Raw genomic sequence first — 72,089 nt, 5'->3', positions numbered from 1 at the left:
ATAATTTAATTCCTACATAACTAATGCCAGACAAGACAAAGGTTCTCTCACTATATGCCTTGCCATTTTTTCTTGTAAGAAAATAACAAATTCATCACCTCTCCTGGGGATCGAACCCAGAATCTCTGATTTCGTAGACTAGCGCATAAGGGTATTTTGGCCATAAATTTTCATTAAATGAGAAGTAAGGACATGAGAGGCAAAACTTAAAGACCAGTCCGTATGAAGGCCAATCCGCGCAAAAAAAAAAGGGAGAATGACCTATATATACATAAGAATAGGGTCTATTTATAAAATATGACGGTACTTTTCAGTTTACAAAACTTACCAATAGATTTCTTACAAAATATATACAAAATATTTCGCTCAAATTTTGTGTATGAAAACTGTATGAAATGTGTATATCCCGCTCAAAGCTTAAATTTTTCACTCAAAATTTTGTGTATGCAATATGTATATCTCGCTCAAGACTTAAAATTCTCACATTTTTCGTGTATGAAAACTGCATAAAAACGGTATGAAATATGTATATAACTGTATAAAGTTCATGTTAGTTTTTGAGAAATTTAATACAACTACAACAACATTGTATACAACTTTCATACAATATTAATGTAAATTTAATACAATTTTATATCTCGCTTCGAATTTCGGATAAAGTTCAAAATATTAAAAAAAAAAAAAAAAGAGAAACTCTCGTTTGATAATCCTAAAAGAGTATTTTTAGTGTGAAGTTGGAGTTGATAGGCTTATCGTTTCGTTTGATTTAGCTGATGAGGAATTTGGATTTTGGAGAGGTACCAATTACCAAATATTAATTTTGGTGTAAAGCCGAGATTGTTCAATTTCAACAAACAGATCTTGGAGATTGTCTTGTTGGTGCTCTAACACTGCCTTATCAATATGAGAATGTTCTAATTTGTAATGAGAGAATACAATGCAAAACGGGTCTGGGTTGAAGGATTTCATAATAAGACTTACACCAACTCCAAGTTCTGTGCAGCCATCAGAACTATTGCACATCCTCCTATCCGCTCTGTATGAAATTCCGGCGGCACTTTGCCGGAAAGCATGGAGGAAACATAGCAATGACGAGAGATTTTTCCCAGATGTGGACATATTGTGATAGAGAAAGGGAAGGGAATGGTGAGCTTTTAATTTTTTCAAATCCGTCATGTTTTGTAATTTTATTAGTATATTTTGTAAATAAGAAAAAGTATCCTTATATTTTGTAATATACAATCTTAAGTAGTATTATTAGGTTATTTTTCAAAAAAAAAAAAGCGTTGTAAGTCCTCTCTGGGCCTATCCATTAGTTCCTAGTTTTGGGCTTATTCTCAACAGCCCATACCATTAAAGCCCCATAATGCCTAGTTCAACCCCTTGGAGATTGTAGTTTTCTGTTTCTTCCAAATGGGTTACCATCTTATATTTCCTCCCTTGATATCTGATTTATATGCTTTGGAGCTTATAATAATGCTTTATTATTGATATATATAGTGTTTTGGAAGCAGATTAAAACAGTAAAGGAGCATAAACGTTTATCTTAATTTTTTTTCATGATGCATTTTCGTTTTGGTGAATTTCTATACCGTATTTTTCAGGTTTATGCATTTTTCTTTTAAAGTAAGGATTCTACCTTAGATACCTTCAAGAAGAGACTGTTCCTTTTAATGTGCAAAATATTGCGTTGTTTACTGGGCTGTTTGAAGAACACTAAATTGTTAAAAGTAATTCTATTAGAACAAGCTAAAAGAACAAATTAGAACCGTCTGAATTTTTACACTTGTAATTCATGCTCAAATGTGTAAATGCTACTGATAAATGATAGTTTTTACTAATAAGGTTCAATTTCAAGTGGGGGAATTTATATTGTATATCTAGGGTAAAAACAAATTTGTAACCCTTAACACACAACTGAAGCTACTAGGTATAGCATTTTTATATTTTATTTGAATCCTTTTATTAAAATTCCTGGCACTGTTGTTGCATTTGCCTTGTATCCATATTTCCTCATGACATGCTAATCCCTGGTGTAAATGCGTTATCTATGCTTGAGGATATTGGGGTGATAATTGGAGGAATAGATTGCCATATCAGTGGTAACGGGTTAAAAATTAACTTTTGATTATGATTTCAAAAAGTAATCTTGATCTTATGCAATTATAGCCTTTTTTTTTTTAATTTACAAAACCAATGAAAATGGGCAAAATGTAAAAGTTGATTCCGACTCCGAAGATTAAATCTTGATCTTACGCAAATATATTATATCCTTTTTTCTTTGTATTTTGTTGTCTCCAGGCACAATATTTTTAGTTAGAAGACTATACAATGCCGCTGGGACTGATATTAGGTTTAGGGAGATCTTTCAGAAGAAAGCGTACTTCATCTCTTGATATTCTTACTACAAAACGGGTTCCTCGGGGCTTCTACAAGGGGAAGAATTGCAAGCCTACTGGTTTTCACACTCGCAAAGGTTTGAAATCTCTATTCAAGTTTTGAAATCTCTATTCAAGTGTTGTGAACACTGAACTACTGCTCTTTTGTCTTTTCTCCCTGGTTGGAACAGATTTCTATAGCTTTATAGGAATTTCCATGTTTCAATTTTTCCTAATTTTGTATCCAACTACTTGTATATATGTGGTACATTAGATGCATGCAATAGGTAAAGGATAAAACTGCACGATGCCATCACCATTCGCCGCCATTGTTCTATTCGGAAGTGAAATCTTTATGCTATCACACATAAAAATCATGTTTTTCTTGTCTAGGATTAAGCTTGTTATGGTAGTCAGTCCTTCACAGCTCATACATTTGGGAAAGATTATGATCTGATTTATTTGTGTGATTGCGTACTCAAATGTCTATCCTATACCATGATTTATGTTTATCTCTTTTGTTTTTTCCCCTTCTCCAATTTCTGAATATTATATACTGTGGTACATCTGACGAGTCATATGATGTTTTGGGATGAATCAAACCAGAAAAGAAAGAGACTAGGGTAAACATGAACTAAATTTTCTGACTTTGTTTGTTACCTCAGAAGATGTATGAGACTCGGGTTGTTTGGTTTAGAGACAAGTTATGCCGGAATTAGTAATGTAGGGACTGTAATGAGATTAGTGATGGAGAGATTAGATATGCATGGATTATGATGCAGAGATTATTTTTTGTTGAATGTTTAGTTTGTCATATTACACATTAAAACCAATGTATAGTAAAAATGTGCTTACTCTTTAAATAAAATATTTTCTTACTATTATAAGGGTTATTTTTGGAAAATATGAGTGTTTTTAATTCATATTACTATACCCGCATTCGTATTCTACATTCTATCCTCATAAAATGATATGTAGGTTGTTGCATAACTTATGCAAGTATTATTTATTAGGAAAACAAAACTGAGTTACCAAACGTGATATAAAATAGTGCTGGACTCAATGTAGGGATTAAATGCCTTGAAACCCCAATCAAATGGCACCTAAGGTTAAAAATTTTGAGATTAGATGCTGTTTTGTTTGATTGGTTACAAATTCCAATTTTACAAAAAGGTTAATGTTATTTTTTGACAGATATGATACAAGATCATTGTTCTCTGTAATTCTTCTTGTTAAGTTCATGTTGAGAAATAGTAGTCTTATTGGAAGTGCATCTATGATAACTTTTCAAACCAGAAATTCCAGTCTTCTTGATGTAAAAAAAATATATGGTTGCAGTATCAGCATTCTCACAAATTATTAGGCTCGTTAAGGCCTTTAAATTTCTTGTTCGTGTGGGCCCAGCCCATTTTTGTCTGCATTTCAATAGTCATACTGTGTCTGTGATAAAGAAATAGAAATACTGAATTCCTTTTCTCTGAATACTACATATTCCTGCATTTTATGAAGCTGAAAATCAATAATCATTTATCTTCACATAGAAACACACAGATATTTCTGTTTATGTCTAATAGTCTACGGTTCTTTCTTGTTCCAGGTGGTTATGTTATTATGCAAGAGAAGCTGCCTAACTACGTAGTTCCAGATTTGACCGATTTCAAGGTACTTAATGTTGACTGAAGTGTTCACTAATCAATATTTTCTCTGATCAATGTATCTTTCGGTTGCTCGCCTTCCATCCTTTCAGCTTGCGAAGAGCAATAAAACTTGAAAGTCTTGCCATTCCTTGTTCCTATTTACATTTAGCACGAGTAAGCTTGATATAAATAATTTGCTAAAAGAAAAAGAGGACACATGCTTTCATTCTTCATTTACCCATGTAAACCTCATTTTTTTGCACGGATTGCCCTTCTTTTGGGGTGGTCTTTAAATTTTGCTCCTCATATTTGTGGTCTTTAAATTTTGCCCTTCGCTTGGATACCTGAGGTTCTGGGTTCGAACCCGCGCTCAGGCATAAAATAAAAAAATAATTTCGCAAGGCAGGGCTGGAGGGAGTGTATGCCGGATCCGGTATAAAGTCCTTAAGGAAAAAAACTAAAGTTATGCCGGAGGGGGCATAACTTTTCCTCAAGGCATAGTTTAGTTATGCCTTATGGGGCAAAACTTTTCCTTAAGGAACTATGCCTTATGGGGCAGACTTTTAATTAAGACATAACCAAAAGTATGCCCCATAAGACAGAACTTTTTCTTAAGGTATAGACTTTGCCTTATAAGGCAAACGTTTAGTTATGCCTTAAGGAAAAATTCCGCCTTATGTGGCATACTATAAAAGTTTGCCCATTAAAAGTATGCCCCCACCGGCATAAACTTGTGAAGGAATTACCAAAGTTATGCCGGACCCGACATACTTATGTCAAGTCTGCCCATAAGGCATAAGTATGCCGGGTCCGGCATAAGTTTGGTAATTCCTTAACAAGTTTATGCCGGTGGGGGCGTACTTTTAATGGGCAAACTTTTATGCGGGACCCGGCATAAACTTGTGAAGGAATTACCAAAGTTATGCCGGACCCGGCATACTTATGCCAAGTCTGCCCATAAGACATAAGTATGTCGGGTCCGGCATAACTTTGGTAATTCCTCACAAGTGTATGCCGATGGGGGCATAGCGAAATTTAAACTCTGCTTTGCGATTTTTTTTTTAAATTTTAACTGTGTGGGAGTTCGAACCTGGAACCCATGGGGTTTAGCCGAATGATAAAATTTAAAGATTTCAAATATGATGGACAAAATTTAAAGACCACCCCCAAAAGAAGGGCGAATTGCCCTGTAAACCTCTAGTCTTGGCCCGTTTTAGATTGCACAGGTCAGCTAATACTTAGCTAGTTGATAGTATTCCTTTAGATCTCTCTATCCTTTCTGCCATCCGAAGATTCTTTCTTCTTTCTTCTGCAAGGGGAATCAATCAGACAGAAAGAGAGGAAACAAACCGCCTTCCTCCTCATCCATTTCCACCTTGCCCAAGTGAGAGAATCTCTTATTTGACTGCCATTGCTTCCATGTTGTTATGTTCTTCCATATGTATTAGTTTATGCGGATGTCTTGCTTTCTGATTTCAGTATCTGTAGTTAATTAGTTTTTAATTAACAAAAGAATCTAGCAAACAAAAGAGAGACGGTTTCGGTGTGCTTTTTACCCCCCTTATTCCATTCATTTCAGTGCTTGCTTAAACGTATAGCGTCAAGTCTCATTCTCGCACGAACCAAAAGGAATAGGGTTATATACAAGTCCTACATCCCTTTGCAATGGACTTGCAAGCCCTATTCAAAGTTTGGGGGTCCAACAATTCCTATTCCTCCTAACTCTTTCCTAATAAGTCCTGAATTCTATTAATGTTACATTTTGTCCCAATCTGTCTTAAATCGATAATTGGCTATCAGACCACTTAGTTATGAGAACTGTTACCTTCTCAAAAAAAGAGACCACCTATTTATAAGAGTGTATAGTTTAATGATACTGTTTATGATAATGGAAATAACACTTGTTATATGAGGATGATGATTGATATAATAACAATGCAGGCTCGTCGTAGAAGAATATGATATAATGTTGGCATTGGAAGCTTTACAACTATTTCTAATGGTTATCCAATGAGAAATTATTTAAATATATGTCACATATGATATAAGTAATAAATTTTCACACTTCTAGTTTCAAAAAAAAAAAAAAAAAAAAAAAATCACACTTCGTGAGGTGACTGTTTCTCTATTAAAATCAAGAATTTTTAAAATTTGTAATGTACTGGTGCAAGCATATGTATGCTTGTTAATTTTTAAAATAATTGCAACACATTCATCCATATCAACATTTGCATATTATCCACAAAAAGTTAGATAGTAAAGGTAACTGGTGTTCGCTGTAAACTAGCTAAAAGAGTATATCCCATGATAAAAGAGTATCCCATGCTTATTCTATATTAATATTAATCTTGAAAAGTTAATTGATCTGTTAACTAAAACTCTTAATAAAGATCTGATTAAGATTACTGTTGGAATAATCAATAATGTGGTGCTAATAGCATTTAAGACTCAAATTGAAAATTGGTACGAAAAGTAGGAGTTAATTTTTAAGTCCATAAGGAGTCGTTTGGTGGTGGGACAAGGGATTATAATTCGGGGATAGATGTGGGATTATTTTATCCTATGTTTAGTAAATTTTTTGACGGGATTAGTAATCCCGAGATTACTTGTACCACAATTGTGGTATTATTTTTGTACCACAATCCGTATGTGGGATAACAATCCTAGTATTACTAATCTCGGGATGAAACAACAAAATGACACATTTGCCTTTTTCCAAAGCTTTTCTCCCAAAGTTTTATAAAGACAAGATTAAAATTGGAATCAAAGTTTATCCCAATTCATCAAGTTTAAACCAATTCTATGTTGTTTGGACTCTTCAAAAATGTTGCCGCCCATGTCGGATCCTCTAAAAATACCTTACTTTTGGAGGATCTGGCACGCACCCGTCAACATTTTGAAGAGTCCAAGCAGACAGTAACCCATACACATTTTTTATATTATACCCCGTGTGTCCCATTTTTAGTCCAATAACTAAACATCTATTAATAAAAGTATATCCACTAAACAATCCCGTCATTATTTAATCCCTGCTTTATAATCCAGAGATAACTTGTTACCTACCAAACTGCCCCTAAGAAATTTAATAGGTCTTAAAAGTGAGGCCCACAGGTAGGGCAGAGCGCGAATCTTTTAGAGAGCAACAGGTGTGGGGTATTGGTAATAATTTACCCGCGCCGGGTGTTTAGATCAAACCAATAAAGTTAACCTTATCAGTTAACAATTCATGGTTAAGTGTTAAATATGTATGTGAAGGACACTTGTCTTGCATTTATTGGTTTGGTGTAAACACTCGGTGTGGGTAAGTATTTACCCAGTGTATTTGCTTCCAACCCAGCTAACTCTCCAAATACACTGACTGTACCTCATGCTCCTGGATCAGGATCTGCCTTTGCCAGTGAAAAAGAAGTTCTATCAGTAATTTTCCTAGATACTTGCTATATCAAATATATGTAATATCAGGCTCAAAACCTAGTTTTCTTGTGTCCTTCATTATCTAAGAGATGTCATGTAAAAACTTTAGTTACCTCCTTGCACTCTTTTCATTCTATTGGAGAAAGAAAGACAAAAGGTAGTTGTGTGGCAGACATGTATATTCTGAAATATAACAACTTTTGTAACTTTTGAAGTCCTGCTACATTTGACTGTCTGTGTCACAAACTGTGTTTCTTGTTATGAATGGGACCAGCGTAGGAGTTCGTATGTCTATTAGTCTCAAACTTTTGGATGGGTGATATTGCAGCTTGCTCTGTTTATGTTAATGAGATAGCAATGCCTAGAATATCTATGTGTGTGAAAATCCTTTCTGTTATGGACCTTTATGTTGCAATTTCTTTCTTTACTCAACTTGTTTTCCTTTCTCTTATCTTTTTTGGGAGAACTAATCATCTCGTTTCCTCACATAAGGCCTTTGTGAAGTTATACCGGCCCGTATATAAATGGTCAGTCTTGTGTAAGAACTAATTATGATTTCTAGTATTCACACGTTGACCAAAATCACACATTTTCAACCTTTTTTTCTATGGATAAGATGATTAAGAAAAGTATATAGATTTGGAACTAGATTGTAGTCTATTAGGAAATCTGGTTATCAAAGTAATAGATGTGATATTTCACTCGTTCCATCTATATTCTTTTGCTATGACGTATCTCAGATGAGCTAAGAGCCTTACAGAGTCGATATTTTATAGATGCTAAATACGTTGGTCAGCTAAAGGTTGCTAGGTTTTATAACTTTTATAAGATGCTTTTTGTGAAGATAATACTATCTTGGTGTATTATTAATGTACTCCTTTTAATTTATCGAAAGAAAGTTATAGATAGTGATATAGATGCTAAATAAGTTGGTCAGCTAGAGGTTGTCAGGTTCTTCAACTTTTACAAACTTTTGTGAGATAACGTCATCTTGGTGTATTTTAATGAACTCTTTTTGATTTATCAAAAGAAAGTTCTATTTAACTTTCACTCTTTCAGTCCCTTCTAGGAAATACATCGTCACTTGTCATTTCTGTTGGGCCCAGCACACTTGCTTAGATCACCACTTCCTTCTGATCTGTCTTTACATTCATTCACTTTCTTTTTGTCAAAAAAGTATCAAATATTTTACGTTCTTTGGGTAATTCCATCATATTAATCTTTTCCAAGTTTTTTAAAATCTTGAAACGAGTAGTGCTTGAGGTAGGTTAGACCCAGCAATTCCCTAGCCCGTGGATTAGAGCATGGACTTTTCAAGCATGCCCCAAAATGAGCTAAATTTTCAACTATCAGATTGCACTTTCTTATGTTCTGTGCTGCTGCTGCTTTATCTCCTCTCGACATTCAATATTGACGTGAGTTCACTTTCCATCTGTTTCCAAGATAGTGATCCCCGCCTCATCTTTTCTGGAAATATCGTTGAATATACAGAATTCCATAACAAAAAAACTAGTTTGTAGTCTTAGATTGAAAGAAACTAGTCTCTCTTTCTAGTGTTAGAAAAAGTTACATGTGTTCCACTGGATCATAGAAAATGTTTATGAAACTTGTGATCTTATTTACTCAATTTCTGTGGAGTTTGTAAAATTTTGCCATTTATGAATTTCTTTTAACTTTCTCTTTCGTTTTCAGCTTAAACCTTATGTATCCCAATGCCCGATTGAAACTACAAGTGCAAATACGGAGGCAAAGGAATCTGCAAAATAAAAAGAGGGAGAAAAACGTTGAACACTCCCCGTTTTAAGGATATTTTAGTTTTCTCTGTCTTCATTTTGTAGCTAAACATGACGGCAACTACTCGTTTTATCCACTCTTGGACACCTCTACAGCTACACTTTGTTGGGATCAAGCAGCTGTCTTTTTTCTTTTTCCTTTCCTTTTTCTTATTAGGTACTGAACTTTTTAGCTAAACATGTCATGGCTGACATGATCAGTGTTTTTGGGTGTCTTTGTAGCTAAATTCTTTATGTTGATTAACTAGTTTGGTTGAATGCCCCTTGGACCAGAAAACAGCGAGGTTGTTGCGATAGGAATAAGATCGGTAGATATACTTAGAATTAGGAGAGGAATAACTGGCAGAAGTAGGAAGAGTAGTGTCGCAGCTTCAAAGCTTAAAGTTTAAACAAAGGTATCTTTGCTGATTAGATTACATCAAATAATATACTTAAAAGCAGAACCTTTTCTGCAAAAAAGATATAAGGCGTGATGTGGTAGGTGCACTAACAGTCTTCTGCTCTTCTTTTACAAATATTCCATTTACACCAATGTGGTATTTCATTGATTAATAACAGTGGAGAGGGAAATATAAGTTTTAATTTGAAGTCCCCTTTGTATATTATCTTGAAAAACAAAGCACCTCTAAGAAACAAAAGGTCAACATAGAAACTTGGCTCTCTTTCTTTTCGTTTTTTTTTTTAAACGTTGGGAAGAGGGTCAAATTTGCTTTTAAGCTATCAGAAATTAAGCAAATTTGCTTTCCATTTGACTTTTGATCTTATATTACCTCAGTTGTTAGGAAAATCTTGTCTTTTCTCTCGACACTTAATGAAGTTTCAACCCGAGGTAGTTCTAATTTATAGTTGAGAGATAAATTTGGACATGTTTTATCCAAAAATTTGGACACGTGGGGTGCACTATTTTCACGCGGAAGCTCCATTAATGATCAAGTTAAATACGAAACTAATGACAAAGGTATGAAATGAACTAAAAATGTAACCAATGGAAAAATTAAACAATTTTGGATAACACGTACAAATTTAGGCATCTAATCTTTATTGTTTACATTCATAAACAGGTTTATGCTTAGGGTGTGTCTGGTACGGAGTTTTTCCATTTTCTCATATTTGTTGGTCAAAATGTGAAGAAAATATTTTCTCTAAAAAAACTTAAAAATAAAGAAAATAACTTCCCTAATGAGAGTAGGAACAAGTTTTATAAATGATATTTCAAGTTCATTATCTGGCCTCCATCCAACCCACCCCCATCGCTTGACCATCCCCCACCCCCGAACCCCCACTCCTCCCCTCATCCCACTTCTATAGTGTTTTGCTAGATTGCATATAAATGCTTATGAGATAATTTTTTATTCCTTACTTGAAAAACACTAGAAAATAGTAAAAAACCCATTTATTTTCAAGAAAACATTTTCTGAAAAAACCTTTTTGAAAAACATTTTCTAGGAAAGCCTTTTTGAAAAACATTTTCCGACATATGAAACACACCCTTAGTATACAACAAATTCTCGAGACAACTAGGTCGGTTCTTTTATGTGTAACTTTTTACTATCTAGTTTTCGCCTATAAAGTTGGATGAAATATAGGTTCTAAAGACTACAAAAAATAGTAAAATCTACCATGGCGGTAGCGTTTCACCGCTTTTGAATGAGCTGTATATATAGTTTTAAAAATTGTAAAATAGATATGTATACAAAATTAGCATTTATTGTTAGGATGGAGTAGTTAGTGTGTAGACTTGTAATATTTTGCTCCACAGATTTAAAATTTTGAATCATCCCTGGGAGGGCGAGAAGAAGTCCATTGGTAGAGCTCAATATTTTTTAAAAAAAAATCTGACACTTTCTTTCACTTTTCCTTCATTAGATACCTCCATAATTTTTTAGTTTTTACTAAAAAAGACAGGACTAAACGTGCAAAATGAAAAACTTAGAACATTTGCATGCTAAAGCATAGTAATTGTGAAATCAAAATAAAATATGGATTTAAAGATATACTTGTATAACAAGGTTGAAGAATTTTGGGTGTCCGTTCTTTTGGTCGTACAAGAAGGATAATCGTCTAATTTACTCAGTCGTATAATTTATTACTAGCATAAGTATTAAATATTTAATTCAAAGTAGAATTAACACAGTCAATTTCCACGCTTGTCCCACGTAAGAAAGTACAAGAAAGCTTCATGGATTATGTCTTTTTGCCACCGACTCAACAAATCCCCCGTCACTCTGGGGATTTAACTTACAAAGTATTACGCACATCTATGTAACTTTTTATCATTCATTTTAATCTATTATGATAGTAATAATTTGCTTTATGTTTCAAGTAACTAATGTAATATCACATTTTATGAACAATTATTTGTAATCATCCTTTAAATAATCTAATTTTTTTAGATTTAAGTTATATAAATTAATAGTGTAAAGAATATTTATATTGTAATTTGACCAGTTATAACAGGTTAGTAATCTAATTTTCAAGTTACCATGTTAGACTTGTTAGAAAATGTCACCAGTTGAAGGTTAATTAGCATGATAGTATAGAATATCCGTATAGTGTCAGTAAACATAACTTAAATTGAGCACTTTTAAAGAAAAGTTTGTATAAACTTGTTATAGCAGATAATACGTTATTTTCAAAATTTAAAATTCCTTATTTTAGTGTGGATTTTTTGTAAATATCTTTTTAGTGATCTATATATATATATATATATATATATATATATATATATATATATATATAAACTAATGATGTATATATATTTTTAAACTAATGATGTATATAATTTAACTGTGCATGAAAATGAAATTCTTTTTTAACACATTTTCCTAATTTTCAACTACTCACTAATTTTCCAGCCGTGCATTTTGGGGCTTGAACCAGACTTTTCAAAAATGTCACATAATTCCGTCAAAAAAGAAGTCATTCTTACGAACGTCACATGAACTATCATAGAAACCTCTTTTGCCAACCTTTCTCATTCTCTATAATAACATTATTATATATACCTCTCACACCCCTTCATTTCCAAGAACACCTACCCAAAAAATCAAAACATGGAAAATAGAAGGTGTTTTTTCAAGAATCAGATGCAAACCAACAAAAGCGAGAAAAGGACCAAAATCATCCATAATGTTTGGGTTTGGATCAAAATCATACATTTAACAATTTAAATTATTAGAGAGACTATACTTTTATTTATTACTTAATTTATATTCGACGTGTTTAATTTCTCAATTTTACTTTCCAGTTTGATAAAATTTCGTCACGAGAAAGAGCTAGCAATTACTCTAAAGAATGCAGCTCGTGCTCTCTGTTCCTGGATTGAGTAAGTCGAGATGATTGTTTTGTTTATGAACTCAAGCTTTGATACAACTACTAGCTACTACGGTTCAATTTTGTTTTTCTCGAGCCCATAAATGGCTGCACACATTTTCTAAACTTAAAATATAATTTGTTTTCGGTATCAATGCATGTACAGTAGACGATTCAATTCATGCATCTAGTTATATGACATCTAGAGGAGCACTCTCGAATATTGTATAGCTAATGAATTGGGAAACAAATTCAATAAAAGAAGTGTGTATACATATTATACTCGGGATACAAATTGTGTTCAGTTCACTCTACTCATTAGTTCATATGACACAGGATTACAAGTTATTTATGCAAGTATGTGCTTTTATTTCAAAATATAAACATCTCTTTTGTAGTTGGGATTTCGCAGAAATTAATTAATGAATTCTACATATATGAACTAGACATATACAAATAACTAAGGCAAAAAAAAAAAAAAATTAATTAGCATCTCAAAGGAATGTGTCTAGCCAGGTTAGATCTGTAATGTAACATCTGAATTCAGTAGCTATATAAGGAAATCAATTAACTATATAAATATTTGACTGTGAACACAATTAATATTGTGTATTAATTTGAGATAATTGTATGAATCCATAATGTAACACTCATGACGGAGACCGTACCGACGAGTGCAGGTCAAAGAAAAGAACTAATTCCACATCGGAATGAGAAAGGAAAGTGAAAAGTTTTATCAGTCACAACACATAAACTTCAAATCTTAAACTCGTGTATATATATGATTAGCTCCATTAAACATTTGTCATTACTTATTTAATACTCTGATTTTGCCAACCTTAAGTTACAGTGCATGATGGAGCTAGACACATGCACAGTGATGCACTCACCCAAAATTTATTAGCTAGATCATTTTAGAGATCTTATGCCTTCGTTGTGATGCAGTTCAAACCAGTTAACTAGTAGAATACATTTTTGTTATATATGAGGGTAATGATGAGAAAAAATATTCCTCACATAACACCAAACTTGTATGTACTGTTGCTAGGCTGTTATCATGCTGGTGAAGTGTGACAAAAAGATCTCTCCAAGAAACTTCATCCTAATTTAAAAGCTACCACTATTTAAATAAGTCATCTGAATGGGTTAGTTGATTAAGAAAATTAATTATTACTCAATTTTTTTTCATAACTTACTTTTGTTGCAAAAAGTAATCAAAAGTTGAACATTTTCCATGACAGCTAGGAGAAAAATTGTGTTGAACCCTAGCTACTGTAAGTTCTCAGCAATTTCCTTTACATTTATATTTATCAAAAAGAATTTGAATAGTACTGTTGCCACGCCTGAACTGGAGATTAAAGAAATCTAGTGCGCAGTAAACTTTTGTACACAATGCTGTCATCAACAAGGACAAGATTCATAAATACAAAAGAAAACTCAGTTTTGCTAATGCTGTTACAAACAAAAATGGCAAGATATGGTGCTTATGGGAAGATGATTTCAGATGTAAGGTGATCAGTGATCGCAATCAACAGCTTACTCTGGAAATTCAGCATAGCAGTAACACTGAAGGATATTTTGTAACAATAGTATATTCTAAAACTTCTTCTAGGAAGAGAAAAAAACTGTGGGAGGACTTGAGCACCCTAAATAGTCACATAAACAAACCATGGGCTATAATGGGAGATTTCAATAACATCATGGAAGCTAAGGAGAAGCAAGGGGGAAGACAACATAGACTTAGCAGAAGTTTGGAGCTTGTAGGTTGTATGGAAGATTGCAACATGATGGATGCTGGGTATTCTGGGGATAAATTCACTTGGACTAATGCTAGAAGATTGAGAGGGAGGATCCTGATGAGGCTACAGAGAGTCATGTATAATGATCAATGGTCACAGCAATTCCCTAGTGTAAATATCAGACATCTCCCAAGAACAGGATCAGATCACAGGGTTCTTCTTATGAAATGTGGCAGTAAAGAGCCTCCAAGGACTAAGTACTTTAAATTTTTAAACTTTTGGACTGACCAAGATGATTTCATGGATATTGTGAAAAATCCATGGCATTCTGATATTAGGGGTAATTCCATGTGGATTATGCAACAAAAATTAAAAAGACTGAGCAGCTGCCTAAGCAATTGGTCAAAAAACAGCATTGGTAATGTGTTTGAGAAAGTGAAGGAGCTGGAAGAACAAGTGGGAAAAGCTGAAGCATTGTATACTACTCACAACACTGATATAAACAGAAGTCTGCTTCACTCTAAGTATGCCGAGCAAATTTATTGGGTTAATAAGGAGACTTCTATGCTGAGACAAAAAGCCAGAATCAAATGGCAAGATGAGGGAGACAGCAACACTAGATACTTCCACAGTATCATTAGACAAAAAAGGAAAAAAACACAGCTATACAGGATAAAAAATGAACAGGATCAATGGATCCAAGGGGATGATAAAATTGCAGATGCTGCCATTAGACACTTTAGCAGATTGTTCTCTCAGCCTGTGCAGCAATCTGAAATCAGAATAGTGGATAACATTGAGAGAAGTGTAACCAATTAAGATAATGAGAGGCTTACTAATATACCTAGTATGGAGGAAACTCATCATGCTATTATTTCCCTAGACCCTGATAGTGCCCCTGGGCCTGATGGGTATAGCGGAAAGTTCTACCAAGTCACTTGGGAGATTATCAAGGAAGATGTACACAATATGGTCACAGATTTCTTCAGAGGGGCCAAACTCACAAAGTTTTATACTCACACTTGTTTAATATTGCTCCCAAAGGTGGAATCTCCAAACAATTTCTCTCAGATGAGACCAATCAGTTTGAGCAACTTCTCAAACAAGATCCTATCCAAGATTATCTCCAACAGACTTACTAACATCTTGCCTAAAATGATCTCTCAGAATCAAACGGGTTTCATCAAAGGTAGGCTGATTACTGATAATGTTTTACTCACACAAGAGTTGGTGCAGGACATCAAAAAGAACAACAAACATAGGAACATTGTAATGAAGTTGGATATGGCCAAAGCATATGACAAGGTGTGCTGGCTATTCCTCAAGACTGTTATCAGGAAAATGGGATTCTCTGAGATATTTATTGATCTCATACATAGAATCATAGCTGAAGTTTGGTATTCAGTTATGATCAATGGCATGAGGCATGGTTTCTTTCACTCTACCAGAGGTCTTAAGCAGGGTGATCCTCTATCACCTGCTTTATTTGTTTTGGCTGCTGAAACTCTGTTTAAGGCTCTGAACCATCTTCACAACAATGAGAGATATATTGGTTACACCATGCATCAGAAGGGCCCTTTTATTAATCATTTATGCTATGCGGATGATATTGTTATATTCTCCTCAGGAAACAAAAGAACTATTAAAATGATCACCAAGGTTTTGAAGCAATATGAAAAGGAGGCTGGTCAAGAGATCAACATTGAGAAAAGTGTCTTTTTGACTGCTTCTCACTCACCTGAAGATAGGAGAAGGATGATTAGTAGGATTACTGGGTACAAACACCAATTCTTTCCTATGAAGTATCTAGGCTGTCCTATATTTCCTGGAAAGAAAAGACTGTCTTATTTTGCTGATATTGCAAAGAGTGTCATGAACAAAGCTCAAGGATGGCAAGGCAACATTCTATCATCTGGGGCAGAGCAATCATCATTAAGCATGTACTCCAATCTCAAACCCTACATACTCTTGCAGCAATGTCCCCTCCTAGGGGCATTATAAAACAGCTGGATACTTTGCAGATTTCTTCTGGGGACAGACTGAGAATAAAAAGAGGTACCATTGGAGTTCTTGGACAAATATGTGCTACCCTCAACAGGAGAGGGGTACAGGTTTCAAAAGCATTGAGGATATATGTAAAGTGTTTGCAGCTAAAAGATGGTGGAGAATAAGAGTTGAAGATAATTTATGGTCTCAGTTTATGATGGCTAAGTACTGTCAAAGAAGTCATGTAGTTGCCAGGAAAATTCAAGGTTATCACTCTTTTATCTGGAAGGAATTATGGAGAATCAAAGCTGATGTAGAACCTCATATAATATGGAGGATAAATGAAGCTAAAATATCCTTTTGGTGGGATAATTGGACAGGCATTGGTCCCCTAGCTCTGTATCACCATTCTGAAAATAACCCTGGTACTCTCATGGTGTCAGATTGCTTAGAAGGAGACAACTGGGATATGGATTACATCTCAAAACTGCTGCCACCTGAAATTTGTTACATCATTCAGAGGGTAGACATTGGGCAGAGAAACAAGAAGGATCAGGCCATTTGGACTGCTAATTCCTCTGGGAAATTCACCTGTGTCAATGCATTTCAAATTCTAAGGAAGAGATTGTCGGAAGCTCCAATATGGAAGTGTATATGGAATAAAGGAATTCCTCTCAAAATGGCCTTTATCAGTTGGAGAATTATAAAGAGCAAGCTGCCTATGTATGATAGAATCAAGAATTACGATGATAATGTTGACCCTATGTGCATATGTTGTGCTCATCCTAAGGAGGAAACCATCCAACATGTCTTCATTGAAGGGGAACTAGCCATAAAAATCTGGAAATACTTTGGTGATTCTCTGGGAATCACTACACAAAATCAGAGTATTCAGGCTAGGTTTATAACATTGTGGAATTTCAACACAAAAAACTCAATGCTAAGAGTAGCATACCAATGCATTCCTATCTTTATTTGCTGGGAATTGTGGAAAGCCTGGAGCTCTTGGAAATATGGAAATAGGAAGTACTCGGTGACCAAAATCTACTATGAGGTGGCTCAACATGTAAGGTGTATCATTAAAAAAAAAGGGGTACAAATTTGACTTGAGCCACAGTTGGAACAGAATGTGCAATACTATGGAAGCACACAGAGCTGTTTTAACCAGCATGCCTATTATTTGGAGTAAACCTTCAGAAAATATCATCAAGATCAACACGGATGGAAGTAGCATGGCACATAGCAACAAAGCAGGAATTGGAGGAATTGCCAGAGACTCTAGAGGAGACATCATCATGGCCTTTTCAAAAACTTTACAATTCTGTTCCAACAACAGTGCAGAAATACAGGCTGCAAGTTTTGGTATCAACTGGATCGATCATAATGATATCAACAATAGTATTATTGAAGTGGATTCAATGCTGGTGGTGAAATGGCTAGATGGAACGTATGATATCCCTTGGAACTTATGAAGGAAGTGGTAGCTATGAGAAGGATCATCGATAAAAGAAACATCAAAGTCCAACACTGTTTTAGGGAAGCAAACACAGCAGCTGACTCTTTGGCTAAATTGGGAAGCAATGCACAGTATACTTTGATTGCTAACTTATATTTTTCAATGCAGGAAATTCCAAGACAAGCAAGAGGAGCAGTGAGAATGGACAAGGCCCAAGTGGAAAACTTCAGAATAAGGAAGGCAACAAGAAGATGAAGGACAAACACAAGAGGAGACTAGCAAGATGCAAGCAGGAAAAAAAGGAAGGAAGCAAACATAAGCAAAGAAAGCCTCAAAGATTTGAAAGAAATTTTTTGGTGTTTCTGATCCAGGGTGAAACCACCCTGAACCGAGGGCATATTAAGAAAGAGAATGAACTGCTCTTGAATGCCCATAAAACAATTGAAATGCACAGACTTCAGATTGAGGAAGAAATACTGATGCGCATGTCCTATGAGCTTATGTCTGATCATGCTAAAGAATGAATTTGGCTATACAGTGGTGTAGGAACCAATACGATCTGTATATTGACTAAGTTGCAGGGTGTGGTATTAGCAATTATTGCTCAATCTGCTGCAATTGTGACAATACATGGAAAGTATTTGGTCTTTTATATTATTTGGTCTCTTGTATAGGATGGGATTATGCAATACATGGAAACTGCACAAAGGACTTGGATACTCTAAAGGAGAAGTTTCAGGACTGTCTTCATACTCAAGTCCATGTGGAGGAGGATATGGAGATGATTTCATACTCAAATCCATGTGGAGGAGGATATGGGATAGACTGGGGTGTTCTATTTTGCAGGTTTCTTTTAAGTGACAGCAAAAGTCGAAAGCTGCAGTAGGACCAACTGGATGGTCATTTAGCAGCAACAAATATTCAGAGATGGACTAGTATGTGCACCTAGGAACTCAGACTAGGGACACATCTTTTTGATACACAACAAGGCACAAGGAAGATGACAGGAAGCAGTACTGGTGATGCAGCAACTGTTACTGTCTACTGGCATATCTTTGTGCATGGTTTTATTGACTATGGACCATGCATGATGAACTTTTACTTAGCTTTTGTACTGCCAATTTAGGATATCCTATGAATCCTAGATTGGTCATTAGATTACTAATCAGTCATTCCATTCCCATGTAAGTTTTAACAATCTTACAATAAAATCAATGTTTATGGCCAAAAAAAAAAAAAAGTGCGCAGTAAAGTTGCTTATTAGTAATTTTTTTAGTTTCATACTGTACAGTGGATGACGTGTTAATATTTTTATACGTTTGAATATAATATGGTTTCTTTTTAAAGTTGATGAGAATATATATAAAAGTATGTTATATTAATCGAATATTCCAATTTTATAGAATTATCCTACACAATGTCCTAAATGGGAACATAAAGAAACAAATAGTGCCGGTTTAGTCGGCAAATTTGCTTTCTGATCTTGTGTCTTGTTAGCAGGAATGGACGTAGCCACATTTAGTGAAGTTCAAGGATCGAATTTCCTTCATAAAAAATTATACAACTATCGAAAAAGGTTTTTTGTTTTTTGAGTATAAATTTTTGAATTTATTTGCAGACACAAGCTCAAATCTAAACTGGGACATTTTATGTCTTTCTAAGCCTCTTATTTAAAATTTCTGATTTCGCCAGTATGGCAGTATCTATTAAGCATGCTACCTTTCTCCCTCTTTTAATTTACGTTATCTTGTGTTCAAAGAGAAAGGACCACAATTGCCGTGCCATCACCTTAGGTCCACCCCGTTTTCTTCTGTCGACAATTTCACTATATTTTCCAAGGAGAAGATTTATTTGCATTGAAATACAGTACTTACGATTTTGCCTGCCAGCTCATCTTGTGACTTTATAATGTGTTACTCTTTTCTTTCCAATTTATGTGACACTTTGAATTTTTTGAGATTTAAACCATGTAAAGTTTGATCACTATTTAAAATATATTTTTTCATCACATTGACTTAAGAAAAGCAACTTATACGTACTTTACGTCAGGGGCGGATTTAAGGGGGTCCGAGGGTGTTCGGAACACCCTCGCCAAAAAACTATAGTGTATATATAGGGTAGATTTTCTGTGTTTATGTACATATATTAACTTTTGAACACCCTAAACAAAAGCAAAATGTTAGCTCAAGCGGTTCAGGGTGTTTAAGATTGTTTCTACCGTCTTCTTAGGTTCGATTCCCATTAACAATGTTATTTTTTATATTTAGCTTTTGTTGTTTTTTCCGAACCCCCTGAATGAAAATCCTGGATCCGCCACTGCTTTACGTATAGTTTTTAAATATATAAATTTCAATTTTAAAATATTGAGTTGGTCTAATCTTATTTAGCTTCATAGATTAATCAAATTAACTCTCGGAAAGCAAAAAGTGCCACATATATTGACACGGAGGAAGTATTAAAAGTTGAATGAAAATGAAAGATTGGGAGTTAGGGAGTGTTTTGGTGTATCCAACTGATCACTCAACACAGAGCAAAGGAGGACTTTGAATGTCATGTAACTTAGTAAAAATTAGGTATGTTGGTTGACTAGGTATCACGTTCTAATTGGGCCTCGTATTGGTCTACTATGAGACTAATTCAATTCAACTTCTCATCGATGGGACAAGCTAGAAAAATGTTGTCTTGGGAACAATTCTAATCCAACTGACTCAGAAGACTCCAGGTCATTCACTAGGAATATCCTTAAGTATTTGATCATGAATTTAGTTATTACCCTGAAACTTCTAAGTAATTGAATTAATCTCATCAAACAGTTATTCATGTTCCTTTAACTGGATATATCTAGTCGAGCTTCCGGATATGTCTATCCTATACCATGATTTATGTTTCCTGTAATGAGATTAGTGATGGAGAGATTAGATATGCATGGATTATGATGCAGAGATTATTTTTTGTTGAATGTTTAGTTTGTCATATTACACATTAAAACCAATGTATAGTAAAAATGTGCTTACTCTTTAAATATATATATATATATATACTTTTTTTTATGACATGGGAACTGGGAACTTCAAAAAAGAACACTTTAGCTTTAATTTTTTTCCTTTTCAAAAGTTTGTCAGAGAATTGTATTCCAATATTTCTTTTTTCGTACGGATTCGAGTTGCAGTTTGTTAGTTACATTTCAGCAAACATTGTTGACACCCAATTTTGTCTCGCCTCTCATCCGAAATACCTATTTATGCTTCTAATATTTTTGGAAAATTAAAAAATATATATTTATATTTTTTTCTATAATTAGCCTCTTATCAATACCGGCGTTTCATTAATCCATTACAGTTACTAGCCATCATTATTATTATTAGTATTATTATTATTATTATTCACAATTTTTATCATTTCGGCATTTTACAAGCTTACGCACACGCATCGCATTTATCTTTGCATGATTAAATAATAGTGTTTATTTACTGTGAATTTTCGAAATATTATTGCACGGCTATTATAACACCATTTTTTATTATTTGAGCACTAATAATTACATATTTTGTATTAAGTAACATTTTAATCCATATTAATTCAGTCCATAATTAAATTCTAAAACTATTTTAGGCTAAAGCCTAATTTGTGAAACCAACACAATTTTCGGACCAATCCACATTTTTAATACCCAACCCAACATTTTTCAGCCCACTATTCATTCAAACAGACCGGCCCTTACTCGTTTGATTTGTACCCGACCCGGCCCAAATACCCTTTTAACAAAATATGAAACCTTAGCGTTTCATATTTTTCCTTCAGCCGACACCCCCCCCCCCCGCCCCCTTTTTCTTTTTCTCCTCTTTCTCTCTCTCTCGTTTCCCCGCCACCGCCGCTCCTCTTCATCATCTCCCAACCCCACCACCGCCGCCTACACCCCGCTCCCACTTCCCTTTGTCACCCGCTCTTCTCTCTCTTCCTTCAAACAAAACAAAAAAAAAACCACGAATCCCTTGAATCTTTGAAAATATTGAGTCTTTGAATCGCAAAAATCCCCCTAGAAAGCATTAAGTTAGCAGCAGTCGTAACATTCTTGATATCGATTTTCTATTTTATTTCGCCCTTTTTATATTGCATTGAATCCGAGGTACACGAGTCCAGATTCGATAAGTTCGAGTGTAGATTGAAGATTCGCACCCACTTCGCTGCACCCGGAGAAGGTAATTCCCCTTTTCTACTTGTTTTCGCATCCTTCAGTTGCTATTCTATATGTTGTTTGGTTAGAGTTGATTAGCTCAGTTTAAATCGTTTGGTTTGCATGTTGATAGTAATTCGGACTTAATTTGTTTGGTATGATGGTTTGATTATCGAACTTGGCTCTGTTTGTGTAATTACATGTATTAGGTGCGATAACCGGGCTTTAATTGATTCAAATGTGTGGTTTAATCATGTTAGTTGGTTTAAATTGCGTATTGTTATACAAATCTGGTTAATTAGTCAGTAGGATATTCGAACCCGTTTAAGGGTTGTTGTTAGGTCAGGCATAATTAGTAGTCAAACCTGTGGCTGATTTCTGTTTTACTTCTGATTATATTAACGAAGAACACCTCTATAAGTTTGTTCAATGTGGTTTAATAATGTCATAGTAATAAGGTAGGTTAGCATAATCCTCGGAGATTCATTGATACTTGTTTATGCTCAGTTTTAATTAGTTTCAGTCACCTGTGATTTGCTGAAATGAAATCAGTATGATTAAACATGTTATTAGTATAGTCCATAGGTCTTGTTTGATATTGGAATAGCTTGAGAATGTTATGCTAGTTCTGTTAGCTGAATCATGATTCTTATTGACTCTTAATGGTACTAGTGTTGTCAATTATTTTTCATTTTTTTTAAGTTCAGCAGGGGCCATTAGAGTCTTTGTTTGACCCGTGAAGTATCGCTATATGGTTCGGTTGTAGGCAGAAGTTCATTGTTGTCTGAAACAAGATTCACATAATCTTGATGAGATATAAAAAATGTTTTTTAAAATGTTTGATTTATTGGATTGAATAGAGACAGTATGTTTGAGTGATTTGAGTTAAGATTCTGTGTTAGTCCAAGTATTACTTTTTATGTGAATCTGTGTTAATCAACTGGTCCAATCAAGCATGTACGTGTATTAATTCAGTCTTCTTTCTTGTTAATTTGGAACCGCTTTGCATAAAGTTTTAGGCAGTTGAGTGGAATAATAGCATGGTCAAGACACTGTTGTTTCCTGAGGCTTGCTGTTTTAAGTCCAATCTCTTTGTTCCCTTGTTGTCTGTACACATCATTTAATTTAGATTGTTGTTGGATGTGGTTCCTAATTAGCTCGAACTGGACAGTGACTCTAAATAAGCATGCTTATGGTCTTTTTCTGAATTTGTTTTGTTGGTATTTTTGTGTTTTCCGAATCTATTTTGTAAGCATTTGTGAGGAAATTACATTCCAGTTGGGTATTATTAAAAGACAAAATTGCTGACCCATTTTGATATTCTTTAGCAGTGTGTTATCTAAATTAAAAAGAACATCCCTCTTACATAAAATGTTTTAAAATGTACCTCCAAGTTTAAGACAGATTTGTAACATATGATCTTTTAACAAAGAGTACAAGTTTCTCCGAATAGCAATAATCGTGATTCTGATTTCATCGTTAGATATAACGGAAGTACGGTGTGTGATTTTTCTTTTTTCTCTTTTGCTGATCCACATACATTTCCTCTGTTACCATTTTAAAATTCAGATTCATGTATCAAATCGTTTCATATTTCACTGTAATGTAGAATGTATGTGCCTTTAATATTTTGTTTTAAGCCTACAAATCACTATAATGTAGAATGCACCAGTGGTGGTCGTCGATTGTTGGTTTGAGCCCTCTGTTGCTCTTATCTTTTGAAGTTTGTTATGTTTCTGTTCAGTTTGGATTATGTGTAATGTTTTATCCGGATATGGTTCTATTCTCTGCACTCGGTATTAGTTTATTGTCATGCTTTTGGTGATAGGGAGTTCTATTTTTGTTGTTGCTGCAGTGCATTGAATACTCCTGTCAGTTCTTGTTATTTGTTGTAAGAGAGTCTCAATGTATCAGCCTGTTTCTTGTCTTGCGCTTGCCTGCTGATTTTGAAGGATGAATTTGTCCATGTGTGCTTGTTTAGGCTATTTGGCATTTATCTAGTTTGGTCCTTGAGTCAAACTAAGATGCCGAGTGACTTCATATAAGAGTGATCATGTATGCCCCGAATATCATGCGTATACTGGCCATTGCATATGTCCAAACCAGTCTGTTTCAGTCAACTGTAGGCTGTAAACGACTGTGATTTCTTGAAATTTACTCGACCATGGGAAAATATGGATTTACTTTTAATATGTGTTCAAAGCATTTGATAGTCCTTATCTTACAAAATGGCATTGAGAACTTGTTTTGAAACTATCCATGGATGAAAACATGATCGAAGCTATAACTAGTTAACTAGATTAAAAGGAAATGTCATGGTAACCTCACTTAAAACATGGCAATTGCCTTCCTCATTTTGCTAGAATATGTAGTTAAGGTCACCTAGTAAGTCTCTGTTTGGTCATTCAAATTGCAAAATCCTTTGTGCTTTCATGCTGTATACTGTTTTGAGATGTCAGCTTGTTTTTCAACCTTTAACTCCTCGTTTATAAACAAAAAATAAGTATGTAAGCACTTATTCTTCATTTTGTTTTTTTGCACTAAAGAATATAGTAGGTTTGTGACTGGAGTTTTTCTGTCACAGTGGGAATTATTATGAATCTTGCAAAAAGTACATGCTCTAGTTTGCATTAATGTGTTTGGGGCTGTTTTCTCCTATTCTTATAGGAAGTTTAAGCTTTTGTTTTATATGTGATCACAAGTATAGAGTCAAGAGAAGTAAAGCATGCCTTTCCTTTGTGTTTACTCTCAATAGTAATTTAGCAGTTCCGTAAATAAGTATATGTTTCAGGTTAAAAACGAGTTTTAGATGTTGGAGAATAATGGAAATTATGCTTGCTAAGTGATTAAATGAACAGTTATGATCTTATGCAATTATATAATAGCCTTTTTTTAAAATTTATTTACAAAGCCAGTGAAAATGGGCAAAACGTGAAAATTGATTACGGCTTCAATGATTAAATCTTGATCTTATGCAAATATATAATATCCTTTTTTCTTTGTATTTTGTTGTTTCTAGGCAATATTTTTAGTTAGAAGAGTATACAATGCCGCTGGGACTGATATTAGGTTTAGGGAGATCTTTCAGAAGAAAGCGTACTTCATCTCTTGATATTCTTACTACAAAACGGGTTCCTCGGGGCTTCTACAAGGGAAAGAATTGCAAGCCTACTGGTTTTCACACTCGCAAAGGTTTGAAATCTCTATTCAAGTGTTGTGAACACTGAACTACTGCTCTTTTGTCTTTTCTTCCTGGTTGGAACAGATTTCTATAGCTTTATAGGAATTTCTATGTTTCAATTTTTCCTAATTTTGTATCCAACTACCTGTAGATATGTGGTACATTAGATGCGTGCACTAGGTAAAGGATAAAACTGCACGATGCCATCACCATTCGCCGCCTTTGTTCTATTTGGAAGTGAAATCTTTATGCTATCACACATAAAAATCATGTTTTTCTTATCTAGGATTAAGCTTGTAATGGTAGTCAGTCCTTCACAGCTCATACATTTGGGAAAGATTATGATCTGATTTATTTGTGTGATTGCGTACTCAAATGTCTATCCTATACCATGATTTATGTTTATCTCTTTTGTTTTTGCCCCTTCTCCAATTTTTGAATATTATGTACTGTGGTACATCTGACGAGTCATCTGATGTTTTGGGATGAATCAAAAGAAAAGAAAGAGACTAGGGTAAACATGAACTAAATTTTTTGACTTTGTTTGTTACCACAGAAGATGTATGAGACTAGGGTTGTTTGGTTTAGAGACAAGTTATGCCGGAATTAGTAATGTAGGGATTGTAATGAGATTAGTGATGGAGAGATTAGATATGCATGGATTATGATGCAGAGATTATTTTTTGTTGAATGTTTAGTTTGTCATATTACACATTAAAACCAATGTATAGTAAAAATGTGCTTACTCTTTAAATATATATATATTTTTATGACACGGGAACCCGCAGCAGCTACCCTTTGGGTGCGCACAGGGTAAGCCAGCTCCTGTGCAATAGCTCACAAACCACACAGAAGAGGTAACGCGCACTAGGCAAGCTCCGTGCGACGAGTTCGACCCAGAAGGCAAATCCCCTGCTGTCATTGGCAGGGGGTTTCGAACTTGAGACCTCCATTAAGAAAGCCCCATGCTCAACCAACTGAGCCACCCTTGCGGGTAAATATAAAATATTTTCTTACTATTATAAGGGTTATTTTTGGAATGTAAGTGTTTTTAATTCATATTACTAATACCTGCATTCTTATTCTACATTCAAAAAATAAAAAATAATAATAATATGTAGGTTGCTGCATAACTTATGCAAGTATTATTTATTAGGAAAACAAAACTGAGTAACCAAACATGATATAAAATAGTGCTGGACTCTTTTTTGTTTTTTAGAAGCAAGAAATACCCCTTATAATTATACTTTTGCTACAGTCGCTGCTTAGGCTACTACTAGTAAAATAAGAGAACAAAACAGAAACTCCACTTTCGCTGTTGAGTGTTTCATGAAGAAACTTAAAGACTTGTGGAATGGCATGGCTCTGAAGTTCATTTGGTGGTAAACTGCAGCAAGAGCAGCTCCAATGAATGGTCTAACCCAGAAGATCCAGTGGTCATCCCATGCTGCATCGGTGTTGTAGATGATAGCAGCTCCAAGACTCCTGGCGGGGTTGATGCCAGTTCCGGTGATGGGAATGGTGGCCAAATGAACCAAGAACACCGCAAATCCAATGGGAAGCGGTGCCAAAATAGGAACATGAGAGTCTCTGGCATTTCTCTTGGCATCAGTAGCAGAGAAAACAGTGTAAACCAGGACAAAGGTGCCAATAATTTCAGCACCAAGACCATCATCTTTGGTGTAAACAGGTTGAACTTCATTAGCACCACCAACAAGTCTTTGGTATGGTCCCACCATGAAGCCCTTCACAACCCCAGCACCACATATTGCACCAAGGCATTGCATCACTATGTAGAAAACAGCCCTGGTCAAGGACAATTTCCTTGCCAATAACAGTCCAAAGGTCACAGCTGGGTTGATGTGTCCTCCTCAGATACCAGCAGTACAGTAGACCAAAGCAAATATCATACCACCAAAAACCCAAGCAACTGAACTACACAAAATCTTTTTTCTTTGATTCTGTTTGCCTCCTTGCTCCTTTCTTCGCATCCTTCCCTTATGTCTGTCCTTCATCTTCCTCTTGCCTTCCGAATCCTGAAGTTTGCCATTTGAGCCTTATCCAATGCTCCTCTTGCTTGTCTTGGAATTTCCTGCATTGAAGAATATAGATTAGCAATCAAACTATACTGTGCATTGCTTCCAAATTTAGCTAAAGAATCAGCTGCTGTGTTTGCTTCCCTGAAACAGTGCTGGATTTTGATGTTTCTCTTATCAATGATCCTCTTCATAGCTAACACTTCCTTTGAAAGTTCCCAAGGGATATTATATGTGCCATCTAGCCACTTCACCACCAGCATTGAATCGACTTCAATGATGCTGTTGTTGATATCATTATGATCAATCCAGCTGATTCCAAAATTTGCAGCCTGGATTTCTGCACTGTTGTTGGAACAAACTTGTACAGATTTAGAAAAAGCCATGATGATATTTCCTCTAGAGTCTCGGGCAATTCCTCCAATTCCTGCTTTGTTGCTATGTGTCATGCTACTTCCATCAGTGTTAATCTTGATGACATTTTCTGTAGGTTTGCTCCAAATAATAGGCATGCTTGTTAAAACAACTCTATGTGCTTCCATAGTATCACACAGTCTGTCCCAACTATGGCACAAGTCAACTTTGTACCCTTTCTTTTTAATGATACACATTACATGGTGAGCCACTTCATACTTGATTTTGGCCACAGAATACTTCTTGTTTCCATATTTCCATGAACTCCAAGCTTTCCATAATTCGCAACAAATAAAGATAGGAATGCATTGGTATGCCACTCTTAGCATAGAGTTCTTTGTATTGAAATTCCACCATGTTATAAATCTGGCATGGATGCTCTGATTTTGCGTAATGATTCCCAAAGAATCACCAAAGAATTTCCAGATTTTTTTTTGCTATTTCCCCTTCAATGAAGACATGGTTGATGGTTTCCTCCTTAGTTTGAGTACAACAGATGCACCTAGGATCAGCATTTCTTGAGAAGTTCTTGATTCTATCATACATAGGCATCTTGTTCTTGATAATTCTCCAACTGATAAATGCCATTTTGAATGGGATTCCCTTATTCCATATGCACTTCCATATAGGAGCATCAGGTAGTCTCTTCCTTAGAACTTGAAATGCACTGGCACAGGTGAAATTTCCAGAAGAATTAACAGTCCAAATGGCCTGGTCCTTCATGTTTCTCTGCCCAATTTCTACCCTCTGAATGATGTAGCAAACTTCAGGTGGCAGCAACTTTGATATGTAGTCCATATCCCAATTGTTTCCTTCTAGACAGTCTGACACCATGAGAGTACCTGGGTTATTTTCAGATTGGTGATGCATAGCTAGAGGACCAATGCCTGTCCAATTATCCCACCAAAAGGATATTTTAGCTTCATTTATCCTCCATAATATATGAGGTTCTATATCAGCTTTGCTTCTTAATAATTCCTTCCAGACAAAAGATTGACAACCTTGAATTTTCCTGGCCACTACATGACTTCTTTGACAATACTTGGCCATCATAAACTGAGACCATAGATTATCTTCAACTCTTATTCTCCACCATCTTTTGGCAGCAAACACTTTACATATGTCCTCAATGCTTTTGAAACCTGTACCCCCCTCATGTTGAGGGTAGCACATATTTGCCCAAGAACTCCAATGGTACCTCTTTTTGTTATCAGTCTGCCCCCAGAAGAAATCTGCAAAGTATCTTTCCATCTGTTTTATGATGGCCTTAGGAGGGGACATTGCTGCAAGAATATGCAGGGTTTGAGACTGAAGTACATGTTTAATGATGATTGCTCTGCCCCCAGAGGATAGCAAGTTGCCTTGCCATCCTTGAGCTTTGTTCATGACACTCTTTGCAATATCAGCAAAATAAGACAGTCTTTTCCTTCCAGGAAATATTGGACAACCTAGATACTTCATAGGAAAGAATTGGTGCTTGTAGCCAGTAATTCTACTAATCATCCTTCTCCTATTTTCAGAAGAGTTAGTAGCAGTCAAAAAGAACTTTTCTCACTGTTGATCTCTTGTCCAGACTCCTTTTCATATTGTTTCAACACCTTGATGATCATTTTAATAGTTCTCTTGTTTCCTGAGGAGAATATAACAATATCATCTGCATAACATAAATGATTGATTAGAGGACCCTTCTGCTGCATAGTGTAGCCAATATATCTCTCATTGTTGTGCAGTTGGTTCAGTGCCTTAGACAATGTTTCAGCAGCCAAAACAAATAAGCCTGGTGATAGAGGATCACCCTGCTTAAGACCTCTGGTAGAATGAAAGAAGCCATGCCTCATGCCATTGATCATAACTGAGTACCAAACATTAGCTATGAGCCTATGTATGAGATCAATAAATATCTCAGAGAATCCCATTTGCCTTATAACAGCTTTGAGAAATAACCAAGACACCTTGTCATATGCCTTGGCCATGTCCAGCTTCATTACCATGTTCCCATATTTGTTGTTCTTTTTGATGTCCTGTACCAACTCTTGTGTGAGTAAAACATTCTCAGTAATCAACCTGCCTTTGATGAAGCCAGTTTGATTTTGAGGGATCATTCTAGGCAAGATGTTAGTAAGTCTGTTGGAGATGATCTTGGAGAGGATCTTGTTTGAGAAGTTGCTCAAACTGATTGGTCTCATCTGAGAGAAGTTGTTTGGATATTCCACCTTTGGAAGCAATATTAAACAAGTGTGAGTATAAAACTTAGTGAGTTTGGCCCCTCTGAAGAAATCTGTAACCATGTTGTATACATCATATTTGATGATCTCCCAAGTAGTTTGGTAGAATTTTCCACAGTACCCATCAGGCCCAGGAGCACTATCAGGGTCTAGGGACATAATAGCCTGATAAGTTTCCTCCATACTAGGGATTTTAGTAAGGATCTCATTATCTTCAGCTGGAACATTTTTCTCAATGTTCTCCACTATTCTGAATTCAGATTGCTGCTCAGGCTGAGAAAACAATTTGCTAAAATGTCTAGTGGCAGCATCAGCAATTTTATCATCCCCTTGAATCCATTGATCCTGCTCATTTTTGATCCTGTACAGCTGTGCTTTTTTCCTTTTTTGTCTAATGACACTGTGAAAGTATCTAGTGTTACTGTCTCCCTCCTCTTGCCATTTGATCCTGGCTTTTTGCCTCAGCATAGAAGTCTCCTTATTAACCCAATAAATTTGCTCAGCATACTTAGAATGAATAAGACTTCTGTTTAGATCAGTGTTGTAAGTAGTATACCGGGCTTCAGCCTTTTCCACTTGTTCTTCCAGCTCTTTCACTTTCTCAAACACATTACCAATGCTGTTTTTTGACCACCGGCTTAGGCAGTTGCTCAGCCTTTTTAATTTTTGTTGTAGAATCCACATGGGATTACCCCTCACATCAGAATGCCAGGAATTTTTCACCATATCCATGAAATCATCTTGTTCAGTCTAGAAATTTAAAAATTTGAAATATTTAGTCCTTGGAGGTTCCTTACTGCCACATTTCATAAGAAGTACCCTGTGATCTGAACCTGTTCTTGGGAGATGCCTGATATTGACAATAGGGAATTTCTGAGACCAATGATCATTATACATGACTCTATCCAGCCTCATCAGGATCCTTCCTCTCAATCTTCTAGCATTAGTCCAAGTGAATTTATCCCCAGAATATCCAACATCCATCATGTTGCAATCATCCATACAACCAACAAACTCCAAACTTCTGCTTAGTCTATGTTGTCTTCCGCCTTGCTTCTCCTCAGCTTCTATGATGTTATTGAAATCCCCCATTATAGACCATGGTTTGTTTATATGACTATTCAAGGTCCTCAAGTTTTCCCACAGTCTCTTCCTCTTCCTAGAAGAAGTTTTAGCATAGACTATTGTTACAACAAAACCTTCATTGTGACTACTATGCTGAATTTCCAGAGTGAGCTGTTGATTGTGATCACTGATCACCTTACATTTGAAATCATCATCCCATAAGCACCATATCTTGCCATTCTTGTTTGTGACAGCATTTGTAAATCCCAGCTTTCTTTTGTATTTCTATATTTTGTTCTCGTTGATGACAGCATTGTGAACAAAAGGTTCTTGAAGTGCCACAAAAGTGGCCTTGTGAATCTGAGTGATTTTTTTGAGTCTATCAAAGGCTCCTCTAGAGCCTATCCCTCTTATATTCCATATGATTGTATTAATCATAGGAACTGTTCAAAGGTGTTTCTTTGATCCTCTTCCCTTGCCTCTGGTGACCATTGCAGGGGTTGAAGTGCTTGATGTTTGTTGTTGCTTCTTTTTTTTAGGAACTTCAGTTCCTCCGGGGGGTAGATTCCCTTTCTCCACAGCTTCCATGACCTGGTTCTGCACCTCACATTCAAGAATAGTTTCTGGTGCAAATGCATCGATTAGGCTATCAGCAACTTCTTCATCTGATAGGCTATCAACATTTTCTTGTTCACTTTTTCTGTCTTTTTTGTCATCACTAGAGCCAGTTTCTGATTTCTCCTGAGGTTCCTTGTTTACATCAATGTCACCATGTTTCCTATTTATCTTTTTCTTCTGATTAGTAACTGGGACCATATCTGCAGATATAGTATTCTCACTGTTTTGCTCTTGTTCTTCCTCCTCTACAGGTTGCCCAGTATCATCAGCTATGCTCTGAAACGCATTCTGAATTCTGAGTGGAGGATTGACAGGTACACTTATCTCATGTGTACTGTTTTCCTCCTGTTCACTGGTGGTGATAACTACCACATTTTTAGGAGTCTGATTTTCCTTTATGTTGCCTTGTTGCTCCTCAAGTGTTCCTGCTCCCTTGGTATTTCCAATCTTCTCTATAATAGTATATCATTCTTCTGAGCCACTACTTCATCAGCAATTTGTTGTTCCTTGCTAGCAATTTGGTTACTGTCATGGTTATTGCCATTTCCCTTGGCTTGGTCTTTTTCCACTTTTTCCTTTTCCTCCCTCTGATTCTTATCTTCATTCTTATGATTTCCTCTGCCTTTATTTCTTACTACTTTTAAAGCATTCCTTCTTCTTCTTTGCTTTCTCTTCTCCCTGTGCTTTTCCCCTCTGGTCTTAGCCGCCTGAGTTTCCACTGCTATTTCCTCTATCTGTCTATTGTTTACCTCTACTTCAAAAGTGCCCTTTCCATTAGTGTCTCCATTTTTACTAGTCTCAGCCTGATCTACCACTTCCCGAGTCTCTTCATTCTTATTGTCATCATCTTTTTTCTTTTTAGCAAATCTACATTGCACTAGAGAGTGTCCTAGCTTCCTGCAATGGGTGCAAAATCTTGGGACACTCTCATACTCTATTTTTTGGTAGAAACCTTTGAGAGGGTGTGATTCATCCTCCAAACCTACCCAAATTTTATCAATTTGTGGTTTCGTTAAGTCTACTTCAACCCGGACTTTAGCCATACTAGGTCGTGTTCTACTACATGTAGCAGCATCCATAATCAAAGGGGTTCCTATCGGTGCTAGTATTTGTCTCACATAGTTCCATGCGTGACGATGAAAAGGGAGTTTAGGAAGAAGTACCCAAATTGGAGCCATTGGTGAGTCTTCTTCCGGCGTGAAATCTGGGTGCCACATTTGGAGCCACATCTGTGTTCCATTGATTTCAATTGATCTCTTGAAGTACGTTCTTTTACAATCTTCCTCGTTGGTGAAATCTATGAACACAGAATTGTGGTCATATGCCCCAATTACAGCTGTTTCCTTCAATGTAATTTTTTCCAGAAACATAGATCGAACTACATCGATCTGTGGTCGCCCCTTTAGGAATTTTCCAATTAAAGTGAATTTACACTCGTTAGCCATGACTCCGTAGTAGTCTTTGGATTTGAAAATGACCGCAGCTACCCCGTTGTGTTGAGTTCTTCTGGTTTTTACCGATGGGCATCTGAGCCTCTTGTTTGCCGGTGGTGGTGGTTTAGGTGTTGAAATTGAGGTCGCATAGGTTGGTTTTTGCATGGGGCCTTCACAAGTTGTTGTCGTCCCAATGATAGGGATCTGTTCCCCCGCCGCACGCGCCATTTGGTGGCCGCCGGGAGGTTCCATTCAGCCGCGCGTGGGGTTCACGCGGCAGTTTTGTTGAGAGAGAAGCTGTCGTTTAATCAATGATAATCCTTGACAAATATAGTGCTGGACTCAATGTGGGGATTAAATCCCTTGAAACCCCAATCGAACGGCACTTAAGGTTAAAAATTTTGAGATTACATGCTGTTATGTTTGATTTGTTACAAATTCCAGTTTTACAAAAAGGTTAATGTTATTTTTTGACAGGGAAGATATAAGATCATTGTTCTCTGTAACTCTTCTTGTTAAGTTCATGTTGAGAAATAGTAGTCTTATTGGAAGTGCATCTATGATATCTTTTCAAACCAGGAATTCCAGTCCCCTTGATTTAAAAATAAATAAATATATGGTTGCAGTATCAGCATTCTCACATGTTATTAGGCTCGTTAAGGTCTTTAAATTTCTTGTTTGTGTGGCCCAGCCCATTTTTGTCTGCATTTCAATAGTCATACTGTGTCTGTGATAAAGAAGTAGAAATACTGAATGCCTTTTCTCTGAATACTACATATTCCCGCATTTTATGTATCGAAAATCAATAATCATTTATCTTCACATAGAAACACACAGATATTTCTGTTTATTTCTAATAGTCTACCGTTCTTTCTTGTTCCAGGTGGTTATGTTATTATGCAAGAGAAGCTGCCTAACTACGTAGTTCCAGATTTGACCGATTTCAAGGTACTTAATGTTGACCGAAGTATTCACTAATCAATATTTTCTCTGATCAATGTATCTTTCGGTTGCTCGCCTTCCATCCTTTCAGCTTGTGAAGAGCAGTAAAACTTGAAAGTCTTGCCATTCCTTGTTCCTATTTACATTTATCAAGAGTAAGCTTGATATAAATAATTTGCTAAAAGAAAAAGAGGACACATGCTTTCATTCTCTTGGCCCGTTTTAGATTGTGCATTTTAGCTAATACTTAGCCAGTTGACAGTATTCCTTTAGATCTCTCTATCCTTTCTGCCATCCGAAGATTCTTTCTTCTGCAAGGGGAATCAATCAGACAGAAAGAGAGGAAACAAACCGCTTTCCTTCTCATCCATTTCCACCTTGCTCAAGTGAGAGAATCTCTTATTTGACTGCCGTTGCTTCCATGTTGTTATGTTCTTCCATATGTATTAGTTTATGCGGACGTCTTACTTTCTGATTTCATTATCTGTAGTTAATTAGTTTTTAATTAACAAAAGGATCTAGCAAACAAAAGAGAGATGGTTTCGGTGTGCTTTTATTCCCCTTATTCCATTCATTTCAGTGCTTACTTAAACGTATAGCTTCAAGTCTCATCCTCGCACGAACCAAAAGGAATAGGGTTATATACAAGTCCTGCATCCCTTTGCAATGGACTTGCAAGTCCTATTCGAAGTTTGGGGGTCCGACAATTCCTATTCCTCCTAACTCTCTTCTAATAAGTCCTGAATTCTATTAATGTTACATTTTGTCCCAATCTGTCTTAAATCGATAATTGGCTATCAGACCACCTAGTTATGAGAACTGTTGCCTTCTCAAAAAAAGAGACCACCTATTTATAAGAGTGTATAGTTTAATGATACTGTTTATGATAATGGAAATAACACTTGTTATATGAGGATGATGATTGATATAATAACAATGCAGGCTCGTCATAGAAGAATATGATATAATGTAGGCATTGGAAGTTTTACAACTATTTCTAATGGTTATCCAATCAGAAATTATTTAAATATATGTCACATATGATATAAGTAATAAATTTTCACACTACCAAAAAAAAAAAACTTTGTGAGGTGATTGTTTCGCTATTAAAATCAAGAATTTTTTAAATTTGTAATGTACTGGTGCAAGCATATGTATGCTTGTTAATTTTTAAAATAATTGCAACATATGCATATTATCCACAAAGTATATCCCATGCTAAAAGAGTATCCCATGCTTATTCTATACTAATATTAATCTTGAAAAGTTAATTGATCTGTTAATTAACTCTCTTAATAAAGAATTGATATTACTGTTGGAATAATCAATAATGTTGTGCTAATAGCATTTAAGACTCAAATTGAAAATTGGTACGAAAAGGAGGAGTTAATTTTTTAGTCCATAAGGAGTCGTTTGGTGGTGGGATAAAGGATTATAATTCGGGGATAGATGTGCGATTATTTTATCCTATGTTTAGTAAAAATTCTGACGGGATTAGTAATCCCGGGATTGCTAATACCACAATTGTGGTATTATTTTTGTACCACAATCCGTATGTGGGATAACAATCCTAGCATTACTAATCTCGGGATGAAACAACAAAATGACACATTTTCCTTTTTCCAAAGCTTTTCTCCGAAAGTTTTATAAAGACAAGATTAAAATTAGAATCAAAAGTTTATCCCAATTCATCAGGTTTAAACCAATTCTATGTTGTTTGGTCCAAAAATGTTGCCCATCCATGTTGGATCCTCTAAAAATACAACTTTTGGAGGATCTGGCACGCAACCGTCAACATTTTGAAGAGTCCAAGCAGACTACCATACACATGTTTTATATTATACCCCGTGTGTCCAATTTTTAGTCCAATGAACCAAACATCTATTAATAAAAGTATATCCACTAAACAATCCCGTCATTATTTAATCCCTGTATTATAATCCAGAGATAACTTGTTACCTACCAAACTACCCCTAAGAAATTTAATAGGTCTTAAAAGTGAGGCCCACAGGTAGGCAGAGCGCGAATCTTTTAGAGATCAATAGGTGTGGTGTATTGGTAAAAATTTACCCGCACCGGGTGTTTAGATCAAACCAATAAAGTTAACCTTATTAGTTAACAATTTGAGGGAAAATACATATCACTTAACTATGGTTAAGTGTTAAATATGTATGTGAAGGACACTTGTCCTTTATTTATTGATTTGGTGTAAACAGTCGGTGTGGGTAAGTGTTTACCCAGTGTATTTGCTTCCAACCCAGCTAACTCTCCAAATACACTGACTGTACCTCATGCTTCTGGATCAGGATCTGCCTTTGCCAGTGAAAAAGAAGTTCTATCAGTAATTTTCCTAAATACTTGGTATATCAAACATATGTAATATCAGGCTCAAAACCTAGTTTTATTGTGTCCTTCATTATCTAAAAGTTGTCATGTAAAAACTTTAGTTACCTCCTCGCACTCTCTTCATTCTATTGGAGAAAGAAAGACAAAAGGTAGTTGTGTGGCAGACATGTATATTCTGAAATATAACTTTTGTGACTTTTGAAGTCCTGCTACATTTGACTGTCTATGTCACAAACTGTGTTTCTTGTTATGCGTGGGACCAGCTTAGGAGTTCGTATGTCTCTTAGTCTCAAACTTTTGGATGGGTGATATCCGATTTCTTGCAGCTTGCTCTGTTTATGTTAATGAGATAGCAATACCTAGAATATCTATGTGTATGGAAATCCTTTCTGTTATGGACCTTTATGTTGCAATTTCTTTCTTTACTCAACTTGTTTTCCTTTCTCTATCTTTTTTGGGAGAAGTAATCATCTTGTTTCCTCACTTAAGGCCTTTGTGAAGTTATACCGGCATAAGGCATAAGTATGCCGGGTCCGGCATAAGTTTGGTAATTCCTTAACAAGTTTATGCCGGTGGGGGCATACTTTTAATGGGCAAACTTTTATGCGGGACCCGGCATAAACTTGTGAAGGAATTACCAAAGTTATGCCGGACCCGACATACTTATGCCAAGTCTGCCCATAAGACATAAGTATGTCCGGTCCGGCATAACTTTGGTAATTCCTCACAAGTGTATGCCGATGGGGGCATAGCGAAATTTAAACTCTGCTTTGCGAATTTTTTAAAAAATTTTAACTGTGTGGGGGTTCGAACCTGGAACCTATGGGGTTTAGCCGAAAAGCAAAATTTAAAGACCGCCCCAAAAGAAGGGCGAATTGCCCTGTAAACCTCTAGTCTTGGCCCGTTTTAGATTGCACAGGTCAGCTAATACTTAGCTAGTTGATAGTATTCCTTTAGATCTCTCTATCCTTTCTGCCATCCGAAGATTCTTTCTTCTGCAAGGGGAATCAATCAGACAGAAAGAGAGGAAACAAACCGCCTTCCTCCTCATCCATTTCCACCTTGCCCAAGTGAGAGAATCTCTTATTTGACTGCCATTGCTTCCATGTTGTTATGTTCTTCCATATGTATTAGTTTATGTGGATGTCTTGCTTTCTGATTTCAGTATCTGTAGTTAATTAGTTTTTAATTAACAAAAGAATCTAGCAAACAAAAGAGAGACGGTTTCGGTGTGCTTTTACCCCCCTTATTCCATTCATTTCAGTGCTTGCTTAAACGTATAGCGTCAAGTCTCATTCTTGCACGAACCAAAAGGAATAGGGTTATATACAAGTCCTACATCCCTTTGCAATGGACTTGCAAGCCCTATTCAAAGTTTGGGGGTCCAACAATTCCTATTCCTCCTAACCCTTTCCTAATAAGTCCGGAATTCTATTAATGTTACATTTTGTCCCAATCTGTCTTAAATCGATAATTGGCTATCAGACCACTTAGTTATGAGAACTGTTACCTTCTCAAAAAAAGAGACCACCTATTTATAAGAGTGTATAGTTTAATGATACTGTTTATGATAATGGAAATAACACTTGTTATATGAGGATGATGATTGATATAATAACAATGCAGGCTCGTCGTAGAAGAATATGATATAATGTTGGCATTGGAAGCTTTACAACTATTTCTAATGGTTATCGAATGAGAAATTATTTAAATATATGTCACATATGATATAAGTAATAAATTTTCACACTTCTAGTTTCAAAAAAAAAAAAAAAAAAAAAAAAAATCACACTTCGTGAGGTGACTGTTTCTCTATTAAAATCAAGAATTTTTAAAATTTGTAATGTACTGGTGCAAGCATATGTATGCTTGTTAATTTTTAAAATAATTGCAACACATTCATCCATATCAACATTTGCATATTATCCACAAAAAGTTGGATAGTAAAGGTAACTGGTGTTCGCTGTAAACTAGCTAAAAGAGTATATCCCATGATAAAAGAGTATCCCATGCTTATTCTATATTAATATTAATCTTGAAAAGTTAATTGATCTGTTAACTAAAACTCTTAATAAAGATCTGATTAAGATTACTGTTGGAATAATCAATAATGTGGTGCTAATAGCATTTAAGACTCAAATTGAAAATTGGTACGAAAAGTAGGAGTTAATTTTTAAGTCCATAAGGAGTCGTTTGGTGGTGGGACAAGGGATTATAATTCGGGGATAGATGTGGGATTATTTTATCCTATGTTTAGTAAATTTTTTGACGGGATTAGTAATCCCGAGATTACTTGTACCACAATTGTGGTATTATTTTTGTACCACAATCCGTATGTGGGATAACAATCCTAGTATTACTAATCTCGGGATGAAACAACAAAATGACACATTTGCCTTTTTCCAAAGCTTTTCTCCCAAAGTTTTATAAAGACAAGATTAAAATTGGAATCAAAGTTTATCCCAATTCATCAAGTTTAAACCAATTCTATGTTGTTTGGACTCTCCAAAAATGTTGCCGCCCATGTCGGATCCTCTAAAAATACCTTACTTTTGGAGGATCTGGCACGCACCCGTCAACATTTTGAAGAGTCCAAGCAGACAGTAAACCATACACATTTTTTATATTATACCCCGTGTGTCCCATTTTTAGTCCAATAACTAAACATCTATTAATAAAAGTATATCCACTAAACAATCCCGTCATTATTTAATCCCTGTTTTATAATCCAGAGATAACTTGTTACCTACCAAACTGCCCCTAAGAAATTTAATAGGTCTTAAAAGTGAGGCCCACAGGTAGGGCAGAGCGCGAATCTTTTAGAGAGCAACTGGTGTGGCGTATTGGTAATAATTTACCCAGGCCGGGTGTTTAGATCAAACCAATAAAGTTAACCTTATCAGTTAACAATTCATGGTTAAGTGTTAAATATGTATGTGAAGGACACTTGTCTTGCATTTATTGGTTTGGTGTAAACACTCGGTGTGGGTAAGTATTTACCCAGTGTATTTGCTTCCAACCCAGCTAACTCTCCAAATACACTGACTGTACCTCATGCTCCTGGATCAGGATCTGCCTTTGCCAGTGAAAAAGAAGTTCTATCAGTAATTTTCCTAAATACTTGGTATATCAAATATATGTAATATCAGGCTCAAAACCTAGTTTTCTTGTGTCCTTCATTATCTAAGAGATGTCATGTAAAAACTTTAGTTACCTCCTTGCACTCTTTTCATTCTATTGGAGAAAGAAAGACAAAAGGTAGTTGTGTGGCAGACATGTATATTCTGAAATATAACAACTTTTGTAACTTTTGAAGTCCTGCTACATTTGACTGTCTGTGTCACAAACTGTGTTTCTTGTTATGAATGGGACCAGCGTAGGAGTTCGTAATTCTATTAGTCTCAAACTTTTGGATGGGTGATATCCAATTTCTTGCAGCTTGCTCTGTTTATGTTAATGAGATAGCAATGCCTAGAATATCTATGTGTGTGAAAATCCTTTCTGTTATGGACCTTTATGTTGCAATTTCTTTCTTTACTCAACTTGTTTTTCTTTCTCTTATCTTTTTTGGGAGAACTAATCATCTCGTTTCCTCACATAAGGCCTTTGTGAAGTTATACCGGCCCGTATATAAATGGTCAGTCTTGTGTAAGAACTAATTATGATTTCTAGTATTCACACGTTGACCAAAATCACACATTTTCAACCTTTTTTTCTATGGATAAGATGATTAAGAAAAGTATATAGATTTGGAACTAGATTGTAGTCTATTAGGAAATCTGGTTATCAAAGTAATATATGTGATATTTCACTCGTTCCATCTATATTCTTTTGCTATGACGTATCTCAGATGAGCTAAGAGCCTTACAGAGTCGATATTTTATAGATGCTAAATACGTTGGTCAGCTAAAGGTTGCTAGGTTTTATAACTTTTATAAGATGCTTTTTGTGAAGATAATACTATCTTGGTGTATTATTAATGTACTCCTTTTAATTTATCGAAAGAAAGTTATGGATAGTGATATAGATGCTAAATAAGTTGGTCAGCTAGAGGTTGCCAGGTTCTTCAACTTTTACAAACTTTTGTGAGATAACGCCATCTTGGTGTATTATTAATGAACTCTTTTTGATTTATCAAAAGAAAGTTATTTAATTTTCACTCTTTCAGTCCCTTCTAGGAAATACATCGTCACTTGTGATTTCTGTTGGGCCCAGCATACTTGCTTAGATCACTACTTCCTTGTGATTTTCCATCATAATTTCTTTTAACTTTCTCTTTCGTTTTCAGCTTAAACCTTATGTATCCCAATGCCCGATTGAAACTACAAGTGCAAGTACGGAGGCAAAGGAATCTGCAAAATAAAAAGAGGGAGAAAAACGTTGAACACTCCCCGTTTTAAGGATATTTTAGTTTTCTCTGTCTTCATTTTGTAGCTAAACATGACGGCAACTACTCGTTTTATCCACTCTTAGACACCTCTACAGCTACACTTTGTTGGGATCAAGCAGCTGTCTTTTTTCTTTTTGTGAAGATAATACTATCTTGGTGTATTATTAATGTACTCCTTTTAATTTATCGAAAGAAAGTTATGGATAGTGATATAGATGCTAAATAAGTTGGTCAGCTAGAGGTTGCCAGGTTCTTCAACTTTTACAAACTTTTGTGAGATAACGCCATCTTGGTGTATTATTAATGAACTCTTTTTGATTTATCAAAAGAAAGTTATTTAACTTTCACTCTTTCAGTCCCTTCTAGGAAATACATCGTCACTTGTGATTTCTGTTGGGCCCAGCATACTTGCTTAGATCACTACTTCCTTGTGATTTCCCATCATATTAATCTTTTCCAAGTTTTTTAAAATCTTGAAACGAGTAGTGCTTGAGGTAGGTTAGACCCAGCAATTCCCTAGCGCGTGGATTAGAGCATGGACTTTTCAAGCATGCCCCAAAATGAGCTAAATTTTCAACTATCAGATTGCACTTTCTTATGTTCTGTGCTGCTGCTGCTTTATCTCCTCTCGACATTCAATATTGACGTGAGTTCACTTTCCATTTGTTTCCAAGATAGTGATCCCCGTCTCATCTTTTCTGGAAATATCGTTGAATATACAGAATTCCATAACAAAAAAACTAGTTTGTAGTCTTAGATTGAAAGAAACTAGTCTCTCTTTCTAGTGTTAGAAAAAGTTACATGTGTTCCATTGGATCATAGAAAATGTTTATGAAACTTGTGATCTTATTTACTCAATTTCTGTGGAGTTTGTAAAATTTTGCCATTTATGAATTTCTTTTAACTTTCTCTTTCGTTTTCAGCTTAAACCTTATGTATCCCAATGCCCGATTGAAACTACAAGTGCAAGTACGGAGGCAAAGGAATCTGCAAAATAAAAAGAGGGAGAAAAACGTTGAACACTCCCCGTTTTAAGGATATTTTAGTTTTCTCTGTCTTCATTTTGTAGCTAAACATGACGGCAACTACTCGTTTTATCCACTCTTGGACACCTCTACAGCTACACTTTGTTGGGATCAAGCAGCTGTCTTTTTTCTTTTTCCTTTCCTTTTTCTTATTAGGTACTGAACTTTTTAGCTAAACATGTCATGGCTGACATGATCAGTGTTTTTGGGTGTCTTTGTAGCTAAATTCTTTATGTTGATTAACTAGTTTGGTTGAATGCCCCTTGGACCAGAAAACAGCGAGGTTGTTGCGATAGGAATAAGATCGGTAGATATACTTAGAATTAGGAGAGGAATAACTGGCAGAAGTAGGAAGAGTAGTGTCGCAGCTTCAAAGCTTAAAGTTTAAACAAAGGTATCTTTGCTGATTAGATTACATCAAATAATATACTTAAAAGCAGAACCTTTTCTGCAAAAAAGATATAAGGCGTGATGTGGTAGGTGCACTAACAGTCTTCTGCTCTTCTTTTACAAATATTCCATTTACACCAATGTGGTATTTCATTGATTAATAACAGTGGAGAGGGGAAATATAAGTTTTAATTTGAAGTCCCCTTTGTATATTATCTTGAAAAACAAAGCACCTCTAAGAAACAAAAGGTCAACATAGAAACTTGGCTCTCTTTCTTTTCGTTTTTTTTTTTAAACGTTGGGAAGAGGGTCAAATTTGCTTTTATGCTATCAGAAATTAAGCAAATTTGCTTTCCATTTGACTTTTGATCTTATATTACCTCAGTTGTTAGGAAAATCTTGTCTTTTCTCTCGACACTTAATGAAGTTTCAACCCGAGGTAGTTCTAATTTATAGTTGAGAGATAAATTTGGACATGTTTTATCCAAAAATTTGGACACGTGGGGTGCACTATTTTCACGCGGAAGCTCCATTAATGATCAAGTTAAATACGAAACTAATGACAAAGGTCTGAAATGAACTAAAAATGTAACCAATGGAAAAATTAAACAATTTTGGATAACACGTACAAATTTAGGCATCTAATCTTTATTGTTTACATTCATAAACAGGTTTATGCTTAGGGTGTGTCTGGTACGGAGTTTTTCCATTTTCTCATATTTGGTTGGTTAAAATGTGAAGAAAATATTTTCTCTAAAAAAACTTAAAAATAAAAAAAATAACTTCCCTAATGAGAGTAGGAACAAGTTTTATAAATGATATTTCAAGTTCATTATCTGGCCTCCATCCAACCCACCCCCATCGCTTGACCATCCCCCGCTCCCGCCACCCCCGAACCCCCACTCCTCACCTCATCCCACTTCTATAGTGTTTTGCTAGATTGCATATAAATGCTTATGAGATAATTTTTTATTCCTTACTTGAAAAACACTAGAAAATAGTAAAAAAAACCCATTTATTTTCAAGAAAACATTTTCTGAAAAAACCTTTTTGAAAAACATTTTCTAGGAAAGCCTTTTTGAAAAACATTTTCCGACATATGAAACACACCCTTAGTATACAACAAATTCTCGAGACAACTAGGTCGGTTCTTTTATGTGTAACTTTTTACTATCTAGTTTTCGCCTATAAAGTTGGATAAAATATAGGTTCTAAAGACTACAAAAAATAGTAAAATCTACCATGGCGGTAGCGTTTCACCGCTTTTGAATGAGCTGTATATATAGTTTTAAAAATTGTAAAATAGATATGTATACAAAATTAGCATTTATTGTTAGGATGGAGTAGTTAGAGCCTGTTTGGATGGGCTTATGCCTATAAGCTGAAAACAGCTTATAAGCTAAAAAAAATAAGTTGAGATAGTCTAACTTATTTTTTTTGGCTTATAAGCTGTTTTCAGCTTATAAGCTGCTTTAGATAAGCTAAGTCAAATGGGCTCAATTATTTTTTTGAGCTTATTTTAAGCACAAAATGACTTTAAGCTGGCCAGCCAAACACTCAAAAAAGCTGAAAATAGCTTATAAGTAACTTATAAGTCAATCCAAACGGGCTCTGTGTTGACTTGTAATATTTTGCTCCACAGATTTAAAATTTTGAATCATCCCTGGGAGGGCGAGAAGAAGTCCATTGGTAGAGCTCAATATTTTTTTTAAAAAAATCTGACACTTTCTTTCACTTTTCCTTCATTAGATACCTCCATAATTTTTTAGTTTTTACTAAAAAAGACAGGACTAAACGTGCAAAATGAAAAACTTAGAACATTTGCATGCTAAAGCATAGTAATTGTGAAATCAAAATAAAATATGGATTTAAAGATATACTTGTATAACAAGGTTGAAGAATTTTGGGTGTCCGTTCTTTTGGTCGTACAAGAAGGATAATCGTCTAATTTACTCAGTCGTATAATTTATTACTAGCATAAGTATTAAATATTTAATTCAAAGTAGAATTAACACAGTCAATTTCCACGCTTGTCCCACGTAAGAAAGTACAAGAAAGCTTCATGGATTATGTCTTTTTGCTACCGACTCAACAAATCCCCCGTCACTTTGGGGATTTAACTTACAAAGTTGTACGCACATCTATATAACTTTTTATCATTCATTTTAATCTATTATGATACTAATAATTTACTTTATGTTTCAAGTAACTAATGTAATATCACATTTTTTGAACAATTATTTGTAATCATCCTTTAAATAATCTATTTTTTTTAGATTTAAGTTATATACATTGATAGTGTAAAGAATATTTATATTGTAATTTGACCGGTTATAACAGGTTAGTAATCTAATTTTCAAGTTATCATGTTAGACTTGTTAGAAAATATCACGAGTTGAAGGTTAATTAGCACGATGGTATAGAATATCCGTATAGTGTCAGTGAACATAACTTAAACTAAGCCCTTTTAAAGAAAAGTTTATACACCATTAAGTGTATAAACTTGTTATAGCAGATAATATGTTATTTTCAAAATATAAAATTCCTTATTTTAGTGTGGATTTTCTCTAGATATCTTTTTAGTTATATATATATAAACTAATGATGTATATAATTTAACTGTGCATGAAAATGAAATTCTTTTTTAACACATTTTCCTAATTTTCAACTACTCACTAAATTTCCAGCCGTGCATTTTGGGCCATGAACCAGACTTTTCAAAAAATGTCACATAATTCCGTCAAAAAAGAAGTCATTCTTACGAACCTCATTACGAACGTCACATGAACTATCATAGAAACCTCTTTGCCAACCTTTCTCATTCTATATAATAACATTATTATATATACCTCTCACATCCCTTCATTTCCAAGAACACCTACCCAAAAAATCAAAACATGGAAAATAGAAGGAGATTTTTCAAGAATCAGATGCAAACCAACAAAAGCAAAGCAAAGTCTAGTACTATAATTTGCAAGAAGCACCCGAAACATAAGCAAAATCCCGGGGTTTGCTCCATCTGTCTTAGTGAAAAACTCTCTCTGCTTTCAAGAACTTCAAGAAGTAACACGACAACGATTACTTCTTCTTGTTCTTCTTCTTCTTTGTCTTCTTTGTCTTCGTCTTCGGACGTGTCCTCATGTTCTTCTCCACCTCGTTATAGAACGAGCACTAATGTGCTCATGAAGAGTAGATCATTGGCTTTGATTATGAGAAGAAGAGATGGTGGAATTATATTAGATGAGAATAACAATGGGAAGAAAAAGAAAGGAGGGTTTTTGTCTAGATTGCTAAATCCAATGAGAAATCGAAAGGATGAAGGCTTGGCACATTCAAGAACAATGAGAGAGAGGGTTATAACAAGACTCAGAACTACTGCAGCATGAGATTTTTCTTTTTAATTTATTTTTTTCTTGTTTCTCTGTGAGATATGTTATGTTATTTTTAGTTTAGCTAGGTAGATTACAGACAGAATTAAGAAAAAAATATACGAAAATATATAGGGGCACATATGTATGATATATCGGAATTCATGGGTGTGCTTGTAAGAGAAAGCAATCACTTTTGATCAAGCTACAACATTTTTAGTTTTTATTAATTCTTTCCAAATGCTATGATGATGTGTAACTTCACCAAGTTAAAATGAAAAGTTTATTATTCATCAAAACGGTATGTTTCTTATTCGTGCATTAGCAAAGTTACTCAAAGAGTTTACGATTTTCATGTAATTCATTTTAAGAAATTTCTAGCGTGAATGTCTTTGAAAAATTAGCTAGAAGCTGACTACACTAATTTTTAGTCTTTCTAATCAAAGAAAAAAGGAACTACATTTAGATTGTCCATTAGGTGAGTGATATCTTCACATACGTTTTGCATAATCCAATTAAGCTGATCATGATTTTTTCCCTTGTACTACCATTATCAACTCCTTTGCGTATGATAGAATTAATATAAATTTCCTTTTAATAAGAAAAGTGAACTTTGGGTTTAACTAAATCTTGAAGTTAGCTTATGAGATGAGAATTGTCCAAAACCATATAAAGGAGTCCAATTTTCTCATCCTACCCGATGTTGGATTTGACGTCCCCAAGACGCCTATGACTGGATCTGAAGCATCGATAATATAAGATGGGAATACAACATCGGGTAAAAAATAAATTTGGATGGGCATGACTTTGATACCATGATAAAAAAATGAATATCATGATAAAGAAAAGAACTTTGAGCCTAAGTGAAACGAGTTAGCTCAATAGGTTTGAATTGTTCAAGACCATATAAAAGAGTACAATTCATTTCACCTGATGTGGGACTCTAACATCCTTCATCCTCTAGGAAGTATAGTCTACCATGCATCTTTAACTGTCATAGCTACAAGCCTACAGCAACGATTGACTTCTCAATCGAGTAATGTTTGTTGGTAAGAGTCATATACTGAACATGGAGTCTCGAGTCTTCCTAGAAAATTTTAACACACTTTTTCAATTTTCATTCTATCTTGTCAATCAACTATACGTGAAAGTTCTATTTGTTAGAATTGGAGTGTGACCATCTTATCTAACAACTTAAATTGTTAGAGAGACTATACTTTTATTAATTACTTAATTTATATTCGACGTGTTTGATTTATCAATTTTATTTTCCAGTTTGATAAAATTTCGTCACGAGAAAGAGCTAGTAATTACTCTAAAGAATGCAGCTCGTCCTCTTTGTTCCTGGATTGAGTAAGTCGAGATGATTGTTTTGTTTATGAACTCGAGCTTTGATACAACTACTACGGTTCAATTTTGTTTTTTTCTCGAGCCCATAAATGGCTGCACACATTTTCTAAACTTAAAATATAATTTGTTTTCGGTATCAATGCATGTACAGTAGACGATTCAATTCATGCATCTAGCTATATGACATCTAGAGGAGCACTCTCGAATATTGTATAGCTAATGAATTGGGAAACAAATTAAATAAAAGAAGTGTGTATATACTCGGGATACAAATTGTGTTCAGTTCACTCTACTCATTAGTTCATACGACACAGGATTACAAGTTATTTATGCAAGTATGTGCTTTTATTTCAAAATATAAACATCTCTTTTATAGTTGAGATCTCACAGCAGAAACTAATTAATGAATTCTACATATATGAACTAGACATACACAAATAACTAAGGAAAAAAAAAGATTTAATTAGCATCTCAAAGGAATGTGTCTAGCCAAGTTAGATCTGTAATGTAACATCTAAATTTAATAGCTTTTGCCCAAGTTCTATATAAGGAAATCAATTAACTATATAAATATTTGACTGTGAACACAATTAATATTGTGTATAAATTTGAGATAATTGTATGAATCCATAATGTAACACCCATGACGGAGACCGGACCAACGAGTGCAGGTCAAAGAAAAGAACTAATTCCACATCGGAATGAGAAAGGAAAGTGAAAAGTTTTATCAGTCACAACACATAAACTTCAAATCCTAAACTCGTGTATATATATGATTAGCTCCATTAAACATTTGTCATTACTTATTTAATACTCTGATTTTGCCAACCTTAAGTTACAGTGCATGATGGAGCTAGACACATGCACAGTGATGCACTCACCCAAAATTTATTAGCTAGATCATTTTAGAGATCTTATGCCTTCGTTGTGATGCAGTTCAAACCAGTTAACTAGTAGAATACATTTTTGTTATATATGAGGGTAATGATGAGAAAAAATATTCCTCACATAACACCAAACTTGTATGTACTGTTGCTAGGCTGTTATCATGCTGGTGAAGTGTGACAAAAAGATCTCTCCAAGAAACTTCATCCTAATTTAAAAGCTATCACTATTTAAATAAGTCATCTGAATGGGTTAGTTGATTAAGAAAATTAATTATTACTCAATTTTTTTTCATAACTTACTTTTGTTGCAAAAAGTAATCAAAAGTTGAACATTTTCCATGACAGCTAGGAGAAAGATTGTGTTGAACCCTAGCTACTGTAAGTTCTCAGCAATTTCCTTTACATTTATATTTATCAAAAAGAATTTGAATAGTACTGTTGCCACGCCTGAACTGGAGATTAAAGAAATCTAGTGCGCAGTAAAGTTGCTTATTAGTAATTTTTTTAGTTTCATACTGTACAGTGGATGACGTGTTAATATTTTTACACGTTTGAATATAATATGGTTTCTTTTTAAAGTTGATGAGAATATATATAAAAGTATGTTATATTAATCGTATATTCCAATTTTATAGAATTATCCTACACACAGTACTATATGGGAACATAAAGAAACAAATAGGGCCGGTTTAGTTGGCAAATTTGCTTTCTGATCTTGTGTCTTGTTAGCAGGAACGGACCTAGCCACCTTTAGTGAAGTTCAAGGATCGAATTTCCTTCATCGAAAATTATACTACTATCGAAAAAGGTTTTTTGTTTTTGAGTATAAATTTTTGAATTTATTTGCAGACACAAGCTCAAATCTAAACTGTGACATTTTATGTCTTTTTAAGCCTCCTATTTAAAATTTCTGATTTCGCCAGTATGGCAGTATCTGTTAAGCATGCTACCTTTCTCCCTCTTTTACTTTACTTTGAGCCTATTTGAATGGGCTTAAAATAATCAGCTTATAAGCCGAAAACAGCTTATAAACAAAAAAAAAAAAAGTTAGGGTAGTCCAACTTATTTTTTTTTGCTTATAAGTTGTTTTCAGCTTATAAGCTGCTTTAGATAAGTTAAGCCAAACAGACTCAATTATTTTTTGGAGCTTATTTTAAACACAAAATGACTTTAAGCTAGCCAGCCAAACACTTAAAAAAGCTGAAAACAACTTATAAGTTATTTTCAGCAACTTATAAGCCAATCCAAACGGGCTCAAATCTTGTGTCCAAAGAGAAAGGACCACAATTGTCGTGCCATCACCTTAGGTCCACCCCGTTTTCTTCTGTCGACAATTTCACTATATTTTCCAAGGAGAAGATTTATTTGCATTGAAATACCGTACTTACGATTTTGCCTGCCAGCTCATCTTGTGACTTTATAATGTGTTACTCTTTTCTTTCCAATTTATATAGCACTTTTAATTTTTTGAGATTTAAACTATGTAAAGTTTGACCACTATTTTAAAATATATTTTTTCATCACATTGACTTAAGAAAAATAGCAACTCATACGTACTTTACGTCAAGGGCGGATTTAAAGGGGTCCGAGGGTGTTCACCCGAACACTCTCGGCAAAAAACTATAGTGTATATATAGGGTAGATTTTCTGTGTTTATGTACATATATTAACTTTTGAACACCCTAAACAGAAGCAAAAGGTTAGCTCAAGCGGTTTAGGGTGTTCAAGATTGTCTCTAGCGTCCTAGGTTCGATTTCCATTGACAACGTTATTTTTTATATTTAGCTTTTGTTGTTTTTTCCGAACCCCCTGAATGAAAATCCTGGATCCGCCACTGCTTTACGTATAGTTTTTAAATATATAAATTTCAATTTTAAAATATTGAGTTGGTCTAATCTTATTTAGCTTCATAGATTAGTCAAATTAACTCTCGAAAAGCAAAAAGTGTCACATATATTGAGACGGAGGAAGTATTAAAAGTTGAATGAAAATGAAAGATTGGGAGTTAGGGAGTGTTTTGGTGTATCCAAATGATCACTCAACACAGACCAAAGGAGGACTTTGAATGTAATGTAACTTAGTAAAAATTAGGTATGTTGGTTGACTAGGAATCACGTTCTAATTGGGCCTTGTATTGGTCTACTATGAGACTAATTCAATTCAACTTCTCATCGATGGGACAAGCTAGAAAAATGTTGTCTTTGGAACAATTCTAATCAAACTTACTCAGAAGACTCCAGGTCATTCACTAGAAATATCCTTAAGTATTTGATCATGAATTTAGTTATTACCCTGAAACTTCTAAGTAATTGAATTAATCTCATCAAACAGTTATTCATGTTCCTTTAACTGGATATAGCTAGTCGAGCTTCCGTTTGGGATCAAATACTGTTTCAGTACTTCAAATAAGGCTTACAGAACCGTACACTTTTTGAAATATTCAAATATAGTTTGATGAGTACTATTTCATGTAAAATAATCATTTCTGCTATAAAAAAAAATTTTTAGTGATGAAGTACATGCCTAAACACGATCAACTTTACTCAATCTTCGACTATTCATTTTTTTCAACTTCAGCTAAGTATCGTCACAGACGCATATAATGATATAATTTATAATATAATATGTAATTATTGTTTTGGCCACTCCTCTTGTTTAAATGTTGAAGATGGAAGAGAGTCGGGTTGATGAGCATACTTTTGGGCCATTCAAGGCCTATCTAACATATATGACCTTTGCTTAACCGTCAAGAATCCCATCATTTTTTTGCGCGGATTGGCCTTCTTTTGGGTGGTCTTTAATTTTTGTCTCTCAAATTGGTGGTCTTTAATATGTGCCTCTCGCTTAAGACTCAGAGGTCCTAGGTTTAAACCCAGGCTCTGTAATAAAATAAATAAATCACAAGGCATAAGATGTAATTCGCAGGACAGAAGTTGGGATTCGCACCCCAACTTATGCCTTAAGGCAAACTTTTATCTAAAATTAGGCCTTAAGCCAAATCTTTGCCTTGATGTCTAACTTTTGCCCAAAGTTAGGCCTTAAAGCAAACCTTTACAAAATTTCAGCATTTTTTTTTTTTTTACCTTAAGGCAGAGTTTGAAATCTAACTTATGCCCTGCGAATCCCAACTTATGCCTTGCGATTTTTTAAATTTTTTTTTGACTAAAAGGGAATTCGAACCCAAAATCAAGAAGCTTTTAGTGAAGGACAAAAATTAAATTTGACTGATTTGAGGACGAAAATTAAAGACCACCCCAACAAATTGCCCGAATCCCATTGAACAAGAATTTGGATCCGGTCTAAAAATAGTTCAGCCCATAACTTCGAAGCAAAGCTTTTGTAGCTTATCATCCTTGTTTGTTTGATAATGGCGAAAATAGAGAAATCTACACAGCATGACCTATAGAAAGATACAGCAAAATATGCCCGTGCATCATGTTTATTCACTTTAATTAGTCGATCTTTAAGGTTTGTATTTTGTAAATAACTTTTAAAAATGTTCTAATTGTAATTATATGTAGCAACATATACAAAATGTATTTTATGTACCATCATTTTAGTTATAATTAAAAAATGAAGTTTAAAAATTAAAAACATATGATGGAATTAAATCTTTGAGATGGAAAGAGTTGGACTTTTTTCTCGTTGTCATGATAATGAAAGTTGTTCATCGAAAACATCATTTCACCTTTAAACTTAGCACGAAAACTCACTTTAGCAACTAAACTTAAATTGTATTTATATACCCCCTTAACAACTTTCATTTCAATTATTTTCCACCCTAAAAAAATAATACCACTCTCACATTGTGAGGTGTATTACACTCGCTCCATGTCATTGTCACGTCGTTGCCACGTCAAAAATTACCAACCCTTCATTTTTCTCCCTTTTCTCTTTCTTCTTCTTCTCCCTTTTCTCTTTCTTCTTCCGACCACCACCACCGCCGCCGCCACCACAAAATTCCATCTTTGTCATTCAAACCTCCATTATCATCAACAAAATATATATAAGAATTCCAAGCTGAACAGAGAAAAATTGAGGCTCAGATCTGTGTTAAGCTCGGGCAAAACAGATCATCTGCCATTTCCGTTTTCCATGTCATTTTCCATAAGAATTCCAACCTCCATTTTCCATATAAAAATATATATAAGAATTCCAACCTCCATTTTCCATGTCATTCTCCTTTTCTTTTCTGCCATTTCCACCCATTATCTGCCATTTTCGTCAATATTGTTTCCCCTTCTCCATGTCATTCTGTCACGACCCAGCCCCGTGGGCCGCGACTGGTGCCTTATTTGGACACCCAAACAGGCTTACGTGCTAGATCAACATATCAAAGACTTAGTCAAACTTAACATACGTCATTTTAAGCAAATACTGAAAACAAATATCGTCGTAAGCGGTCGCCCGTACGAAAACATCATACCAAATCCAGTAAGCTGGCGGAATAGACATTGCCCAGATATTCACACACATACCAACAGATTGGGCCGTTTTGGCCATAATAGTAAACGGGGCCTTAGGACGCAAATCATAATCACAAACGAACAACGTGACCCATGACCCACATATATGACTACAGGCCTCTACAAAACATAACAAAACATATGACGGGAAAGGGCCCCGCCGTACCCAAATAGTCATACACATATATACAGAATGGGTGTAACAGAAGATATGTACCAAAATATGAGCTCCGAATCAAAAGGAGTAATCCAAGTGGCAGAATATGTATCCTATACTGGAGGATCACCAAAACGAACGTCCGTACCTGCGGACATGAAACGCAACCCCCGAGGAAAGGGGGTCAGTACAAAATATGTACTGAGTATGCAAAGCATGAAATACAAAAATCTGAATCATAACCGAAGTGAGGAATACAGAGTGTGGATACAGAATGGTTATATCAAAATCTGTACAGAAAGTATGTGTATATATCATGCAAATAAAGATCATGCATAAGGCTCAGGAACGTGGCCGCCACTCCGACGCTGGCGCCACAACACATCATACTCTAGAAAGTTTCAAATGTCCGTACAATCTCCGAACATATCATATCATCAGAACATATCATATCATCCGAACACATCGTATGCCATATCACATCATAACGCCGTATATAAGCGGAACCCGGCCCTATGGCGAGGCCTCGGGAACCGTAACACATCATACTCCCGAATATAACATAGTGCGCACGATCACAAAACCGGCCCGGGATCCGGCGAACGACATCATAGTAGTAGGCACGAGCGGAGTAGTGCGGAAACCATATGCATATACACAATTAAATTCCAAGACTCGACAAATAAATACATATATTTATATTGATATCAGAAAGCTCAAAGTAAGTGTCGAGTCTATCGGAATGTTAACCTATACGAGAGTGAGGAATAAAAAAGTATACAAAAGATGCGAGCCTTTAAATTTACAAAACTTTCGAAAAACACTTCATAGGTCATTTCCTGAAAATTTAGTATCATTCACATTAAGGAACTTTCAAATAACGTTATGGAGCGAATCAAACGGAGCCTTAAAATCATATGCACATCTCTAGAATTTACTTATCCAAACTTAGGCCATATCAAATAATTTTTTCAAACCATATCCGGAAACGTACCGACTAATATTTCAAACATCATAAGTATGTGACAAGTCATATGGAATAGTTCGTGGAAATCAAAGACATAGGCCATCCTAGTGGCTCTAAGAGTAGAATATTTCTTTGGAGCATACATATATGTCATTCATTTATTTCATAAGGGTCATGCCGAAAAGGGAGAACGATAAGCTTTACATACCTCGATCGCTCACTACCAAATCTCGATCACTTGCCAAACAAATCCCGACTCAAGTCTCGGGCTCTCCAATATCTACAATAATATTATCAATTTCCAAAAATTAGCTACTAGTACTTAGAATTTTTAATTCTAATTAGTATTTGTCTACCGAAATTTCGGCAGCACCTCCCCTGTAAATTCAACATTCTCGAGAATTAAACTCGGCCAAATTCATCAACAACCATACCAACAATACCAACAACCAAACCAATAACATCAAAAACCATTTAAAATGCATTTCAACACTAGTAACCTTCCTTTCAACATAATTCATCGACATTCAATTCAACTACGAATTTTTCAAGCCAATATCGACACATACACATTCATTACCAATTCAAGATCATTCAAAAGCATTTCCAACGCATTTCATACCATTTTACAAAGTATACAAAAATCCACCAAGACTAGAATTCCTCCGAAATCTCCAACCTTTGACACAACATTCACAACACATTTTTTTCATCTTCCCATTTCATCAACAACAACCACAATTTACACCTTAACACTCCATTTTCATAATTACATAAATTTACAATAAAATCGCAAAATTTCCCATAACAACTTAACAACAATTTTCATGCCAACTTAAACTAGAATTCTTCCAATTGCATAAAAAAAAGCCATTACAACACAATTAACATAATAAATAAATTTTAATCATTTCTCTCCATCTACCCATTTTCGGCCACACACCCACATACCCATAACACAAGGTTTTCATACTCTACATGAATTCCCACTTACTACAACATATATATAAAATTCTCCCAAGCTAAAAAGAGTAGAATCTTACCTTTTTCAAATTCTTCACTTTGTAAAAAAAAGTACTCTTTTGCTTTCAAATTGGTATCACATGGAAGAGGACCTTGAGCTTAGCATTAATTCAACAAGGGGTGAATTTTTGGGCTAAAGATTTAAGCTCCAATTTTTTTTTATTTTTTTTCTTTTCTCTTTCTCACGGCCGAATGGCCCCCCCTTTTTTTTTTCTCTCTCAATTAATTTCTTGAATGGTCAATTGTGTAGAAGTTTCTTGGCCCTTCCCTTTTTTATTTACTTAGACTAATTTCCATATGGGCTTGGGCCAATTGAGTTGGCCGGCCACCCCTATAACTTTTGGGCCTTTGCCCCTTTTTTTTTTGATCTTTCTAGCTCATTTCATTAAGGGGCTTATCTCGTAATTCCCGAAACTAATTTTTGAAATTTCAATTTTTGCCCTTAGCCTTCCTCGATATTTCCACATCAACATTTCATGGTCAACACACATATATTAAATAGAAATCAATTTATGGCCTTATTTCTTACAAGTCAAAATTATTTCAGATTTTTCCGAATATGCGAAAATGCGGGATATAACACATTCTCCTTTTCTTTTCTATTTCTTTGTAAACAAATTTGGTTAATGTGTTTTATTACATAATAAAAGAAATATGAAATTCATTTTTTAGATAGATTAATTAATGTGGGTTTGGTTGGCCGGAAAGTAATCGCCGATGACATTTTTCTCGATGAAATTGATCGACGACAATGATGAAGACGACTATGTTTCAGTAATATATTCAACCCAGATGATGAAATTCAAATGCCTAATTAATCAGCTCATAACATTCTAGTAACTTTTTCCGAATTAAGAATCGGGATTAAATTTAAAAACTTTATGACTTTGATGGTGGTGGTTATGGAGGTGGGGGTGGATTTGGTGGTGGTCGAATCAGTGGGTATGGTAGTCGTGGCGGTGGATACGATGGTGGTAGCCGTGGTGGAGGTGGATATGGAGGAGGTGGCAGTGGTGGGGAAGAGGAGCGGGTGGGGGTTGATTTAAGTGGGTGGGGGAAGAGGACCCGGGGGGGGGGGGGAGGTGGTTTAGAAGAAAGAGAAAAGGCCCGTTTTTATTTTATTTTATTGATTTATAATAATAATAGATATATTAGCGGGCCTACCTTTTTATGTCATTTACTTGCCTAAATTTCTTTTTATTTTTTCTTTTTTGCCACATCAGCATTAGAGGTGGAAAATAATTGAAATGAAAGTTGTTAAGGGGGGTATATAAATACAACTTAAGTTTAGTTGCTAAAGTGAGTTTTCGTGTCAAGTTCAAGGGTGAAATGATGTCTTTTCTCAAGAATAGAAGGGAAAATTAATATTTTGATTCTATATTTTTTCTTTTAAATTCTTTAATATCTTATATGTATACCGATAGATTGATATCCATCTCAATTAACTAACTATTCAGATCGAAACATAAGAACCGTTGTTGTATATATTGGATTTTTTAAAAGCAAAACTAGTAAAATATTTTTATTAAATTAATTAAAAAATATGTTAATAAGGGGTAAATTAGTTAGATTATAATTTTTTATATTAACAATTATAGATAAAAAGAATTGTTACAAAGAAATCAAAATTAGAAAGATTATGTTGTATCGTAAATCACAAAATTTTAATTCTGAAATGAAAATATAAAGTAATACATTTTATAAATGTAAAGAAACAATAATCAGAGAATAAAAAGGAGAGTAAAATAAGTAAAGTATTGACAAAGCAGGAAAACAGGGATAAAAGTCGCTCTCTCCCTTCACTTTTACTTGACCACGTTAACATATTAAGAGAGATAAATTTTTCTTCTTCTTATTTTACCCTTCACATTAATTACTCATTTTCAAACAATTTTCTTAGGGTATTGAGACTGTACACTAATAAATATGGATATTACGATAAAATATATACTTAATTTATTAATTCTTAAAGAATGTGAAAAGTCAAAAGTGGACAAGTAAAAGTACACGGAGGGAATAAATATATGTACGGGAATTAAAATTGAAGTGCATATGTGTATACATGAGAAAAGAATAGATACTCAGTACTATGACATATGTCCAAGTGGGATAAAAAAGTAGTTGGTTAAAGTGCACAATTTATATAACTTTTGGTACAAATTTGCATTGCTATTGTTCGTACTCTCTTCGCGTTTAAAGTATTGACAAAGAAGGAAAACAAGGATAAAAGTCACTCCCTCCGATCACTTTTACTTGTCCACGTTAACATATCAAGAGAAAAAAAAATTCTTCTTATTTTTATTTTACCCTTCACATTAATTACTCATTTTCAAATCATTTTCTAAGGCTATTGAGACTTACACCAATAAATATGAATATTGTGGTAAAATATATACTCCCTGCGTCCCATATTACTTGCCACTTTCCCTTTTGCATGCCCCTTAAGAAATCATAAATAAAGATATATTTTACTATCTTACCCCTATCTCTCTAAAATAAATACAATCTAATCAAAATTGACTATTTTCAAGAACATTTATTACTAAGAGTAAGATGGGAAAGATTTAATTAATTTTATCTTGATTTTGTAAATGAACAAGTAATTTGGACATATATTTCTAGTAATGTGGCCAAGTAATATAGGACAGAGGGAGTACTTCATTTATTAATTCTTAAAGAACGTGAAAAGTCAAAAGTGAACAAGTAAAAGTGCACGGAGGAAATAAATATGTGTCGGAGAATTAAAATTTAAGTGCATCCGTGTATACATGAGAAGAGAATAAATATTCAGTACTATGATATATGTCCACGTAGGATAAAAAAGTAGTTTAATAATGTGGCCAAGTAATAGGGGACAGAAAGAGTACTTCATTTATTAATTCTTAAAGAATGTGAAAAGTCAAAAGTGAACAGTAAAAGTGGACGGAGGAAATAAATGTGTCGGAGAATTAAAATTGAAGTGCATACGTGTATACATGAGAAGAGAATAAATATTTAGTAGCCAAGTAATATGGGACAGAAAAGGTAAGATGGGAAATATTTAATTAATTTTATCTTGGTTTTGTAAATGATTAAGTAATATGGACATATTATGGACATATATTTTTAGTGATGTGGCCAAGTAATATGAGATGGGGGAGTACCTCATTTATTAATTCTTAAGCGTGAAAAGTCAAAAGTGAACAAGTAAAAGTGCACGGAGGAATTAAATGTATCGGAGAATTAAAATTGAAGTGCATACGTGTATACATGAGAAGAGAATAAATATTCAGTACTATGACATATGTCCACATGAGATAAAAAAGCCGTGTTAGTCCCTCTTGGACAGTTATATATAAATATATATTAGTAAAAGAAAAGTGGAATCTACATGTACGTTTAGTAATGAATTGGGCTAAATTCATATCATAGTACAATCCACAATACTTTTGGTACAAGTCGTTGAAGTTGTGTTCGTACTCCTTAACCACTTATATATAATAGAAATGTTAATGCATTTTAATATTCAAGGTTTTTTTTTTTTCACTTGGTATCCACAATTAACTTTTTATATTCATTTTTAAGTCTATAAATATCACGACAACCACATTAGGTACTATCTATTAGATATTTTTCACAGTTCTACACTCTACTGTTTGGCCAAGCTTCTAAAATCAGCTTATTTTAAAAAGTATTTTTTTAAAAAGTTCTTTTCAAAAAAGCATTTTTGGCGAAAAGCAGTTTGTGTTTGGCCAATTAATTAAAAAAGTACTTTTGAGCAGTTATTAGTGTTTGGCCAAGCTTTTAAAAAATGCTTCTATTTGTATTTTCCTCAAAAGTACTTTTCAAAAAAGTGCTTTTGGGCAAAAGTTGTTTTTTTTAGCTTCTGAAAAACTGCTTCTGCTACTCCCCAGAAGCACTTATTTTCTCCCAAAAGCTTGACCAAACACCTCACTTTTTTTCAAATAAGCACTTATTGAAAAAATAAGTACTTTTGGGGGGGAAATAAGCTTGGCCAAACAATAGAGTGTAGAACTGTGAAAGTAGTGACAGATCTAGGATATTATTCCAATCTAGCTTAATTATTCCAATCTAAACCTTCATCAGCAGCTTTGGTGGCAACAATTGGCATGTGCTTGAAAGTAGTGGCAGATCTAGGATATTTTCTGAGAGGGTTCGAAAAATAAAAATGTAGTGCCTGAAGCTTGAACTTGGAACCCCTAGATGAATTTTGAACCCCCTAAACCACCGAACCAACCCCTACTTTTATGTTCAGGGCGTTCAAAACTATATATAGACATAAAACATATAAAAATACCTTATATATACAGTTTAATTTTTTTGCCGAGGTGTTCACCCGAACACCCTTAATGGGGTGTATATCCGCCCTTGTTTGAAAGTTAAAGAGAAAAAAGAGCCACACATAATAAAGAGGTACGTACATGAAAACTACTGTATTAGCATAACAATTTAGTAACAATGGTAAACAAACTGTTACAAGCAGTGGCGTACGCGGGATTTTTTATAAGTGGTGTCGAAATTTAAAGAAGTGAATTATAGTATACTAACAGTGGGAAGCCCCTTAGTGTGAAATTACTTTACTAAAATAGCTTTTAAAGTTGAACACCAATTTACCCTCTGCCTAAAAAGAAAATTACGTCCTATAAAATGATTTATTTGAATTATTTAATGGAAAATTTACTGGACATAACTACCTCTAAGACTTATTTATTAATAATAGCTACCTTTTATTTTATTTATTGTTAATAGCTTAAATTAATTTCAGAATTACCGGTTGTAACTGATCTACAAGCGTCTCTGTATTTCCCTAAAGTTACGGCCCATGTTCCCCAATAACTCCCAATCTCTTCTCTTTTCAAATTAATTTCTCTCCCATCTTCAATATCTTCAACCGTATTATACGCTCATTATCTATCATCATTATTATCACGATTCCGTCTTCCTTAATCGTTACCCACACAGTGTAGGTAACGAATTTTAATAATTTATTAGAATTTTTTTACTTTCTTTGTTGTATTTCTCTATATTTATTCTTATATTTCATCGTTTTCTTTGTTTCTTTTTCATTCCTTTTTTTTTTTCTTTCTGTTTTCAGCCATTGTTAGAGTCTTTAAAACAAGATCTAATTATCCATTTTAATAGCGGAAAGAGATACTCCAAGTAGGAATACTCGAGGTAGTCCTCATGCTTATGATGGTCCTAGTTTCTCTTTGGGATTTTCACAACAACAACTTCCAATTGCAGGAGAATTTGCTAAAATTGCTGCTGAGAGAAGAAGCAAGAAGATTCATGACCCATCAAGGATGCGTCAACTTCCTCCAACTGAAGTTCCAAAACGGAGCAAGCCAAAAGATGATGTACCAGTAAAAAAAGGTTCTAAAGTTGCTCAACAAAATAAGAGAAAAGTAACCAAGCCTTCTTCAGGCGTTAAGGGTAAAAATGTTGTTAAAGATGTAGATCTGGAAGAGGATGAACAGGTATTGATGAAATTTTTCGATTTTGTTGTTTTGTATTTCACTATATTTCTGTATATTTCGATATAATTGGATATGCAATTCAGTATATTTCCGTGTATTTAATAAAATCTATATGTGCATCAACTGTAATTTACATCATATACAACATAACTGTGGAAGTTGTTTTTCGTGGTTAATTGTATTTCATTATATTTCTATGTATTTTCACAAGTACATATGTTTACTATTCTGTACTTATTGATTTTAAAAGATGTGTTAGTTGTGTTATGCAATTTTCTTTTTTGTGTGTATATTTTTCTTGGATATGCAATTCAGTATATTTCTTGTGTGTGTCTATGTTTTATACAATTGTTTCAGCCTTAACTTAGTGTTGCATTTTTATTTTAGGATCCTAAATTATATGTTAGGAGTCATCCTGAAGAGGCTCCATCGATGCAACGGTACACTAATATCGAGGTGTTCAAAGATATCAAGAGTAAGCTAACTGTTGCACAGTTAGAGATCTTTTCCAAGACAATATTTGGGAAATTCCTCGGAATGCAGCACCTGGAGGTTCAAGCACAAATTTTTAGGTGCTTCATGGTAAGAGAGCTCAAGGAGAGCACTTCTGATTGCTTTACAATTGATATAAATGGTACCGTATTGAGATTTACCATGAGAGAATTTGCCCTTATGAGCGGGCTAAATTGTGTAGCCGATGAAGGTGAATTTACATACGATGAGGAAAAATCGAATAGGATTATGGATGATTATTTTGGTGGAACTAGGAGTAAAGTAAAAAGATTGGAGTTCATTGATTGCTTTAAGAATAAGTGTTGGGGAGATAATGATGAGGACGCTGTTAAGTTTGCAATTTTGTTTTTTATAAATACATACATCTTTTGCGGTGAGCCTAGGAAAACGAATATACCAAGGGTTCATTTTGAAGTGGTTGAGGATGGAAGGTATGTAGATTATCCATGGGGCAAAGAAGCTTTTAACGAGTTGATTAGAAGCACCAGGAAGAAGTATTCTGCCACAACACAGTATTATAGGATCCATGGGATGCCACTGGCTATGCAAGTTTGGCTCTATGAGTGTTGTTCAAGAGTTCCATCGTATCTCGCTATTAAATCCGGAAATTCCATTCCAAGAATGTTGAATTGGAGGTCCATCGACAGTCAGCCCAAATATAATATTTTGATGGAAGGCATTTTTAGAGACGGCAAACAGTCGGTAATATTCGAACACTCTAACTTATTTTTATGTTTTTTCATAGCATTTTATTTTGCAATTATGCCTTACTGATTTTAGTTTGTACTCCACTGTTCTACTGTCGTATTTATTGCTTTTCTGCTGGTTTGTTTTCCTGGTTTTTTGTATTTCACTATATTTCGGTGTATTTCCTTTTGCATTTTCACCATACTTTTAAATTTCACTATATTTCTTTGTATTTCCATGTTTTTCAGTGTTCAAAATGTAAGTGTGAATAGTTTTATAACACACTAATTAAATATTTATTTCACACTAATTAAATACTGATTAAATACTGATTTTAGTTTGTACTCTACTGTTCTACTGTCGTATTATTGCTTTTCTGCTGGTTTTTTTTCCTGGTTTTTTGTATTTCACTATATTTCGGTGTATTTCCTTTTGCATTTTCACCATACTTTTTAAATTTCACTATATTTCTGTGTATTTCTATGTTTTTCAGTGTTCAAAATGTAAGTGTGAATAGTTTTATAACACACTAATTAAATATTTATTTCTTTCTTCTTCAGAGCTATACATTTGCAAATACAATCCCCACTAGCAGTGAGTTGGAGAGCCTCCAATTGCCCGATGTTGTTGTCTGTCGAGATACAGTAGACAAAAATGTCTTAGTTGATGCCAATGAAGGTACCCAAGTCACAGATATGCCAGTGGATGACTTTGATGATTTCAATACTACTCCCCCCCACCTTTCTAAGGGCAAACAACAACAACGGACGAATCAGACAGATTCTCCACCTTCAAAGAGACGCAGACAACTTCATACAACAACTTCCACATCTAAGAAACAACAAATCCACACCGAACCACAGACAACTGTGAAGAAGAATCACAAGGATCAAAAGGTTGCTCAAAAACCTATTTTACAGAAGTCTGCTTCACCAAAGTTGAATGAACAAATGAATAGACCCCAAAACACCACAGTCCTACGTGATGTCCCTACTAGTTCCATGAAAGAGGAAATGCAATTGCTAAGGAAAGATTTTCAAGTTTTCAAGGAATCAGTAAGTGTTTTTAGTTACGAAACAAAAACTATTTTGGTGTATTTAATTTACTGTTTCTAAACAAATTGAAATACTATTTTTGTTTAAATATTAGGTTGTTGGTGAGTTCACAAGTGAGTTGTCCAAGTTTCGAACTTTCATGGATGGCCACTTCAAGAAGCTATTTGAAGCAATCAAGGTGAACAATTCTGCGGACAAGGTAAACGTGTGAAATAGAAATTGAACTAACATTTTTAGACTCTTATTGCGAAATACAATTTATATTAATTCATTTTTTTATGTGAAGGCTGCCGATAGTGAGGCGCCGGAGCATCAAACTGATGTTGGGCTACAGTTAACGCCTAAAGAAAACTTACGACATGATTCTACCATTCAAACATCTCCTCCGAAACATGATGATGAGTCAATTAAGGTAAAATGAGTTTGTGACGTGAAATCCATCTTTTAAAGTTATGTTGTTGTGCATTGTATGCACAAAAAAGTATATGGTTGCCATGTTCCAGTATTAAATTTTAAAGTTATGTTTTCCTCGGTATTTTCTATTTTACAAACTTTCGTATTTTATGGCGTTTCGTTTGTATTTCACTGGTACAATTGTCTATTTTACAAACTTTTTTTTTTTTTGTATTTCTATGTATTTCTACCCCCACAGAATCAATCTAATCCTGGCCCTATTTCTGTGTATTTAGTAATTCTCCAACCTTATATTTTTATGTTATGATTTTGTTTTAAATTTTGATTTTTTATTATTCAAAAGGGTGTTGGACCAAAGTTACATGAGGAAGTTCCGGAAATTGTAGTAACCGCCGGAAATTTAAGAGCAGATACACGTAAAGCTTCATCTGAAGAGATTAATCGGGCGGACGAAGGATCTTTCAATTCAACAGAGGTAAATTTTACATTCAATCTTATAGATCTTTTCAAGATACTGCTATACTTAACATTTATTAAATCTCCTTTTTTTTAGGGAATGGTCGCAAAGATGCTCATTGAGTTGCCTCTAGAAACTCGTGTACCAGAAGCAGGTGCGGGAATACAACCCGGGGACATCACTGATCATTCATTTTAGAGACTCCACACAGGTTCGATGAGAACATTACTAAGTCACAATGGTTGATCCCTGACGAAATGTTACCAAGCCAAATAGGTTCGTCAGGATTATCTGTATTTCATCAAACTGGTCACAAAGGATTTGTTATGCCAGTAATGTCTGCTGATAAAGGAATACAACAGCCAGTGATTAATGCGGAAGTTGTAATTGCTCAACCAGATGTTATTCCAACTAGGATAGTCAAACCTAGTAAATACTTCAGTTCACCTTACATGACCAATTACGGCTCTGCAGAAGCTTCTGTTCAAGACCCCACACCTTACATATTTGAAAAGAAGCATCCATTTGTTGAAGATCCAATTAATGGCCCGCGAAATACTTCGCTTATTCAACAATACCGGAATCGGCTTGAACAGGATCTACTTCTAAGGCATGATAAAAAGTAAGTTTGAACGTATTTACCTTTTTAATTTATATATTCATTCTTTCAGCAAAGTAAACTGTTCAAAATGAAAATAACTGATTGTTGTTATTTAGAAAGGGTAAGGAAAGCCGTTACAAAAAGAATAAGCAAGCTTTGGATCCAGATGACATCAATTTTGGCTTCAATTTTGGTGTGTTACATGTTGACGACAAAAACTGGTTCTATCTCTTATCGATGAATGGACAGTCTTGGAATGATGAGGTGCTATATTTCCCATTCCCTCTTTTCCCATATTTCTCTATATTTCTCTATATTTCCCATATTTCTCGATATTCCTTCTGTGTATTTCTCTATATTTCCTGCATCTTGACTGCATATTTTTCTGCAGAAGCTTATTTCATTTTTTTAACCAGTATCCATTAGACTAATTTCATTTTTTTACAGCATATTGATGTCATTTTTTACTACTTGCGGAAGAAAGGCAAGTACGACAAGGATAACAGATTCAAATTCACAACTGTTGACTGTATGTTCTTCTCCAAAATTGATGAAATTCATCGTGCATATGCTAATCCGGAGAGGAACAGTAGTGTTGCCAGTTCGGAGAACGAAATATGCGAGTACATTAACGGGCATAGGATGCTGGCTAATGTGCCATGGCATACAGTTGATTGTGTTCTCATCCCTATCAACATCAAAGAGGAAAATCACTGGATCTTGATTATAGTGCCATTCACTGACAGGTATTTCTACTCTTTTTTTAAAAAAAATTCATTAAATCTGCATATCTCCCTGTATGTTCCTCGTATTTCTAGCCTACAAGGTCCGTATGAAATTTAATTTACCAACCTGTTAACCGAGCTGATGTAATATTCTTTTACGTGCAGGCGTCTGTACATCTACAACTCATACCGAGCTGCTGGTCATGATGCTGTTGTTAGAAGAGAAATACACAAGATAGCTACCCTATTGCCACATCATCTACATTTGTCTGGATTTTATGAGAAAAAAAGGCATCGATTGGATTAACCACTCATCATACAAGGGCAAACAACAGACTGATGACTTTCATGTCATGTATGTGAACGACCTGCCACAACAAGCCTCTGGCAGCATGTATGTCTTTCAACATCAGAGTTCCATTTTTTTTTTCAAAATTCTCAACCAATAATCATTTTTATTTTTTATTTTTCAGGGATTGTGGTGTGTATGTTGCCGCATTTGCTGAATACTTTTGTTCTGGACGAGGCGTTCCATCTGAAATTGATGCAGAAACACTACGTAATAGATACGGGGCATAAATATGGGAATACAGATGGAAAAAGGCTGATTTGAATGCCTTCAGTGACAATGAACTGCCGCCAAGACCAGTTAGGCCTGCTATAGATTACAACGCGGTCGACACAGTAGTTGTTAATTAGTCCACTAGGTTTTAATGTTCAATCGTTTTTCACAGTACTGTTTTGCTGACCATTTTTCTACATTTTGTTGTGTTGTTTTGTAAAGAATTGACAAATGGCAGTGTTTTTTCATCAATGACTTAACTAATTTCTTTCACGACTATTTTTTGTTTAAGTCTCCCATATTTTTATTTATCGTTTAATGAAAACAGCCTCTGGTGTATTTTCAATATATTCCAATGTTATATACCCACTCTTCAATTCGACAAATTATTCCAGGTGAACTGGAATACTCTTACAACTGGAATACTCTTACATTTTGAACACTGAAATACAGAGAAATACACATAAATATAGTAAAATGTAAAAAAAATATAGTAAAAATGCAAAAGGAAATACACCGAAATATAGTGAAATACAAAAAATCAGTGTTGTATTCCAGCACCAGCTTCTGGTTATTCCAGTCCTAATGCAACTTAATATTTCTTAAACATTTCACTTATTTTTCATTTTAATGTCCGTTAACACCGAATTGTATGCAATATTATTATGAAAATAAAGGACAAAAATTACAGAATACAACGATGAACCAAAAATTTCTTTATTTAATATTTTTGGGGATAAGGTATTTAAAAAAAAAAAACAATTACAATCTAAACATCTACTTCTTACGTGGCTCATTGGAACAAGAACGTCTATTGTGACCAAGACGTCCACAAGTACTACAAGCATTCCTACGTTTACCAATCATCGTCTCCATTAATGGTTTATCTCGCTTTTTCTTTGGCCTTCCCGGGGGTCTCTTGTATCTTGGTGGCAAAACAACTTCATCGCTTATGTGTTTGAGAATATTCCACTCACTCTCGTCAGGCAGAGGATCCACAGGCACATCATACGTCTTAATCACTGTCTTTGGTTTGAATAGGTCTGAACAATATTCATCAGGCATAAGACTTTTACTCTTCAATACAGCCCATGCATGTGGACATGGTATCTCGTCCATTTGGAACATCCGACAACTGCATGTTTTCTTTTTAAGATCAATTATGAATCGCCTTGCCTCATCATTTACGGTATACACATATTCAGTTGATGGTTCAACCTAATCAAGATGAAATGTGTCAGACCAGAATACATTGAATATTAACAACGATAAGTAATATGAAATACATGGAAATATACAATCCAAACAGAATTACTTAATATGAAATACTTGGAAATATACAATCCAAACAGAATTACTTAAGTACCTTCTAAATATGCTGAAATATATTGAAATATATGTAGGCAGACTTCAACAAAATAAACAGTAACATACCGTCATATGTAGAGATTTACATTCGTTTATTGATAATAATTGCTGGAATGCTTTCCCAAGTGTTGTGAATGTGTATGTACCGTTCCTCCTATTAGTGCAATTCCATCTCCCAAACATCTTCCTCACTTCTTTAAGAAAATCGAAAACCGGCAACTCTCTTGCTGCTACCAATTTTCCATTAATACATTCGGCTATATTTGACGTCATTGTCCATCCTCTGTTAACGGGTGAATACAGTCGAGCCCACTTTTCCCTTCCAGCATCCTCCAAGTACTCTTTTACCCGAAAATCAACCTTCTCAATCTTCTCCATCAGCTTATCAAACTCAGCCTGTGTGTATGCTTTTGCAAGTGCATAGAATACAGGACTCAATACTTCACCATTCGACTTGTATTTCGTGGTCACATTTTTCCATAAATGCCATATGCACGCCAAATGTGACACAGTTGGATACACTCTACTCACCGCCTTAATGATGCTCTCATGTCTGTCTGATACAACACACATGTTATCCCTATTCCCATAAGCTTGTTTGAACTGCTCAAAGAACCAGGTCCAAGACTTATCGTTCTCTCAATCTATCACACCATACGCCAATGGTAGAATATTACATGCACATACATGTTTTTGTGTATTATTACAGTGAAATATAGCATAAAGCATATTGGAACTACATTAGAAATATAATGAAATACAACGAAATATACCAAAAACAGAAAAAAATGTATTTAAACATTTTGGCATCTACCTGCACCATCCAACGTGCTGGCTGATACAAAAGTACCGTTATATGTAGTTTTAAGGTGGGAACCATCTACTACAACTATTGGTCTACAACACTCGAAGCCTTTTATGAACGCTTTAAGTGCTATAAACAAATACAAGAACTCGTTTTGTTGTGATTTGTGCATTCTCACATGTGATCCAGGGTATGTTTTATCCAATATGTAGACATATCCCGGTAACTTCTTGTATGATTCTGTTGGTTCCCCTCTTAATTCATTCATTGCCTTTTCTCTAGCCCTCCAGGCCGTCATATAAGAAACATCAACGCCATACTCATTTTTTTACGTCGTCTACTATATCACCAGGTGTATATTTCCTCTTGTGATTTGCTATTTTTGGCTTAACAACTGACGCACCAATCAACCAACTTGTTGCTTGCCTTTGGGAATACACTTTGTCCTTCAATGGACACGTATGTTCGTCATGAAAATATCTCACTCTGAACATTTCAGAGTTCGCTATACTTGAAGCTCTGAATTTCCAACGACAATCAGTTGAACAATATACCAGAGTGTAACTACATAAACCAATACAAGAAAAGAACAATCAGATTGAAGTTTCAAACACATACAACATCCTAAATACATTGTCTATATATACTGAAATGGTTAGATAATGGAATTAAATAATTCAAACAGTTCGTATTTCACTGTATTTAATTAAATCCAACTAAAATGTAATGGCAATACAACAGTTTACGTCACTGTATTTCAATGCATTTCTTAGTATATTTCACTATATTTCATATATATTTCATAGTATATTTCAATGTATTTCATATATATTTCATAGTATATTTCAATGTATTTCATATTTTTAGGTGACTAACATACCTTACGGCATTCGACCTCTCTGTCCTGAAATTGAATCTTTTGCGAATTGCATAATTCGCCATAACATTCTTCAGAGTGTCCTTATCTTTGTAGATTTGATCAACAAAAACATCTTTATGTTCCTTGTTCGAAATTATCAAGTCATCGTTGTTTTGAAATAAAACAACAGCCTTAGCACAATCCGACGCATCCAAATCATTTGAATCAACTACGTTTATAGCATACATATAATCATTAAATTCAAGTTGAAACATATCGTCTCCAACTGCAGATTCGCCGGACATAAAATTCTCAAGATCATTATCAGTTATGCTAACGCACAACGGATATGCTTCAAATCCCCTGTTTTCTCTCTTAAGCTCAACATACACCCTTACTCCCATATTGTTGCGTATTTCAATTGGCATGTTGTCTCCTTCAACAACATATTTTATTGATATCGTTTTCCTGCTAATATCAACACCTAACTGAATTGCTATAGTTTCAACCAAATCACTGTATGAACAATAATCTTTGAAGACAACTGCGTCTAGTTTGTAATCAACAAAGCAATTCTGTTCATTCCAAAAACCGGAGTGTCTGATCACTGTTGTTATGCTTGACATGTTTCGTTTTGATAATTCAACAAAACTAGAAGAACAGTGACTGCATTGGAAAAAAAAATCATCGTTCCAATCACAGAAAATTGAATAAAAAAAATCACACAAATCATTGAAAATTTGAAACATACCTTTTGTAGAATCTGAAATACAAATCTGATCTTCACTAAAATTCCATATATACACTCGTCCTTATCTTATTGAGTGTATTTCAACTTGATTTTGAAGAATTCGAATGTAGAAAACAGAGCTCAAAGAGATTCTTCTGTAATTGGATCTTTTTAGATCTTCAGTATTTTTTTGAATTCAAAAGTTTTGATTGTGATAAAGGTGGAGAGAGATACGTAATCTGTTATGGAAAAACATTCATTACGCGTGATTAATGGGCAGATTTTAACTGAATCCCTGAATTTAAAAAAAAAAAAATCTTTTCCATAAATACGGCCTAATTTTACTCAGCAGTGTCGGTCGTTCCGTGCATTTCACTATATTTCAAAAAAATGAAATACACGCGTTTCAACTAAAAAATCAGCTACGCTTAGTAAATAACAATTTTATAGCTATTTCTTGTTACAAGCTACTAAAAGGTAGCTATTTATGTAAGTTCTACTTATTTAATTCCAGCCTAAGCTTATCACTATATCGGTTTTACTGGATAAATGCACGTAGTCACACAGACTGTAATTGGCTGTTAAATTGAGATCCTATTAAATGGTAATTATGACGTCAATGAACGTGAGAATTGGAAAGGATCAATGCCACATAGTTACATAGACTTCTGATTTTCACTGTTATCATGATCCATTAAGACGGTCATCCGTTACCAAATTAAATTACTAATTAATTATCTTATATGCTGAAGAAAATTATGTCAAGTAAATTCTGGTTATATGAACTTAATGAAAGAAATAGTCGAAGAAAGCTACATATTTACCAGGTAAATTTATTTTCCTTCATCATTTCCTACGAGTATTCGTTGTATCGGAATCTTTTTTTAAGATAGTATCATTCATGAAGTGTACAGTATCTGTATTGAAAGGTAACTTTTATGATTTTGTTTTTGTGGTATGATCGATTAAAATATATGGTATGATCGATTAACGTCGACTTTGAAGGAAGACTTAGCTGGAAATGACGGGAAATTATGAAAATTCCAAATTAGTGGTAGCCTTTTGTAATGTTAAAGGTTCTAATTACCAATAATAGATAATTTGTTTTTGTGGGAATCGTTAATAGACTCACTAAAAATATTACTAATTTTTTTTCCCTATATAAACATCAAGCAATAGTTATAAAGCTCATCAACAATGGATAGTTTCGCAAAATTCCAACTAGAAAGAAGAATGAAAAAATATTTTAATAGAACTTACCAATGAAAGAACAGTTTTAAATTGTTATTGGTTGCCTGCAACTTGGTTTAAATACCACTTAGGAGTCGTATAAATGAATGCTTGCTCAGTAATATTATAAACAAGATGTAAAGAGATCAAACTTTATTGACAAATATCTATTGGCACTAAAATTTAAAGAAGCTAGAGATGTGTCCGGCCCATTTTGATCCCGCGACAACTGGCTTGATTTTCGAAGCGCTTTACCAGTGAGCTACTGACATTCTTATGTTAACAGTTTACTGGCGTGATTTCTTCTCTATTTATATGCTTACTGTATATTTTTTTTACCTATATTTAAGTGAAGTTTTTCCCGACTGATGACACCCCTTGGTTATAGGTGCGTCCGCCCCTGGTTAAAAGACTGCGAAGTTGATGCAGAATTTATCCAATTATCTGAGTGAAAAAAACTCAGTTATTATTATGCTTTATTGTTCCATAGACACAGAAATATAAAAGAACTAGTCATTCTTTATTTTACATTTGTTTCTCTTTAAGATGTTGTAAAAGCACAAACGAAAAAGGTAGATCAATTTTATTGTTCAGATCAAGATGTTATTTATGAGATAGCTACCATGCCAGATCTTGAAATATTCAGCTGACAGAATAATGAACTTTCCCAATAAACTTCTTTAAAGTGCAATAACTTTTAGATACATTTTGTTTTATGACACTCTTAAGATTCTTATGTAAGAACTTTGCAAGTAATTTAATCAAATGGTTACGGTAATTGAAACCTGCCTAACGATTCTTTTAAATGGTACTATTGTTTATTTTCCTTCTTGTGTAGTTATTTGATACTGTTGTTTGTTTATTTGATAATGTTGTTTGTTTATACCTAATCAACTAGACAAAGAAAATTATATAGGTTTTAGTAGCCTAATACAATTAGATTATTCATATATATATATGGTCCAACAGAAGTCATGAAAGGATTGGTTCCATAATTTTGTGTATATTCCCAACCATTGTGAAAAAGACATCTCCTCTAAACAATTCAATGTGGAAGTTTGTTTTCTTTCTTTTGGATAAGTCAATTCTATGTGGAAGGTTTTAGTGAAAAAAGAACAAACTATTCACCCCACAATAAATTGTCATCCAATACACTAAGTTCCATTTGGTGCTAGCACATTATTTTCAGTTTTGATGCTTTTCAAAGTTAGGTTAATTGGATATTCTTGTGGTCTAGCCGTCTAGGTCTACCCTCCAAACAAGCACTGATGAATGCCCATTAAGAAAAAGGAAGAAGTGCCCTCTTTTATTTAATAACCAAAATAACGGCATTCTACTATATAAATTAAAATAGCTGGCAAATATATAATATCTATAGAGTAATATGCTTAAAACCCTGTATAGTCAACGTATAATTTGTGTATATCTGCTAGAAAAAGTAAACAGTAAATTCGGCTATTTGTATAAAGATCATGTGTAATAATTAACATGTCTATTGACTTAATTCCATCATTTTCTACTCCACCTAATATCAAAATTTTACCAAGTCATGTAAGATTTAGAAAAGATTACCTTTAGCCGAGTCATTAGACTTGATGTGAGTAATTTTAATTTGCAGTTGACTTCTAAATTAATGAATTCTTAAGTTGTAAACCAAAAAATACACTCATGACATAAAAGAGGGAAAGAAAAAAAAGCTTTAACGGATGTTATAAGTTGAGACTGAATAAAGCCTAAGAAACGTTCTAAGCATATCATGGGTGGTTCTGGAAAAAAAAAATTATTCGGGATAATTAGTCTATATAGTTTATGCATACACAAGTTATGTAGAAAAAGAATAATAGTGGTGAATAGAAAATACATATACTGTTCGATATATATATCTTATATGTTGACTATAATTGAAAATCGAAGAAATTGAATAAACCACAAAAAGAAGAGAAAAGCAAAAACGGAAGTCATTGACAATCTATCTCAAACTAATAACTTCTCTTTTTCTTCCATTTTTTTTTTTGTGCATTGGAAAATAACTAAATAAAAATCTTAAGTTCTTTAATTTCCTAAGCCACACGACACAAATCAGTTAGGAGAAGAAACTTCATTTCCTTTAGCACATTCTCCCATATTAGCAAATCTTCATCATGTTTGGTTGGTCCTTCATGGGCCAGAAAGTTTGCATATTAGTTCGCCTCCCTCTAAATATGTTTGATGGTAGCCTTATTTGCTTCTAACAAATGTTTACATCTTTCAATTATTCCCCTAAGAGGATGACATCATAACACTATATGTACTCCTTTTTTATAAGCTTGACAGCAAACAGACAATTCATTTCTATCTCTAGCTCTTTATATCTCTTTTCTTTTGTTAGTTTTAGCCCATATTTGATGCTTCACAACATTCATTTTTCCTCCATACGACAATGAAAATTACGTAT

General features: G+C 34.5%; 4 protein-coding genes, 1 long non-coding RNA gene and 1 pseudogene across 7 annotated transcripts; 4 read left to right on the top strand and 2 right to left on the bottom strand.

The window, feature by feature from the left end:
* The first annotated feature begins 1,485 nt into the window (after positions 1 to 1,485).
* LOC132627567 (uncharacterized) lies at positions 1,486 to 9,499 on the top strand. Of its 3 annotated transcripts, none has more exons than XM_060342970.1 (4): positions 1,486 to 1,604; positions 2,302 to 2,476; positions 3,976 to 4,040; positions 9,122 to 9,499. In XM_060342970.1, the coding sequence occupies exons 2-4, from the start codon at positions 2,332 to 2,334 to the stop codon at positions 9,194 to 9,196; spliced, it is 285 nt and encodes a 94-aa protein (XP_060198953.1). In that variant the 5' UTR covers positions 1,486 to 1,604; positions 2,302 to 2,331; the 3' UTR covers positions 9,197 to 9,499. The 3 variants fall into 3 exon arrangements, with proteins under 3 accessions (XP_060198953.1, XP_060198952.1, XP_060198954.1); XM_060342969.1 differs by having other exon boundaries at positions 1,505 to 1,626; XM_060342971.1 differs by lacking the exon at positions 1,486 to 1,604 and adding an exon at positions 1,957 to 2,102.
* A 5,623-nt stretch (positions 9,500 to 15,122) lies between these two features.
* LOC132629008 (uncharacterized) lies at positions 15,123 to 18,239 on the top strand. The gene is made up of 4 exons (XM_060344754.1): positions 15,123 to 16,170; positions 16,295 to 17,330; positions 17,428 to 17,621; positions 17,884 to 18,239. Exons 1-4 carry the CDS (start codon positions 15,123 to 15,125, stop codon positions 18,237 to 18,239), a joined length of 2,634 nt encoding a protein of 877 aa, XP_060200737.1.
* Positions 18,240 to 21,531: 3,292 nt separating this feature from the next.
* On the top strand, positions 21,532 to 41,840 carry LOC132627566 (uncharacterized). The gene is made up of 5 exons (XM_060342968.1): positions 21,532 to 21,914; positions 24,909 to 25,081; positions 33,745 to 33,809; positions 40,438 to 41,185; positions 41,463 to 41,840. The coding sequence occupies exons 2-4, from the start codon at positions 24,937 to 24,939 to the stop codon at positions 40,510 to 40,512; spliced, it is 285 nt and encodes a 94-aa protein (XP_060198951.1). The 5' UTR covers positions 21,532 to 21,914; positions 24,909 to 24,936; the 3' UTR covers positions 40,513 to 41,185; positions 41,463 to 41,840.
* On the bottom strand, positions 26,336 to 26,995 carry LOC132624157 (probable aquaporin PIP-type pTOM75; annotated as a pseudogene).
* Positions 41,841 to 44,786: 2,946 nt separating the features above from the next.
* On the top strand, positions 44,787 to 45,383 carry LOC132622911 (uncharacterized). Its single transcript, XM_060337599.1, has one exon. The coding sequence runs from the start codon at positions 44,852 to 44,854 to the stop codon at positions 45,338 to 45,340; it is 489 nt and encodes a 162-aa protein (XP_060193582.1). The 5' UTR covers positions 44,787 to 44,851; the 3' UTR covers positions 45,341 to 45,383.
* Positions 45,384 to 51,884: 6,501 nt separating this feature from the next.
* LOC132622905 (uncharacterized) lies at positions 51,885 to 54,538 on the bottom strand. The gene is made up of 3 exons (XR_009576039.1): positions 54,193 to 54,538; positions 53,358 to 53,429; positions 51,885 to 52,330 (listed from the first exon to the last, which is right to left on the bottom strand). It is a non-coding gene; the product is annotated as an uncharacterized LOC132622905 (long non-coding RNA).
* Between the last annotated feature and the right edge of the window lie 17,551 nt (positions 54,539 to 72,089).

Source organism: Lycium barbarum, chromosome 2, assembly GCF_019175385.1.
Source record: "Lycium barbarum isolate Lr01 chromosome 2, ASM1917538v2, whole genome shotgun sequence".
NCBI classification, from domain to species: Eukaryota; Viridiplantae; Streptophyta; class Magnoliopsida; order Solanales; family Solanaceae; genus Lycium; species Lycium barbarum.
This window is presented reverse-complemented; position numbering and strand designations above follow the sequence as displayed.

Excerpts from the sequence above, each read along its gene's own strand:
- LOC132627566 (XM_060342968.1), top strand. The coding sequence starts at position 24,937 with ATGCCGCTGGGACTGATATTAGGTTTAGGGAGATCTTTCAGAAGAAAG. Across the intron at positions 25,082-33,744 it reads TGGTTTTCACACTCGCAAAG|GTGGTTATGTTATTATGCAA; the intron begins GTTTGAAATCTC and ends TTCTTGTTCCAG. Across the intron at positions 33,810-40,437 it reads CAGATTTGACCGATTTCAAG|CTTAAACCTTATGTATCCCA; the intron begins GTACTTAATGTT and ends TTTCGTTTTCAG.
- LOC132629008 (XM_060344754.1), top strand. The coding sequence starts at position 15,123 with ATGGAGGAAACTCATCATGCTATTATTTCCCTAGACCCTGATAGTGCC. Across the intron at positions 17,331-17,427 it reads GAGGTGGCTCAACATGTAAG|CATGCCTATTATTTGGAGTA; the intron begins GTGTATCATTAA and ends TGTTTTAACCAG. Across the intron at positions 17,622-17,883 it reads AATACAGGCTGCAAGTTTTG|GAAATTCCAAGACAAGCAAG; the intron begins GTATCAACTGGA and ends TTTTCAATGCAG.
- LOC132627567 (XM_060342970.1), top strand. The coding sequence starts at position 2,332 with ATGCCGCTGGGACTGATATTAGGTTTAGGGAGATCTTTCAGAAGAAAG. Across the intron at positions 2,477-3,975 it reads TGGTTTTCACACTCGCAAAG|GTGGTTATGTTATTATGCAA; the intron begins GTTTGAAATCTC and ends TTCTTGTTCCAG. Across the intron at positions 4,041-9,121 it reads CAGATTTGACCGATTTCAAG|CTTAAACCTTATGTATCCCA; the intron begins GTACTTAATGTT and ends TTTCGTTTTCAG.
- LOC132622911 (XM_060337599.1), top strand. The coding sequence starts at position 44,852 with ATGGAAAATAGAAGGAGATTTTTCAAGAATCAGATGCAAACCAACAAA.